General features: G+C 31.8%; 2 protein-coding genes and 1 long non-coding RNA gene across 8 annotated transcripts in view; 2 read left to right on the top strand and 1 right to left on the bottom strand.

Annotated features, from left to right (window-relative positions):
- Window positions 1-473, top strand: part of LOC145958712 (uncharacterized) — a 2,990-nt gene extending 2,517 nt beyond the window's left edge. The window contains exon 2 of the long non-coding RNA XR_014434367.1: window positions 255-473. This is a non-coding gene — a long non-coding RNA (uncharacterized LOC145958712). The remainder of the gene's footprint in view (window positions 1-254) is intronic.
- A 16,518-nt stretch (window positions 474-16,991) lies between these two features.
- On the top strand, window positions 16,992-31,293 carry MFL1 (Mitochondrial substrate carrier family protein). Of its 5 annotated transcripts, none has more exons than XM_083076214.1 (2): window positions 16,992-18,283; window positions 31,276-31,293. In XM_083076214.1, exon 1 carries the CDS (start codon window positions 17,146-17,148, stop codon window positions 18,277-18,279), a length of 1,134 nt encoding a protein of 377 aa, XP_082932340.1. In that variant the 5' UTR covers window positions 16,992-17,145; the 3' UTR covers window positions 18,280-18,283; window positions 31,276-31,293. The 5 variants fall into 5 exon arrangements, with proteins under 5 accessions (XP_082932340.1, XP_082932337.1, XP_082932348.1 ...); XM_083076211.1 differs by lacking the exon at window positions 31,276-31,293 and adding an exon at window positions 27,083-27,251; XM_083076222.1 differs by lacking the exon at window positions 31,276-31,293 and adding an exon at window positions 20,895-20,912.
- A 24,010-nt stretch (window positions 31,294-55,303) lies between these two features.
- Window positions 55,304-59,768, bottom strand: LOC109788735 (receptor-like protein EIX2). 2 transcript variants are annotated; one of them, XM_083076202.1, is made up of 2 exons: window positions 56,060-59,768; window positions 55,304-55,580 (listed from the first exon to the last, which is right to left on the bottom strand). In XM_083076202.1, exons 1-2 carry the CDS (start codon window positions 59,511-59,513, stop codon window positions 55,531-55,533), a joined length of 3,504 nt encoding a protein of 1,167 aa, XP_082932328.1. In that variant the 5' UTR covers window positions 59,514-59,768; the 3' UTR covers window positions 55,304-55,530. The 2 variants fall into 2 exon arrangements, with proteins under 2 accessions (XP_082932328.1, XP_082932331.1); XM_083076205.1 differs by having other exon boundaries at window positions 55,304-55,570.
- Window positions 59,769-72,089: the final 12,321 nt, after the last annotated feature.

The following is a 72,089-nucleotide window of genomic DNA, read 5'->3' as shown; positions in this document are numbered from 1 at the left end:
ATTTTTGGTTGGTGTTATAATGATGCTCATTTATCCTGACTAGTCACTACAAGTATAATTCAAATTTTATTGTATCAAGAAAATCTAATATTTAATCTATATATATATATATATATTTACATATATATATATATGTTAAAATTTTATTTATAAATAATTATGTTTATTCGTTCGAATTATTGTATTTATTGGATATTGTTCTTACTCCTTTCTTTTCTTTGTTTTTTTTTTAAAATTAAATATATTATAAATAGATGGATCAACTTGAGATTCCAGATCATTTTGCTGTTATTGTTACTGCTGTCCTACATGGAAGGAAATTGGAATATGGAGGCTATTTGATGGATCTGTTATAACTTTACTTGTCAATCATATTATTTTAATTGTAATTTTCTTTCCGTTATGAATATATATATATTGTATTAAAAGAGTAAGGAAAATGAATAATGTGTAAAATAATACGTTATTCTAAATATTTTAGAACGATATGTTATGTATTAAATTCACAAGATATTCTTTTCTTTACTTTTAAATTTTATTAAATAAATATATAGATATTGTTAATAATATAATTGCGAAAATATTATAATTTTATATTGTATAATTTGGGTATTAGAATTAGGCGTTACAAGTCTCATATGAACATGATGAACATGCTTTTTAATTTTTGAATCCTTTTAAGTTTTGTCAAGTCTTGTTTCCTATATTTTGTCTACAAAAATTCAATGTATATATGCCAAACACTTTGCATGAATACATGAACCAAAAATATCATGATGCATAACTTAAAGTGGGCGTGACCTATAGAAGCCATTTAGGAGTCATTCATGCGTGTTATTTAGTTCTAGCATGTTCCATGTATTTTTGAATATCCATGTGTAACATGTTTTCTTGCACATGCACCTAAATTGTCGCCCCACTTTCCTTGCATTTCCACTTGATTTGGTCAATATTTGATGCTTGAAAAACCATAAAAGAATCTAAGAGGTATGCTGAAAATTTTGTGCAAAACAACTTGTCCTAAATAGTACAAAACCAATTCCACTCAAAAGATCCCCTAAAAGCCTCTAAGAACACGCCACTTGTCTCCTTCTCTGTCTCCTAAAAATTTGACCTAATTTTCTCTCCACCCACAAGTGCAAAACCTAAGCAACAAAATGGGCTGAAATATTAAAAAGAATTTGGACACAGAGTATAAAAAAAAATTGATGTGAAAAGAAAAGGAAGAAAAGAAAAAGAACAAAAAAAAATTGGACCAAAAGGGACTTGTTGCTAGACTTGTGGACTTGGACCTTGACCTATGCATTTGGGAGTTGGACTCATAACATTATTGACCTATTTTGACACCATAAGAGTGGCTGGACCAAATTATCTAAAAGACTTAATCTAGTGAACCAAAACAATTAATCCATTCTAGATCTATTTTAAGACTATTCTTTTGTGTGCTTCATTTTTAATTGTGTCTTAATTTTAGTTTTTCATTTCTTTGGCCTCTTTTGTTTTGTCTCAATCAATTCTCTCTGAGTTTAGCCTTTCATTAATTGTGCATTTTTAGTTTTTATTTCTTGGACTCTTGCTCTTGGGTTAGTTTCATTTTGAGTGTAGATGAAGAACCTTTCTAGTCAACTAGCAAACCTTTGGTGGATTTGATTGGAGAAGTGAACCGAACCTATACCTAGTCCTTTGGATGGATTTCCACTACCAAAAGGAGTGCTTAAAAACTTGGAGAGGACTAACCTACGTTTGTTCATTGTGAAGGAACCCACTTGGAGGAGTTGAAGACCTAATTTTCCTTTCTTCTTAATTCTTGCTTAACTTCTTTTGGGCCATTTGTATTTGGGCCTTCTTTCTTTATTTTGGTTTGTAATTGGCCAATTTTAAACCTCTTCATTTTTGGTGGTAGATTCGTGTAGTTTGAAGGTGATTTGAAAACCTTCACCTAGGTATTCGACTAGTATATGCTTTGAGTGCTTTCCTTTGCATGTTTTAAAGCTTTTGGTAGTATAATTGCTTAGGTCTTTATTTTGTCTCAATTTTCGTTTAGAAGGCTTTCATTTGCCTACTAGGGGGTCGTGCACACCACACATTTTATTCTTGTGCAAACTTGTTTTGTGAGAAAAGTGTGAAAAGGCTTAGTGATTTTTACTTGAAAAGACTTGGTTTTTAAGTGATTCTTAGTAGTCCACCTCCCTTGATAGTTCACTTTGTACACTTAGGCCTTTTCATACCAATCTTGCACCTTGAAAACCTTTTGTGAAAACCTTTTATCACTCACTCTTTGTGAAAATCTTTTTCAACCTTTTTGAAAACAAATTTGTGAAAACTTTTTTCTTGGTCGAAGATGAGTGATCATTCTAGTGTACATGGTCATAACTCTTGTAGTACTAGGTCTAGTGTTAGGGAAGAACTTAGGGAATTGAAAGAGTACTTAAGAAAAAAAGAAGAAGAAAATATAAAGAGAGAGGAAGAGTTAAGAAAAAGAGAAAAAGAGAATGAGAAAAACAATAAGGAAATAAAAAGGTTGCTTGCTAGGTTAGTTATGGGAGGAGAGGCTAGTGGATCAAAACCAAGAGTCTCTTCCCCTAAATCCTCAAAGGGAAAGGGGGTTAGAATACCCTCAAGTATTCATGAAGAGGAAGGGCATCATACCCAACCTCCAAGTGACATCTTTTATAGTAGTCATCACAATGATGATTACTATCAAAGACCCCCAAGGCAACATAGACATAGGGAGTCCTCCAATAAGGAACCCAACATCACTCTTCCCCCATTTCATGGCAAAGACAATGTTGAAAATTATTTATATTGCGAAATGAAGGTTGAACAATTGTTTTCTTGCCATAGAGTGAGTGAAGAAAGAAAGGTTTCTTTAGCAACCCTTAGTTTCCAAGGGCATGCTAGGTATTGGTGGACCTCCTTAAAAAAGAAAGGAGAATAAATCATGAGCCCCCAATCCAATATTGGAATGAGCTCCGTAGTGCCTTAAGAAGGAGGCATATTCCTCCATACTATGACCGAGAGCTTATGGATAAGCTTCAAAGATTGAAACAAGGGTCCTCTAGTGTGGAAGAATATAGGCAATGTATGGAGTTGTTAATGATGAGGGCTGGGATTAGGGAGGAAGAGAGGACCACAATCTCTAGATTTCAAAGTGGTCTAAACCTTGAGATAAGAGACAAAGTTGAACTTTTACCTTATAAAGACTTGAATGAACTTGTTCAACTTTGTTCAAGAGTGGAGCATCAACTTAAGAGAAAAGCTTTTCGAAAAGACACCACTCCCTCTTATCCCAAGAGTTTCAAGAAGGAGGGTCACTCTTCTCTACCTTTCCCCAAAGAAGAAAAAGAAAAAGAAAAAAAAAGACAAATCATCCTTCAAAACACCTTCCAAAGATTCTAAGTCAAGCGAAATCAAGTGCTTCAAGTGTCTTGGAAGAGGACATATTGCTTCACAATGTCCTACAAAGAAAACTATGGTTTTAAAAGCCCAAGATCACTATAGTAGCCTTGATGAAGCCACATCTTCTTCCTCTAGTAGTGAAGAAGAAGCCATAGAGACCGAGGAAGAAATCTTACCTTGTGAAAGAGACTTACTTTTGGTAAGAAGGCTTCTTAACAATCACTCTAGTGACATTGACCAATCTCAAAGAGAGAACTTGTTTCAAACAAAATGCAAGGTTTTAGAAAATACTTGTTCTCTCATTATAGATAGTGGGTCAACTTCCAATTGTTGTAGCACTAGATTGGTTGATAAGTTAGCCTTGACTACAAAACTTCATCCTAAACCTTATAGAATGCAATGGATCAATGAGGAGAGAGGTATTATAGTTAACCAACAAGCAAGCATACCAATCTCCATTGGTAATTATAAAGAAGAAGTTTTGTGTGACATAGTGCCATTGGAGGTTAGTCATGTCTTGCTTGGAAGGCCATGGCAATTTGACAAGAAAACAATCCATGATGGTCTCACCAATAAAATAAGTTTCCAACACTTGGGAAAGAAATTTGTGTGGTGTCCTCTATCACTTTCTCAAGTGAATGAGGACCAAATCAAATTAAAAGCTAAGAAAGATGAGGAGGAGAAAAGCAAAAACAAAAAGAAAAAGAAAAGAAAAGAAAAAAAAAATTTCCTTTGAAGAAAAAGGGCTAGGTTCAAGAGAACCTTAACCCTTGTGCCATCCTCATTCTTTTGGTGCCAAAGAAAGATGGCAATGGAGGATGAACACCTTTTATAAAAGCCATCATTGAATAAAAGGCACCTAATCTCTAAGATAGATGATTTGGTAATGAAATTGCATGGGGTTAATAACTTTTTCAAAATTACTTGAAATGGTGACGCCTTTTTCGCTCTCTCCTTTCCCTAACACTTTCATTCAAAAAATTGTGTACTTAAGGATTTCATAGCTAAGTTTTAGTATTTTACTTCCCTAATTGTGGTTTCACATCTTTTTGAAGGACCAATGAAATGGAAGAGCTTAAAGATTTGAGGTCAAATCCTTCTCAAGAAGGAGGGGATGTTGGAGGACCATCCTTGGTGCTTCATGTGAAACCCATCACATGGTTCATGGCTAGAAGCATGGAGGAAGATAAAAGAGATACCATGTATGGATCCATCTCCTAGGCCCAATTTGAGTAATATAGAATTTTATTACTTTATTCCAATTTTACCCTTGTACTTTGGGGTATTTTAGTCATAAAATTTGTATTTCCAATTTTACCCTTGTATTTTGGGGTATCTTAGTCATAAGACTTATTTTTTTTTGTATTTCCCATTTTACCCTTGTATTATGGGGTGCTTTAGATAATAGGGTTTTAATTTTTGGATTAGGGTTTTTATTAGGAGGGTGACGCATTTTTGGTAGCTTTGGACCTATTTTTGGACTTAGAAAGGCTTAGGCCCAAGTGGAGGGCAAAGGTTGCATGGTCTTATAATGCACCTAGATGTAGCCTAACTAAACCCAAAGATTTCATCCTTAGCCACCAAGTTGCATCTAGGGTTAAGGTTTCATTTGGTGTGCATTTGGCAAGGTGAATTTCGGCCAAGGCACCCTAAATGCAACCCTAGATGCCTCCCACTCCTATAAATACCCAAGGCACCACACCTTATAAATAATTTGGATTATATTGATTTTGAGTGAGCATTTCATGCCTCAACATCTTATCCTTAGTCACTAGGTTAACTTCGGCTAACCTTCTCTTATCTCCACCCTTGGAGAGTGAGAAACCTAGAGTGGCCTCCATCTTCATTATGGAGTGAGCCAACCCACCTTGAGCACCAAACACTTCCGCCTAAACCATCACCATTCTCACGCCCAAAACCATTCCACCCTAAACGTCCCCATTCCTTTCCCTTTGGTGAGCCTAAATCCTTGGGCAAGGTGACCCTCTTCAAGACGCCATAATCAACCATGGAAGGGAGGTCTCCATCAATTATGTTTTCTAATTGCCTATTCTCTATGATTTTATGCATATCTGTGTTAGAGTAATGTAAACAGGTATTATCTTGAGTAAATGTATTATGTTGGACCTAATGTATAAAATGATTTAGTTATTTATTGCATTTTATGTTATTTTAATTTATTTATTTATTTATCCATTATGTGAAATTTCACATGAGTCAAGTGGGAGAATGTAAGGTTATATATTATGTCTCATGTGAGAGACATGATGTGTAAAAAGACTAATGAATAAATAATTAAATAATTAAGGACTAAATTCTAAATAGACTTAATAGAGTAGATTTTGAGAATAATTGTTATTTGATTTTAAGGTGTTATAAATACCTACTAATGTTAAACAAGGTCCCCTCTCTAACAAAAAGTATTATCGCAAACCCTAATCATCATGAAAAATAAAGAGAATAGAAGAAATAGTCAAAATAAGTGAAATCTTGTTTTCCATCTTCTCTCAAGAAGATCAAAATGCTTTAAGGTTCAAAGGAATTCCTACTACGGAGAAAGGTACGCACATGAATGCACTATTTCTTTATTATATAAGAATCATGAATTTTGAAGATTCTTTTAGGTTTTCTATAATTAATGGTCTTAGAAAACTATAGAACTTACATTAGAACCTTAACTCTTCCTTTTAGAAATGTTCTTACATAGTAATATGTAAAATTGTATCCCTTTCATAATTTTATTTTTAGAAAGACAAATCTGATTAGGTATATTATTTTTGGTCCATAAATATAGTTCACACAGTATTCCAAAATTAACAAATAAAGACTAATATATGCTTATTAGATGTGACTTATGCTAGTTAAACATTATTTTAACACTAGAAAAATTAATCTTGAGAATACCAAGTTGACATTCAATGTCTCAAGGCAAGCCTTATGACCATTGAGCCAAAAAAATGAGAAGAAATAGTAATGATGCTTTTCTTCCTTTTACTTTTAAACCCAACGTTTTGCCTTACCTTGAATAAAGTATAATATCTTCTTGGCCTAATATATCTCTTGAGACTTAACCTTATGAGTAGAGGTAGATATACAGACCATAATTCTTGGCATTAATCACCACAAACTTTTTGTATGATGAGTCATGCTTCAAAAAATTAGCGCTTAAGGCCATAGGTGTGGCTGTGAAAATTTCATGCATGGCTAATATCGCATCCTTATGACTAGCTAGTCTTGAATGGCCACATCTAAAAAGGTTGGACCAACTGTGGCATTTGCAAAAACACAATTATTAATGGCTATTGACCAAAATCCTAAGACAACAATAAATACATCTTTGGACTAAGGAATGTCCTTGCCTAAGAGCATGATCGTGCCTAAGAGCATGATCGTGCCATAGATTCCATATTTGTTTTAGGATTGTTCTTTAACACCTTCAATCCAAATCCAATTCGTAACATGTCAAATTTACTCAAATCTAGCATCAATTTCACATTCTCACATGCTCATTTCAATTATTCCATATTAACTCAATATGTACATTCCTAGGGTTCCCACAAGAACCCATCGACAATCCAAAATCTACAAAATTAGTTTATTTAGTAAAAATTAAGCATACATACATATCAATAACATCAATTAGAGCATTGAAGAACCATATAGAAAGAAAAAAAAAACACAAGTTAAGTCACAATTCAAGATTTCTCCCTCATACAACATAGAAAGAGATTAAGGGTCAATCTCAGTAACCAACATACATCTCATGCTTAAAGCGAGATTGCCTACTCCCATCTTACCTCAATGAACACTAGACACAAACAATAAATTTCTTAGGTGATATCCAATAGTTTTTGGTTCTCTATAAGTTCCTCAAAGAAAGAAAAAGTGAGAAGCGTAACATATAAAACTGACATAGCCTTTTTTTTTTGGTTCGTTCTTGGAGTATCCACAGCCGGCAGCAGTGACTAATCTCCTCGCTATGTTGGAGGCACCTCAAAGGGTGGGATAGCTGGCCCCAAGATTTAACGCGGCTACATACACAAGGCAGGATTTGAACCCCTGACCTTGCTTAAGCGTGGATCAACCCCTACCGTTGAACCACACGCTTGGGGTTTAACATAGCCTTTTTAGAATCATACCAACCCATGGTTATAAATAATATATAAAATAAAAATATAAGCTTCCATTCTGTTAAAACATTTAAAATTTATAAATAATATATAAAATAAACATATTTTCTCAAAACAATTATAAATAAAATAAAATACATAAAATAATTATAATAAATCATATTTTTCTCAAAATACTTATTATAACAAAATATTGTAAAAACACATATTTCTCTGAAAAATATTATAAAAAATAATTTTGCAAACATTTATTATTTAATTAAAAACACACATAATAATTAAAAGCTTTTAAAATATTTTCTAAAACTCATTTAATTAATTAAAACATCCTTCTTGTAAATTTTAGAAAATTTTGGGTGTTACATATAGGATATATCTAATGAGAGAATAGTTTCTTATGGAGGAATGAGAGAGATTTATTTCAAACATTGGATCAAAATAAATGGTTTAGATTTAATTAGCCTTTGAATATCTATCACGTGTCTCTTATATTTTATCACTTAACAAATCACTAAATTCACTAGTCATGCTTAAGCTTCATCTCCTCCCATAGTCACCATTGTTGTCACTATCACAATCACCACCACTGTCATTGTTGTCACCACCACCATTATCAGCAAAGATAGCATTGGTGGAATCAATAATAATAGTGATAATGACGATGATGATAATGGCGGTGGGATAGTGGTGGCAGCAACAATGACAACGTCGATAGTAGTAGGAGTTGTGGTGGTATGGTACTATGAGAATATCATTGGTATGTAAGAATGAGAAAGCTCAATTTAAACCTTTAAATTAAAATATTACAATTAAAATTGTCATATACCTAGAAAAAAAATCAATTTATAATCATATAAACATAAGGACAAATCTAATAAAATTATTTCAAATACAAAGAAATCATCTATAATCTTTAAATTAAAATATTACAATTAAAATTGTCATATACCTAGGAAAAAAATCAATTTATAATCAAATCAACATAAGGACAAATCTAATAAAATTATTTCAATACAAATGAAATCATCTATAACCTTTAAAATTTTAAAAATAAATTATAAGGGGAAAATCTATTAAAAAATGTTATACACAATACATTGTCATAAATGAAGTGACATTCTTCTACTAAAAAAATTTAATTAATACGATATAATCATAAAATAAGACAATTTATAAATAATAAAACTCGTCCTCATGAATGAAAGGATTCACATCGTATTTTTTCTATATAAAAATATGTCATTAAATACTAAAATAAGTTCCAAAATAAAATATGTTTAAGCATTAGAACAACTTTTACAAGTAAAATGATAAATATATAAATATAAAAATATAATAATAATAATAATAATAATAATAATAATAAAACTTTCAAAAAAATTGATGTCCAATACAAGGTAAACACAACTAACCTAAGCAAGGGAATCACTTTTCTAAACTTTAATGTCACATTAAAAAGAGTAGTTCCATCAAAATAAAATTGAATCCCAAGTCTTGTCTCCTACAAGCTCAAAGTCATATACATGATTTGTACTTGAAATTAGCATTCAGCCAAAATAATAAACACAACAAAAACATAGAGGAGTGAGAATACATCTCATACATGTATAAAGAACATATAAAGAGGCTAGGTAATGTCTAAAAAGCACAACACTTCTTACACCCCAATTACAATCTCAATTACATATTCAACACACAAGACTCATGGACTCATATGCTTTTAACCTCTATATACATATGGTATCATCTCATTTCATATAAAGTGCATGCATATGAAGTATTCTAGGAATACATCGACAAATTTTTTACATAATAGGTAATCCAATCCACTCTCATTGTAATCAAGATTTATAAAGAGCTAGTTAGGGTACTATGGTTGGCCATGGTTTCCCCTCATCTTACTCATAGACAAGAGGTTTTTCCACCATAACACCCTTATACTACAAGAAAATTGTCATATAGTGACACAACACATGTCACTAAAAAATACTTTTACCCACACAATAAATACAATATATGTTGGTATATTGTTAAAAGTGTGGGTAAAGACTATAGTAACACATAAAATATGTTGTTAAATCTCATTCAAAATCAACACTAAAATTTTGTGTAATTATATGTAAAATAGATATATACCTACATATATTGTACCTATAGTGACACTTTTTGCATGTCACTATATGTAACATTTCTAGTAGTGCTAAGGCCACAGTAGAAAACCATAGATAAGTTCCCACATAGACTCACATCTACCTCCAAACAAAGTATGCATGAATGCATGGACTCAATCACAACTCACAACATGTTAAAAATGCATAACACACATATCACACTTATTACGATGTTAGGCCAAACTTAGACTTTCACTTTGCAAGACCATTGTCTAGTCTTCACAAAAGACCAAGCATAACTTTGATTTCACATTGTTTAGCCATGAATAAACTTACTCACATCGCACATATGATTCATAATATAAAGTCTCAAGCATAAGATCTCATATGTTATTCAACCAGATAACTTTCACACACACATACACACGTATATATAATCAACATTCATTACCCATAACTCATTCACAATAATTCTCTCAAACATTCTTTTTCTTAATAATGGATATAAACATTTCAATGCATCCCCAAGATTAAGCACTAAAAAGTTGAAATACAAAATAACTCATAATTCACACTAGGGAGATTCATTGATAGACATAGCCTCATTGTGCAACTCCAACACTGGGTTAACTTTCGTTGGGTGAGAGCTCCTTTTTGCTTAGCACATCAAATGGTCATCCTTCTAGTGGCTCACACTCGCTTAGTGACCCTAACTTCCAAGATTAAAAGCTCATTGAGAGAACACTATTTGCTTAGCGAATTAAAATGGCCACACTCTAGGATCAAAGCTTGTTGAGCGAAACCACTTTGCTCAGTGACCCAACAAAGGCGCATTATAGGTACATAGTCTAATTGTGTGAGTTATTCTCACTAAGACAGAATGAGAGGCTATATTTGTGAATGAGTTATGATAAAGATACAAAATTATGTTTGTGAGACCTTATATGAGGCTTTGTGTTTGTTTGCAATGTGATATGTTCCTACATGATGTGCACGGTATGATATGTTTATGCACGACATGAGAAATTATATGTGATAGGATACAATCATACATAATGTGATATGATGTTGTGATGAGATTTTGATGTTTAATTTGAGAATATGGTGTGCAACATTTGAAATATTGGTGAATGTTGAGATATGAGATGATGATAATGTGTGAAATGAGAACGCAATGATGATGTGTATGCATGAGATTTACATTAAGATAATGTGTTAAGCGAATGAGATAAGTATGAGTTGAATCTATGAGATAAAATGTTGCATAGAGTTGAATCTGTGAGATTAAGTGTTGCATAGAGTCTCATATATATGAAGCACTCATGATGAAAGTCTTTGTACTATATTTGTTAATTTATTGGGAGTGTGTAGAGTAGAGTGTGATGAGGAATGTGAATGGATTAATGTTACAACATGTGTAATGGAATTGCATGATTGATTATGAATTTACATGGTGTTGACGATTGAGTATGAGATATAGATTATGAGTAAGAGATATGTGTCATGAGTATGCATGAGATATATGCAACAATTGAATATGATACGTGTGTTATGAGTATGAGATATGTGTCATAAATATAAGTCTTTGGACCACGAGTATAAGCCTTTAGGCCATAGATATAAGCACTTAAAAATGCAATATTAAGTAATGTTTATAAAATACCAAGTAATATTTATCATTTCGAACAAAGTGATGTGATTGTAGACGAAATATATATATTTTCTTTTATTTTTATTTTATGCATGTTTACAATTATAATTATGTAACGTAAAATATTTTGGGTATATTTTAAATATTATTGTAATTGTAAAAGAATTAAATTATAATATTACCAAAAATAATAAAATATACATAAATTAATGAATTATTTTTTTTAAAAAAAAATACATATTGAGACACAAATAAAATTAGGCGACTCAAAAAATATATATGAAGATAGGGATGGCAAATAAACCCGTACCCGTGGGTAATACCCGAACCCGTCCCGACTTTGACGGGGAATACCCGCTTTGACCGGGTACGGGTACGGGTATGGGTAAAACCCGATAAAAGAAATCGGGTACGGGTACGGGGACGGGTATATACTTACCTGCCCCGTCCCCGTCCCCATCCCCGTCCCTGTATAATTATTTAAAAAAAAAATAACATTTCAGTTCTAGCTTCTAGGCCACGCTGAGCAAGAGCAAGCAAAAACTTAGGGTTTCAATTTCAAATCTCATTCAGCCTCTGACCAAGCACTCTTCTTTCTCCTTCCCAGCCACCGCATCAGCTAAGGAGCCACCGCACCAGCCACTCTAGTCTCTACTTTCTCCTTCCGAGCGACTGGTACGTCTCTCTGTCACTCAATCTTCTTTCTTCCTTCCCTCACAGCGGAAAATCAAGAAATTCAGCCTTCTTGTGAGCTTTCTACTTACTCCTCTGACGACTTTGCATCAGATTGGGAACATGTGGAGAAAAGCTCGTAGGGCTACTTTTGAAGAAACCTTTAAAAGTTTGGTTATATGGTTCAATAAATGTTTGTTTGATTATATGACTGAATAAATGTTTATGGATTAGGAAGGTTTAGGTTTAAGTGAAGAAGATGGTTCTGAATCGGGATGGGTGGCTGCTAGAACTTCCTGCGACCACCTGGGCGCATTATCCGACGATCTGAGTCACATTCCGACCCTTGACACTCACTACAACACGTGCTCAACTTATTCCCCAACTGCGTCCTGTTTATCAACATCACCTTCCATCTGCAACTTCATTCCAGGGTTAGACTTTAGACTACTGTATTTGCTTATCTTATTTAATTCACTTTTGGATCGTTTAATTCCTTTTCTACATTTGCATAAATCTCAACACTCTAGTAATTATGTTGATTGGAAATTTGAAATTAAAGCTTACAAGTGGATATTTTACTTTATCAATCCCAATGCTTCCCTCTTGTATTTTTCCCCGTGTTTTATACCATTACCTGGCTGATCTGGGAACCACAACTGAGGTGCCACAATGAGATTTCTATGTTGTTGTCATAAATTACGTACATAATGTTGTCTGTTCTTAAATTCAATATGATTTGTAAAATTAACTCGTTTTTCTTTTTCTTTGCCTCTTGATCCTTTATTAACTCTATTTTCTGGTAGTTGGCATCATTTGTGTGTGTGCTCAAGTTTCTTTAAACTGATTTAGGTTGGAAGTAAACCAGTTCAGAACCAGTTTTGAATTTAAAACTGGTTTTTAATATGAATATAACCCAATCAAAATCAGTTTATAACCTGCAAAAACTGGTTTTTCCAAGTGAAAACAACAGGTTCAAAAATAACATCACTTGGCCATTCATGTGCAAAGGGTTATCTATCCACTTTATGCCTAATAAATATAATGCGATTCAGAAGTAAAACAAAGGAAAGAAAACTATGTTCCGGTGTACCTTTTTGTACATATCACTACTTAAATATTGAATTATAAATTAATGAAACACAACACCCAATTTAATAAAATATATACCATCATTAGTCATACATGGATATGAGATGCCAATGGACTTTTGACTTGCTGATACCTACTTGGAATCAGAAATTTTACTTATTACGTTCACTCTAATTTATGAAAATTTAATAAAATATAATTTACGTTCCTTTAATTTTTTAATTTAAAAATAGTCCTACGGTGTATGAGAAAATTACTGATATGCTCACATGCTCATGGAATACATATATTTATTTTTAAAATATTCCTATGGTGTATGAGAAAATTATCCTACGGGGAATAAGCCAATAACTAATAAGCTACGGTGCACCAACAGATCACTAAATTATATGAATGTAATTCCATTTTATAGTTGGTTTTTAAATTTTATAGTTTATCTTTGACAGATGAATGACTATATGAATGTAATTCAATTCAACCAAGTTTAAAATGGGGTTTAGTTAAATGCAAATGCTATGTTACTGGAGTGGAGACTAATTGAATGAATTACCAAGTTTCACACATCCTCTTATCTTGTCTGAATCATTTATCTCATTGTATATTGTAATATTATCACTGACTAAATTGTATATGTAATATTATCACGAACTAAATGGGCCTTTTAGTATTTTATATTTGCTTTTGGTATTTTAACCATTTTTTGTGTGAACTTGCATGCTTGTAGAGAAAATGAACAATGAAGATCAACCTTCACAAGAACCAACCCCACAATCTTTACAACAACCAATTCCATGTCAAGGTTCTACTGGTACTGGTCAAGCATTGATGAATGAACTACTACAAGCACCTTCAGAAGCATCTGATCAAGTAGAGTCAACAACACAAACAGAGAATAGGAGGCTAAAAAGTGTTGTGTGGCAACACTTTGAAAAGATTAGAATTGATGGAAAGGATAAAGCTAAATGTAACTATTGTAACAAATTGCTTGGAGGAGAAGCGAGGAATGGTACAAAGCACTTGCACCACCATTTAGATATATGTGTTTTAAAGAAGGCTTCTACAAGTGGGAAGGGGGGCCAAACAATGCTTTTTTCTAAGGTTTTAGGACGTGGGAAAAAGGAATTGGCATGTGGTAGTTATAATGAAGAAAATGCAAGGAGGGAGCTTGCATTGATGATTATATTGCACGAATATCCACTTTCAATAGTGGAACATATTGGATTTATACGATTTGTAGCAGCAATTCAACCATTATTTCAACTTCCTTCAAGAAATACAATGAAGAAAGAGATACTCGATATCTATGCAGATGAAAAACAAGTTGTCATGAAGCTGATAGATACAAATGAAGGAAGAGTGGCAATTACATCAGATATGTGGACTGCATGCAACAAAAAAAAAGGGTATATGGCTATCACAGCTCACTATATTGATGGCAATTGGACCTTACAGAGTATCATTTTGAGGTACAAAGTTTCTTTAATTTATAGCTTTTTTTACTAATTGGTTTTGTATTTTTTTTTTTAATCTTTTTATATGACAATATGATTATATATATAGGTTCATTTATGTTCCTGCACCTCACACAGCTGATAGACTTTGCAATGTATTGATTGATTGTTTGTTGGATTGGAATATTGATACAAAATTATCCACTATTACTTTGGATAATTGTAGCATAAATGATAGTATGGTTGAGAAAATTAAGGATAAGTTGCAGTTAGATAGACTAATTCATAATGGATCTTTGCTTCATATGCGTTGCTCTGCACATATCCTCAATTTGATTGTGAAAGAAGGGTTGGGAGTTGTTAAAGAAGGCGTGGAAAAAATTCGGGAAAGTGTAGCATATTGGACAGCAACACCTAAGAGGGTAGAAAAATTTGAAGAAACAGCTAAATAGTTGCGAATTCCTTTCAACAAAAAATTAACTTTAGATTGTCCAACAAGATGGAATTCCACTTTTAAGATGCTTGATATTGCTTTGTGTTATAAGGATGTATTTTTTCGATTAAAGCAGCGTGAATCTCAATACACTTGTTTGCCAACTGAATCACAATGGGAGTTTGCAAAAGATGTTTGTGGGAGATTGAGAATGTTTAATGATATTACAGAAATAATTTCTGGATCCAAATATCCAACTGCCAACATTTTTTTCCCAAAGATTTGTGAGATCAAACTTGCAATAGATGAATGGGTAAAGTCTCCTAATCAAATCATTCACAATATGGCAGAACAAATGTTAAAGAAATTTGAAAGTTATTGGAGTGCCATTCATGATATCATGGGAGTAGCTTCTGTTTTAGATCCAAGGTACAAAATGGATTTGCTTGAATATTATTTTGATAAATTGTATGACATTGATTGTGATTTGGAAATTAGAAGAATTCGTCAATTGTGTTATGATTTGGTTTCTGAATATCAAGCAAAGAAGAATGATGGGTCTTCTTCTGGGTTTTCATCATTTGAGGAGAGAAATGTTGGTGATAGTGGCATGAGTGATTTTGTAAAGTTCATGGCAAAAAAGAAAAAAGCTAGAACTTCATCTATGAAAACAGAGTTGGACTATTACTTGGAGGAAGATAATTTACCTATTACATCGGATTTTGATATCTTATCATGGTGGAAAACAAATGGGTTAAAGTATCCAATACTTCAAGCAATTGCAAGGGATGTTTTAGCCATTCCAATCACTACTGTAGCTTCTGAATCTGCTTTTAGTGTCGGCGGTCAAATATTAAGTCCTAATCGTAGTCGACTTAATCATACTACCGTAGAAGCTTTGATGTGTACTAAAAGTTGGCTTTGGAACTCAGACTATCTAGGTAAATTAATAAAAAATAAATTAGCATTAATGGTCAATTAGTAATTTTGTATCAATTCTAATTAATATTCTATATTTGATGTTTGTAGGTGCTAAAGCCACTAAAGAAAAAATTACTTTAATCAATGAAAGTGAATCTGATGATGAAGGTATATTATATTTTAATATTACAAATTTTCAGTTTCATTTATCACATCTAAAGCTTATTTTTTTTGTATGCAGGTGGATTACATGCAAGTGGAATTACTGAACATGTGCAAAATTAATAGATGTTGTAAGTGAATTTTAATTTTATTATTCCAATCTAATTTTTCAATTCTAATTTTTAAAATTTTCATTCATAACTCGATTCTAATTTTTTATAAATTGTCTTATGATAGGTGGACTGAAGCTTAATGACATTACTCAACATTTTTCACTTGCAAGATGAATTTCAATTTTTATTTGAGAGATTTCAGTTTATTTTGTTATTTCAACTCAACATTGTGGTTGTTTATTTGTGACATTACTCAACATTTGTGGTTGTTTAATTTGTAAGATTTTAATTATGTGTAGTTATTTATTATGATGTGAAATATTTGTAGTTGTTTAATTATTAACAAGTCTCTTGATTAAAATATGAGATAGACAAATAACCCAATTATCATTGTAATATGATATAAAGATAAGTTAAAAATATTTAAATTTTTTTTTTTTTTTAAAAACAATTATTTTTTAAAAAAATTTTTTTTTACGGGTACGGGTACGGGTACGGGTATACCCGATACCCGACAGGGACGGGAATGAGACAAAATTTACATACCCGATGGGTATGGGGACGGGGACGGGTATGGGTTTGAGTTGCGGGGACGGGGACGAGTATCTTAAAACCCGTACCCGCCCCGCCCCGTTGCCATCCCTATACGAAGACACACATTATAATTAATTTTTAAGCAAAGTTTTTGCTCACTCAAAATTTAAAGAGGTATATGGCATGCAAATAGATTGGGAAAGGTCAATAATTTTCCGTTAAAAAAAAAAAAAAAAACTAGTCCATGTTATCAACTTAAGGCAACTGGGGGTAGATACGTGCATAGACAAATAAAAATCCAGGAAGAAAATCAGGAAATTTTGGTGCAATTAATTACATTACCCTTTCAAACCATTTGACGTAGCGATAGAACAAAAGGCAAAACGACGACGTTGCGGTTCATCTTTCTTCTTCTTGTGCGTTTTGTGCAATCCATCCTCACCTCACAATCTCAGACTCTCACCGAACACTCGCCAATGGAGGCGAGAGTGTCCTCCTCTCTGGGCCTCCCCTCCCCAAAACCCCACCAAATGTGCCTCTCAACCCTCACCGACTTCCCCTCTCTCCTCAACCACTTCTCCCTCCAAACCCAATCCCCCCCCTTCGCCTCCACCACCTCCTCCCACCCCCCAAACTGGGCCCGGCCCACCCCCAAGGCCCACCCGCCCCTCTTCAAATCCCTCTCCCTCCTCGACCGCGCCCTCATCGGGGCCGCCGCAGGGGGCCTCGCCGGCGCCTTCACCTACGTCTGCCTCCTCCCCCTCGACACCATCAAAACCAAGATGCAAACCAAAGGCGCCGCCAAAATTTACAAAAACACCCTCGACGCTGTCGCCAAAACCTTCCACTCCGGCGGTCTCCTCGCCTTCTACAGCGGAATCTCCGCCGTCATTGTCGGCTCCACCGCCTCCTCCGCCGTCTACTTCGGCACCTGCGAGTTCGGCAAGTCGTTCCTCGCCAAAATCCCCGCCTTCCCCGCCGTCTTGATCCCCCCCGCCGCCGGCGCCATGGGCAACGTGGTCTCCTCCGCCATCATGGTCCCGAAGGAGCTCATCACGCAGCGGATGCAGGCCGGCGCCGCCGCCGGCCGCTCCTGGCGCGTCCTCGTCCAGATTCTCCAAAACGACGGCGTCATGGGCCTCTACGCCGGGTACTCCGCGACGCTCCTCCGCAACCTCCCCGCCGGCGTCCTGAGCTACTCGTCCTTCGAGTATCTGAAATCCGCGGTTCTGAAAACGACGGAACAGAACCACCTGGAACCGGTTCAGAGCGTCCTCTGTGGGGCCCTTGCGGGTGCCATATCCGCCTCGCTCACGACTCCTCTGGACGTGGTGAAGACGCGCTTGATGACGCAGGTGCGCGGAGAGGGCGTGGGGAAGGTTGCTGCGGTCATGTACGACGGCGTTTCGGCCACCGTGAAGCAGATTCTTAAGGAGGAAGGGTGGGTGGGGCTGACACGTGGCATGGGGCCTAGGGTTTTGCATAGCGCGTGTTTCTCCGCGTTGGGCTACTTCGCTTTCGAGACCGCGAGGCTTGGGATTATGAGGGAGTATCTTCGGAGGAAGGAGTTGAGTGAAAGGGAGGCTCCCGTTTCTGCTTCCGCTGGCTGACTTGGTAATTTTGTTCTTTTTTGCTTAATTTTTTATGTTGGTTTTTGTTTCGTTTTTCAAGGGATGTTGGTTGATGTAGAATATGAGTATGCGTATTTCAGTAGCAAAAAAAAAAAAAAAAAACTAGTTATTATGGATAATGTGGTAGGAACAACGAAGGTTATCTTTTTGTTGAGATTTGTTATAAGTTATAATGGATACAAATTGCAATAAAGTGGTGTACTTTGGCCTGTTTCTGGCCTTGTTGGAGGAAGTTTATTTAGGATTGTTTGAGCAATGATTCTAGGGTATTCTGTTTCTGAGATTTGTTTAGAATAAGGCACGTGAAATGGATTTCTCGGTGGATAATGAATGCATAGCAATATCAATTTGTTATTGGATGCTCATTGGTGTCTTTATTGTTCTCTGCTTCTCTCTTGGATTGTTAGTCGCACACTTGAATTGTTTTGTTTCTTTGAAGCTAGAGCAATTATACTTTTGTATTGATTATTGACTTTAGTCTTGTGAATTGAACAGTTTGTCATAATGTTTCTTGAATTGAACATGTTCCAACCGAGATAGGGATACTCTTTCTTGTGATGCACAATGCTTGTGTTAAAACTCCATGGACCATTTTTGTGCATAGATCGTGATAATGTGTAGGATCTACTTTTTTGTGAGGGGTTGGGGTGGGGGGCATCAGGAGAGGGAAGGGAATGCTAATTTCTCAGTTTTGTAAGAGTTATAATTTTTTTACAAAAATGAATAAGGGGTGACTGGGAGATTACAGGGTAATATCTATTCTTGTTCCTTTCATTTTAAACTGAAAATGTATGCTGCCTTTCGTTAAAACTCTTTCACCTGATCATACTCTTATAGGTATGACAAAGTTAACAATGTTTCATATATATCACTAATAACACTGTCTTCAGGCTACAGCTTCTTCAGTTATAGTAGAACTATTAACTAAATTTCAATTTGGCTGTCTTGGTGGATTTTGATTTGAATTTTATCAAGTATGAGTGCAGAATTCTTCTAATAAAATGAACTATTCATTATATGTATTTCAACCCTATTGAAAGTGGAGTTTTCTCAAGAATGAATGACAATTTATGACTAGAGATTCTAGAGTTTTTACCTTTTTAAAAAATGACCATTTTTTCTTTGTGTAGCTGAATAAGAACACGTGAGCAACTGTTATTGCTATTCTGCTATCTAATATGTTAGTAGACCATTTAACATAATCGAATATCAAATTTAAGAGAAAATGCTCAGGTTTTTGTGGCAGAAAATTACTCTGTAGACTATAGAACATGGGTGAAGAATCTTATCCTACTATAGCTAATTAAAATGCATACTCCAAACCTTCAAACTCTAAAATTGCTGAAGTGCACTCATATCCAGAATACAGATTGATAGTTTGTTGTTTGACTAGTACATTAGTTGATACTTGAGAGGTGATATATTGTTTCTGACTTTTGGATTTGCTGAAATATGTCTATTCTTCATTCTCCCTATATGTTCTAGTTGATTCTTATTGGTCATATGAAAATTCTTTTTTGTTGTATTTTAATTGAATGTATTTCTGGAAAGCCTAATAGAGGGAACTGGGTATTGAGCAGTAGAAGCTAGAATCTGTCAAAATAAATTATAAGCAAGCAATTATTTTGCGATTATGAATTTAATGCTTGGAATCATAGGACCCGTTTTAATGGAGTGGCAGATGGTGATTTGTTTCTGTGTAACAAGGGAATTATTGAGTTGACAGTGAGAGATTAATTCCTTTTGAGACAGAGATCACTGAAGTGGATTTTGCCTCTTCCACTAAAGGTTTTCTTAGACACAGTGAGAAACGATGATTAGGCACAGTTTTGGGCTGGAAGAAAGTTGGGTAGCTTTTGTTCTGTTGTTGTGAGTGCATGACTGGTAAAATTGTTTTTACTTTTATTCTGAATGAGAATTTTGGTAATTTATCTTTAGATTATATATCTATCTATTATTGTGAGCCATTGCAGAATAGTTCCTCATTTTTTAATAGTTCCTCATTTTTTTTTTCTGTAGAAAAGTTAAATATATAATGGTTATAATAGGTGGTTTTACTGGATCCTAGGCTTGGTGCAAGAAGTTTAGGATTGTCTCAATAATGATTCTAGAAATTTTGTTTCTAAGATTTGTTTAGAATAAGGCAGATGAATTTCTCTATGCATATTGGATGCTCATTGGTGTCTCTATTGTTCTTTGTCTTTGCTTCTCTCTTGGATTATTAGTTGCTCACGTAAATCATTTTGTTCCTTTGATGCTAACAATTATATTTTTACATTGAATATTGAGCATAGTCTTGTGAGTTGAGCTGTTTGCTATAACATCCCTTGAATTGAGCATGCTCAAACCCTGAGATGGAGATACTCTTTCCTGTGATGTACAATCCTTGTCTTAAAACTCCATAGTGATAGACCATTTTTGTTCATAGATTATATGGGTAAACATTTTATTCTAGGGAATGTTTGACTCTAGGGGTGGGGTGTTCAAGGGAATTTTGATCAAGTTGAAACTTAATAACGCCAACCTATGAAAATAGGACCAGCAAACATTATTTGATATATCGCAATGTTGCTGATATGTACAACTTTCTATAGTCAGTTTGAATGTGGCAGGTTACTAGCAGGCATCACTATTTAAGATGGAATGCAAAACCTTCACATTTTAGATATCAATCGTCTTGGCTTAAAAATTGTTGAGAGAAATGGTAAATGGAGAGAACATATTCCTTGTGTATTGCAAAACAAAAGATATGTTTATATACAAAGTAGTGGGCCTAGGCCCATGAGATAAAACTATATCTAACACTCCCCCTCAAGCTGGTGTATATAGATCATATGCACCAAGCTTGTTACAAATATAATCATTCCTAGGACCCCGTAATGATTTGGTGAAGACATCTGCCAACTGATTAGTAGAGTTAACAAATTGAGTAGTAATGTCCCCAGATAAAATCTTCTCACGAATGAAGTGATAATGTATTTCAATGTGTTTGGTCCTCTCGTGAAATACTGGATTTGAGGCAATGTGAAGGACAGCTTGGTTATCACATATGAGAGTCATCTGTTTAACTTCGCCAAATCTTAGTTCTTTGAGCAACTGTTTGAGCCAAATAAGCTCACAAGTAGCAGAGGCCATAGCACGATATTCTGCTTCTGCACTAGATCTTGCCACTACATTTTCCTTCTTACTTTTCCAGGAAATCAAGTTATCACCAATAAAGACACAATAACTTGAGTTGGATCTCCTATCAGAGGGAGAGCCTGCCCAATCTGCATCTGAGTACCCCACAACTTGAGTATGATTGTAGCCATATAATAAATCTTTTCCTGGAGCACCTTTGATATACTTTAGAATGAGGATGACTACATTCTAATGTCCTGCACATGGAGAATTGAGAAATTGATTCACCACACTAACCACAAAAGAGATGTCAGGATGAGTTACCGTGAGATAATTCAATTTCCCAACCAATCTTCTGTACCTCTCAGGATCTGAGAAAGGCGCCCCCTGACTTGGTAGAAATTTAGCATTGGGATCCATAGATGTATCAACGGGCTTGGAACTCATTAGCCCAGTTTCCTCTAAAATATCCAATGCACACTTTCTTTGAGATATTACAATTCCATTTTTAGATTACGCTACCTCAATCCCCAAGAAATATCTAAGTTTACCAAGGTCTTTTGTTTGAAGGTGATGGCAAAGATGTTTTATCTTAGAAATACCATGATGATCACTGCTAGTAAGAACAATATCATCAACATATACTATCAAGTAGATGCACCCAGCAGTTGAATGTCGATAAAAAACAGAATGATCAGCTTCGCTTCGAGTCATACCAAACTGTTGGACTACGGTACTAAATCTACCAAACCATGCCCTTGGAGAATGCTTAAGACCATAAAGTAATTTGCGCAGATGACATACCAAATCGGAAGACTCACCCTGAGCAACAAACCCAGGAGGTTGCTCCATATTAATTTCCTCTAGTAAATCCCCATGAAGAAAGACATTTTTAACATCCAGTTGATAGAGAGGCTAATGGCAAAGAGCAGCCATGGCTAAGATTAATCTGACAGAGGCCATCTTGGCAACGGGAGAGAAAGTGTCGCCATAGTCTAATCCAAAAATTTGTGTATAACCTTTGGCGACCAAACGAGCTTTGAGTCGATCACTGGTGCCATCAGGGCCAACCTTAACTGTAAAGATCCATCGACATCCAACCATAGACTTCCCAGGAGGCAAAGAAACAAGATCCCAAGTACCATTGTTCTGAAGAGCACACAGGTCATCAATCATGGCTTGTCTCCAACCAAGGTCGGCCAAGGCATCACCTACAGTTTTAGGAATAGACACAGAGGAAAAAGAAGAGAGACAAGTATATTGGGATGGGGATAACCGGTGATAACTCGGAGTAATATAATGAGGGGAAGGATTACGAGTAGAACGATTACCTTTTTGGAGGGCAATAGGGAGGTCAGATTCAAGTGGTTGGGCCGGATGGGATGAAGATGGTGGCACTGAAGTAGAGTCGGTTGGGGGCCCAATGGGAAGGCTGGAGCGTTGCCAACGATGATAAACTTGAAATGGAGGCAGAGGTGGTGGGTTGGGTGACACAACAGACATAGGAGAAGTATCAAAGACAAGAGGGGTGGTTGAGGGGTCAAGGACAGGTGCATGAGAAGAGGAAGTAGATGGAAAATAGAGAGAAGACTCAAGAAAGGTGACATCAACTAAAATCAAGTAACGACGAAGGGAGGGTGAGAAACATTTATGCCCTTTTTGAGACCTAGGATACCCTTAAAAGACACATTTGTGAGACCGAGCAGATAGTTTGTCAAGATCAGGACTATGATTATGGACAAAACATGTAGATCCAAAGATGGGAAGAGGTAGAGGGTGGAGAGGTTGATTGGGGAATAAAATAGAGTGAGGTATTTGAGTGTTGAGGATAGAAAATAGCATTCGATTGATGAGATAGCATGCGGTGAGAACATCACACCCCAAAAAGGTTGAGGAACGTGACCATGGAGTAAGAGAGTACGAGTGGTCTCAATTAGGTGTCTATTTTTGCACTCAGCCACCCCATTTTGTTGAGGGGTATATGCACATGAGGTCTGATGAAGAATACCATTGGAAGCCATGTAGGCTTTAAAGGAGTGAGAGAGGTATTCACGAGCATTATCACTATGAAAAGTACGAACAGAAACACCAAATTGATTCTGAATTTCATTATAAAAAGATTGAAATATGGAAAATAATTCAGAACAAGATTTCATTAAAAATAACCAAGTATATCGAGAGTAATCATCAATAAAAGTTACAAAATATTGAAATCCTAAAGTGGGCCTAACTCGACTCGGGCCCCAAATATCAGAGTGAACTAAAGCAAAAGGAGACAACGTTCGGTTGGGGATACTCCGAGAAAAGGAACTACAACTGTGTTTGCCTAATTGACACGACTTACACGACAAATGAGACAACTTAGACAGACGTGGTACAAGGTCTTGAAGCTTGGCAAGGCTAGGATGACCTAATTGAGCATGGATGAGAGAAGGGGAACCTGTCACCAAACCAATAGGAGCATAAGTGTGTAGGTGATAAAGGCCATGAGACTCACATCCGGTGCCAATCATCTGTCCTTAACTCTGGTCCTGTAAGACAATAAAATATTTAGTAGAAGAGATAAGACAATCAAGAGAGCGAGTAAGACAATTAAGGGATAATAAATTAAAAGGAGACTCTAGGAATTAAAGAACATTGTCAATGGAGAAAGAAGGAGAAAGATGGACAGTACCAACACTATGAGATGTGGCGCGAGAGCTATTAGCCATAGTGATAGAGGGTAAATAACCACAAGTAGAAAGAGATGAGAAAAAAGACCGATTACTAGAAATATGATCGGTAGCACCAGAATCGAGGACCCAAGGGCCAAGAGAAGTGGAGTGAGTGAGACCAACAAACGAAGGGCCTGTGTGCGCAACAAAAGTAGTGGAATTGGAAGCTTGACGTTCCTCATACCATTTAAGGAAGTCATGGAAGAGAGCTGGAGGTTCAGAGCCAGAACTATCAGAGGGGGTAGCACCATATGAAGTGGAGACAAGGGAGGCAGCGTGGGCAACAACAATAGCAGGGCAAGTGGGACGACCATGTAAGATGTAACAATGGTCAATTGTGTGGTCCAGTTTGTGACAATGATCACACTTGGGACGACCTTTGCCCGGTTTGTAAGAATGCTAACGATCATCACATTGAGAAATTAAAGCAAAGGAGTCACCAGTGGGAGCTGAAGAAGGTATGTCAGGGGAAAACTTGCAGGGCACACGCAACAGAGTGGACCAAGCCGAGTTCAAGGTAGGCACGGTCCGAGATCCCAAAATCTAATCACGAATGGAAGAGTACTCATCAAGAAGCCCATACAATGCCATTAACATAAAGAAAGTTTGATATTGCTCTAGTTCCTTGGCAGGAATGGCATCAAGAGGCAAAAGTTCATTGAAGTCATGTAGAAGGCCATGAACTTTGCCCAAATACTTAGCCATGGAGCCCTCAAGGCGTCGTGGAGAAATGATATTCTAGAGATTTTGACACACACCATAGAGGCGTTGAGTATCATTGGTGTACAATAATCGTGCATGTTCCCATACATTAACACATGTCTCATGAGCACGAAAAATTTGTTTTAGGGAGGGATGCATGGTCGACTTAAGGACACTGCAAATTTGAACATCAATTTTCGACCAACGAGCACGATCCTTCTCATCAACAGAAGTAACTGTTTAGGCAAAGTGAGCAACATAATCTTGTCCCTTAAGCCAAAACTTGATATTCGAAGCCCAAGTGTTATAATTGGTTCCATCTAACTTGTCAATGGAAAGGGGGACATTGGCATAGTTAGTAAAAATAGAGGAGTCAGGCCGAACAGTAGTAGGGGAAGCCATATATGCTGGAATAGGAGAGAGAAACAGCAACAGGAGAGAGGAAATGACCCGAGAAGAAAGAGATCCGTGACAAACAAGGTCCGATCACAACAAATAGTAGATCAGGCTAGAGGACGTCAGGGTGAGTCCGACGTTGAGAATGCTGCTGGAATGGTGGTCGGACGCGTCGCCACGCGTGGCGGCAGGCGGGGGGGAGAGAGAAAATGGAGCAAGCACGAGATTGGCGCGTGTGGGCGTGTGCGACCTCCGTTCGCTAGGCAACAGGCAGCGTTGGGTTTGCCGGAGCAAGGCGAGCTGGGTGGTGGGTCACTTGCCGGAAAACAAACGACGGTGGCGGCAGTGGCAGTGAAAATAAATTTTGGAAAATAGGAAAAAATTGCCGGAAAGAAGCATGGCGAGGTGGGTAGCCGAAAAACAGAATGAGACATGTTTTCCGGGCACCAATGAACAATGGGTCCACTAGAAAGTCAAGGATTAGGCTTTAGATACCATGTTGAGAGAAATGGTAAATGGAGAGAACATATTCCTTGTGTATTGCAAAACAAAAGATATGTTTATATATAAAGTAGTGGGCCTAGGCCCATGAGATAAAACTAAATCTAACAAAAATAAAACTACATATACATTGTACAATAAAAGATTATGAAATTAAGTTTCTTGTAATAATGTATTTTGCTAGTCATTATTTTAAAATATGATTTTCCTTTTCTCAAGGTAAATTACCATTCGCCATAGTTATTTGGTGTTTGACGAATGCGTCCATCATATCTGCCATGGCTTATAAAGGTTTGTGGCGATCATAGGGGATATGGCTTTTTATTTTTTTAAAAAAAACATTTTAAGGTTTATGGCCTAGGCCCAACACATTTTAGAAAAACCCCAAACGCTTCTGCCCCAAATGCAGAACGAATGTGGAATGCTGTTGCTCCAAATCCTGAATGTTGTTGCTGCCTTAGGATTCTTTGAGCCTTCATTCAACTCTGATGACCTAAACCGTGGAGGCCCCTCACTCCTCACTCCTCACTCCGGCAAACATTGGAGTGAGATTCAAAACAAAGTTTTTTTTTTTTTTTTTTTTTTTTGTGTTTTTTATTCCTTTTTTTTGTCCAATTTTCCTCATCTGTTCAACTATTTTTCATCTATTTTGTTCTATTTGAGTTTCTATTTTCTATCTTTTCTATTTCTTCTTCATATGTTGCATCTGGTTTGAGTTCCAATTTGTTATAACATTGAAAATTACATTGACAAAAGATGAAGGGAATTATGAGGATGAGAAGAAAGATTAAAACTAGATTAGTAAAATGTGTCTTGTTGTCTTTCAACTTTTTTGTTGTGTTCTAATCAATTATGTTTATGAGACTTTAATGAATTAATGATATTGGTGTTTTGATATTTAACTACTTGATATTTTGTTGTTTAGTTTATTTATGCCATTTGTAATTTCTTTTTTGCTTTTTTTTGTCTGTATGTTTATAATAATATTAATGTAACTTTTGTTAAGCATTATACTGTTCAATAATTTTATATTAAATGTGAATTTTGTAAATTAAACCGTTAGATTGAAAGTTCATATTACTTTATATGTTTATATCAAATTTTGTTAAAATTGAACAATAACATGAAGGTAATCAAAATAATATTCATATTTTAGGATATTTTGACATGTATATATTATGTCAATTTTGTTTTATAAGAATGAAGGATTAAATTATTTTGGATTAATATAAAATTTTGTATGTATGATATAAGAGTAAATAATTTTTAATCTAATGATTGAATTTATAAATTTTATGTCAAAGATCATTATCCATAACCTTGCACCGTATATTTTGCACTTCCAGCAGTTCATGTAGCCTGGATCCAAAATTAGAATTTGAAGCTAATCTTTCAAAAACTCTAAATATGTACTTTTTGAGTTGAAATACCAACTATAATGTGCATTAGAACAGAAAATTTAAATAGCTTGCGAAGAAATACAAAAAAAAAAAAACAAGAAACACTAAAAAATCAAAATAGGTTCACATTCTCCATTACTTTTAATTGATCAATTAGAACAAGCCAAAAACAATAAAAATGAATAACATGTTACTTTTGTTTGGAGATGACCAATCAAAGAATCTTAAATAGAAATTGGATTAGACAATTTAGAATCCCAGACTGCTATATATCTACATTATCCTCCATTCCATATTTCAGTCTTTGTACAATTTCTAAAATATTGGTGAGACAGCCGTGAAAGAAGAAATCTGCACTTATCATTTCCTGGTGGTGGTTGTGGATCTTAATTTACCAGCAACTATGTTTTTATCTCATACGAGAGAAATCAACAATATACAAGCCAATTTAGGGCCTGTAAATCAACTTTAGGAACAATCCAAATCAAATAATAGGCTCATTCTGAACATAAATCTATTAATGTAGGGAGAAGTTTACTACTGTATCATTCATTTTTCTTTGAAATTTATATATACATTTAATGGTTTAAACATAACAAAATAAACATGTAAATTATAAAATAAGTAAATGAAAGTGAAAAACAGGAAGCCTATGAATTAGGATGTTTGTGAAATAAATTAAAGTTGATATGCTTTCACATTATGTTTAGTGTTGTCTTAATAGTTCATATTCATATGTTTTAATAATTTGTTTAAATCTGATGATAGACTCTATAAAAATATAATAAACAGTGTTTTTTTTTTTTTATGAAAATGAAAATATGAAGAAGAGTTTAGACTTAAATTATGAGATGAGCATTAATTTTAATAAAAAAAATAAGTTGATAATTTTATACTTAATTTATGGGACAAACATTTTTACCAAAAGTATTTTTTAATAAAAATTACATACAATAAAAAAATGTAGGTTTAACTTAAAAGATAAAATATAAATAACACACGGATGAACATTCATTTTAATATAAACAAATTGATAATTTTTTACTTAATTTACCGGACAAACTTTTTTACCAATTTTTTTTTTCTAATGAAAATTAAAATACTATAAAAAAATTTAAACTTAACTTATAATATAAAATATACAAAAGGATAAACTTTTATTTTAATAAAACGAATTGATAATTTAATACTTAAATTTACAGGTCAAACTTTTTAACCAATATATTTTTTTTCTAATGAAAATTAAAATACGATGATAAAAATCTTAGGCTTAACTTATATGATAAAATATAATATAACACACCGGATGAAAATTTATTTTAATAAAAACAAGTTGATAGTTTTATACTTGATTTATGGGATAAACTTTTTTACCAAATATTTTTTTTATCAAAATTAAAATACTATGAAGAAGAATTTGAGTTTAATTTATAAGATAAAATATAATATAACACCTAAGGTTGAATATTTATTTTAATATAACAAGTTGATAAATTTATACTCAAACATTTATTTTAATGAAAACAAGTCAACAATTTTGTACTTAACTTATGAGAACCAAAAAGAATTGTAACAAAATTGTTTTCTAATAAAAATTTAAATATTATGAATAAAAATTTAAGTTTAACATATAAGATAAATATAATATAACAAACGGGAATAATATTTATTTTAATAAAAACAAGTGAATAATTCTATTCTTAATTATATGCTAAAAAATAATGAATATTAGCAAGAAAAAAATTACATTAGCATAATTAACAATTTTTCCAATAATTTTTTCTTTCTAAAATATCATAAATACTAATTATAAAATGATTATTTATTATGTTAATTTAAGAAATGTAATTAAACATAATTTTACATTAAAAAAATAATACTATTTTTAAGTAAATATTTTTAAAGTAAAATATTCAAAATTTCTAACCCAAAAAATTTTCATCTAAAATAATATTTTTATAAAATAAAATAATAATACATTAATATTGTAAACTGTAATAACATATTAATACATTAATTATTAATTACTTCAGTTTTAAAATAAATTTAAATAAAAAATTACATTAATATAAAATTAGTATATATAAAAGAAATAACTTCTTTTGTAATATCCTAAATTTCAGATACAATATTCTCAATTTTATTATTATCATACTATTTTTAAAATAGTAGTCTAAATTTTTAATTGTTATATTTTAAAAAACAAAGAGAATAAGTACAATATTTTATATAATTACAATACATTAAAATTTTTATTACCAAAATTTTAGTAAACTAAAATGGAATTATATAATAATTATTCCTAATTTTATTATCATTATCTTATTTTTAAAATAAGATTTTTAATTTTTAGTTATCATATTTAAAATAAATAGATAAATACTGATGTTTTATTTTTGATACCTTATAAAATTTTATATTTTCAGTAGAAAAAAATGTATAATATTTAATTATATTATAAATATTTATAATAACTTAATTATTATAATTACATACGAAATAAATTAAATATATTATAATTTATAATTACTGTGGCTTCACATATTTTTAATAGTAATTAAATAGCTTTTATTAAAAAAAAAAACTTTATCCGAACAAATCGTAAGTAGATAAGATATTGCAGAAAATTAGTTCAATTCCGCAGTGTTCAATTCCGAAGCAAATTCTGCAGTAGATATGATAACACGTATAGTTATAGTTCAATTCCGCAGATATTATAGTTCAATTCCGCAGTAAATAACTTGTATTATAGTTCGTAGATAAGATAAAGCGTGTTCAATTCCACATTAAATAACTTGTATCAAGATATTATAGTTAAATTCTGCAGTAAATAAAATATATCAAGTAGGGGGAGGAGACTTTTATCTCCTTTAAATTTTTATTTTATATATGATTATATTTATTTAATGTTTTTTCATATTTAATTAGTAAGGTGTCTCTAATTTCACTTACTTGTTTAATCTATGATATTTTTTAATCTAAATAATTAATGAGGTGTGGTTAATTTGTGTTATTTAATTATTTTATGATGTTTATCACTATCATTTACTAGATTAATTTTTAAAAAATATTCATTATACATTCATTATATTAAATTTTTAAAAAATTAAAAATATTTAAACTTATTTAGTTTACCTATTTTTATATTAATATTAACTCTAATATAGTTTGTTAAAGTATCATAAGTTCATCTTGTTGTTATTTCTTCATGTATTTATAAAGATAAATATTACTCTATAGCCATAAGAATGAAAGTTGAATTAATTTGTAGTTAGAGGTTTACCTTGGGGATTTAAATGAGTAAAAACTTAAGGTGAAATAACCTTTAATTATTTGTTATTATAATGCTCATTTATCCTGAATAGTCACTACAAACATAATTCAAATTTTTATTGTATCAAAGAAGAATAAATATATTCATTTAGTATTGGTTAAAAATATTTCTATGTATATTGTTTAGTTATTGATATTTATTGGATAATTATTCTCACTCCTTATTTTTCTTGTTTAAAATATTTAATTAATCATAATGAAAAATAGATGGATCTACCAAACGTAATAGGCCCTTTCGCTTCCGTTATTACTGCAATTTTTTTGGGTACCAATTGGGGCATGAACGCAACTGCAAATGCCATTACATTTCAGGGCATAGGAGTATCGAATTTTGTATTTTCACCAACCCAACAAAATCCTATTATCATAGATGGCTAAATAGTAGTCACTTTTTATATACCTCCAACAAATCACGTTAATCTTATAGTAAACTTATATCAAACTTATATCAAACTAACATGTAAATACTATAGTAGGAGTGTGAGAAAAAAAAAATAGTTTGTAAATAAGTATGTTATTGTAGATAGTTTTGAATAGTACGTAATGTAATTATAAGCTAACTATATATAAACAAGTTCACAAAATCTTCCTTTATTTTATGTATAATAATATTAATGATATATACTTGTGTTAACAACCTATATATATATATATATATATATATATATATATATATATAATATTATGTTTAATATTATATAAAATTAGGTATTACATTTTAATGGTATCAGAGTGACGTTTTATGTGTAACTTGGGGAAATGTGCTAACCATGTTTTTAGTATGATAAACTAACCTATAAAAATTTCAGATGGCAGGAGGAAGAAATACAAAACTGATAGAGGTTGTGCAAGCTATTAAGGACATGGTTGCAGCCTTGTTAAGAAGTCAAAGATTAGAAGGACTGGGTGAATCACAAGGATCGATTGAGTTTAGGAGAAATAAGCCTTCCTATTTTGACGGAGGCTATAATCCTAAAAAAGTTGAATTATGGATTAAGGAAACAGAAAAGATATTTAGAGCTATGTGTAACATCCCAAATTTTATTCAATGAAAAGAAATATTTTTTTATGTATTTATTATGTGAATAAGTATTTTATTTATGTATTTTACTATTTACGTATACGTATTTTACTATTTATGTATACATATTTTTACTATTTATGTATACGTATTTTACTATTTACGAATACGTATGTATGAATAGTATTTCACTATGCAATTGCACAGTGAAGGGCGGCTGCACGAGGGACGCGGGTTCAAATTTTATAATAAATTTGAATATAATAATGAATAGTGCATAGTAATTTATAATATTATTTTAATGAATAGTGCATAGTGCATAGTAACTTCAAAAATTCTATAAATAGGGACTTAAGGTTTTGAAAATTTAGAATTCTAGAGAGAAGGAAATTATGGAGAAATAGAGAGAGAAAGTAAGAGAGAGAGAAGGAGAAAGAAAAGGAGGTTCTGCTCTAGTGTCTTGTTTAAGGAGAAAGAGGAAGAGATTCTGCCCTAATTCCGATTCCTTTTAAGGAAAGATAGAGAGGAGGAGATTCTACCCAAATTTCTGTAAACCCAGGTAAGGGGGGAGTGGGAAACCTCGCTTGGGGGTGTGGGAATAATTGTTAAATAGTTTGTTTGTTGGATTGGCTCCCGATCCCTTGCCTGTTGTTTATTTCTTTGAATATGTATTATTGATGTGTTTTGTTTTATATCTTATTTATTTACATATTAGAATCTGTTATTTGAATGGAAGGCTAAGCCTCCTAAGTATTTATAAATTTGTAATCTATTATTTAAATGGAAGGCTGAGCCTCCTTATTATCTTATATTACCTTTTAAGCTTCCTACTTTACTTAAAAGATCTTAATATATTATTATTGAAAAATATGATACCTAAGCAACCTCTGGACTGTTGGATTGTTGGACTGTTGGACTGTTGGACTGTTTGGACTGTTGGACTGTTTGGACTGTTGAACTATTGGACTATTAAATTGGATTATTGAAATAATTCTTAATTATGAAATATGAATATGATATGTGTAACATGCTAAAGGTTGAGTCTGTGAATGTATGACATGCATCATATGCACATATTACTCCAGGTGTGCCGCTGAGGCCGCATACCCACGACTAACAAGGTGTACCTTTGGGTCACCCACGATATGCTAACGAGGTGTATGAACACCAATGATAGGTGTACCTTAGGGTCACCGACAATTGTATAGGTGTACCTTTGGGTCACCAGTGATAAATTCTGAAACTTCCGTATGGCGCCACATGCATACATTAGTGAGTCAAGTCAAGAAAATCATTATACATAAGCATATATGTGAGATTGATTATATATGTGAATTATATTGCGTGTGTGTGTGCTATTTAACTTTTATTTCTATATCTGCAACTGAGTGAGAAGTTTCTCACTCCCTTGTCATTTTTGTGTATATTTAAATTATGATGCAGATAATTAGCATGAGGCTGAGAATGTTGGTGGTGAAGCTTAGGCTTCTGTTTGGGTTTCGCTCTGATAGGATGTGACATCGGGATTAGCTAGACTTATTGTTAAATTATTATTATTTTTCTTTTGTAATTTTTATGTTATTTATGTTGAAAGTGTGTATTTTTGTCATATTATAATTTTACTAAAAGATTATAAGTTAATTCCTAACTAGGAGGCTCTGCCACCTTTACTGGGATTAATTTATAATCTTTGTTTTAAAATAACTTCTTGAGTTTAATATTTATGTGTATGAATTATGAATGTGCATCTTCTACCTTATGATACTTATTGTTTTATATCATTCTATGAAAATCTTTTATAAATATAGTTTATGTTTATTAATGATGTTGGGGTAGAGGGTGTCACATTTAGTGGTATCAGAGCAAGTCGATTTTATCAACCATGTGTGTTATGTGCTTATCATGACTCTGTTGTGTACTCTGACTATGTCTTGTTTGTTGTGTATTATGATGATGATGTTCGTCCTGTGTTGATATTGTTGAGTTTGAGATTGTTAAGTTAGTTTGTAATCAGAGGAATGATAATCATGATAGTGTTAGCCAACTCGAATTATTAGAACCTTGGATGGGAGGTGATATATTGAGTGTACTAAGAGTTTATGATTGGTGAAGTTTCTGACATCTATAGTTGTAGCAGGTTGAATCTAAAGGTGGTTGTCTCTTTGGTGAGAGATCGAAATGATGGTAATTCCCTTAAGTGTTATTATTGGTATGTTAATTATTTATGGTTTAGGTAGCATGAGAGTTGTTTTGATTGAGAAAAGTAAGGAGAGACTTGAATGAGAAATTAAGTAGTGAATTTGGAAAAAGTTGAGGTATTTTGTGGCATTAGATATATTGATACATTATTGCTATTTGGTGTCGAAAATATTTTCATTATAGTTTGTTAGGATAGTATGAGTATTATATCGACAAAATTTATATTTTGAGGTCTTTATGAAGAATATGGCTTTAGATATTATCTTTTCAATAGAACTAGGATAAGATGAAACAAAAATCTAGAACTTCAAGTTATGACTGCCTTGGTGATTAGAAATTTAGTAAGCATTGAATTTATTAGTGGTGATATTTGAATCTTTAGCTAAAGAGATGATCTCTTGGAAATCTTATGTCTTCATAAAGAGTTGTAGCTTATTCACTTAACTTTCGTTTGAGATAAGTTTGAAATCACTTGGATGAATACAACTCTGTGTGTCAGGCAGATATATGCTATCATGATATTTTGAGTTGTTAGGTATAAAAATAGATTTAAATATGATATTTTGAGGTTTTGTATTTGATAGGTCTATTAAAATGATATAATGCAGAGTAGTAAAAGTTGGTTCTTGTACATGCTATAGGATGTAAGCAATGATCAATTCATACATGCTTAGGAATGATATTTATGAAAAAGGTATTCTAATATGAATATGTATATTTTTAACTACCCAAATCATTTCGTTGCTTACTTCTTTGAATTACTTACTATTACCTTTGACTGAATTGACTAGAAAGGAGTTACATTAGTATGGGATAACAATTGAGGAAGTAGTTTTCAAACTCTTAAGGAAAGATTGACTAGTGTTAATATTACTAGATTTTAGTAAGATTATTGTGATATATAAATATGTCTCTGAAAATAGGTTTAGGAAGAATATTGTGGCAAGAAGAAAAGATAGTAGCTTATGTTTCTAAGAAATTGAAAATTCATGAGAGAAATTACCTTACCCATAACCTTGTTAGCGACTTTGTCATTTATACTAAGATTTGGAGACACTAACTATATGATTCTATGGTTGAGGTATTTAGTGATCATAAGAACCTTAAATATATTTTGACCAAAGGGGTTGAATACGAGATAAAAGAAATAGTTGAAATTTCTTAAGGAATAAAATTTTGATCTTATTATTTGGCTAAAGCCATTGTGGTGATTGATGTTTTGAGGAAATCTTTATCTTTCATTATGATTAGAGAGATGAATCTTTTTGGCTCAAATTAGAAATTTAAGTTTGGATTATAAGGTTACTTCTAGTATTGTGAGATTAAGTATGAACAACGAATGGATTGTTGAAGAAAATTATAGGAGCATAATTAGTTGATTTATTTTGGTAACAAGTTATAAGGCTATAGGTTAAGGTGATGGATATGATTATGACTTGGGTGAAGATGAAATGGTGAAACTAGAGAACTGATATGGATACCGAGTGTACATTATGCTTAGGTACCTGATCTTTAGAATTGATCATAGAAGAGTTTGAATTGGTTGTAGATAGAGTAGTAAAATTAGTGATCTGATATGTGTATCTAATGCTTAGGTGTTGATGTTGTGGCAAATATCTGGATTACAATGATAACCAAATTATTATTTTGATGATTTAAGGATTGAATTTGATTGCAGAATTTAGAAACTTATGCTTGATGTGTAAGATTACCCTAGTAGCATTGAATTATTTATGTTGGAAGTAACTATCAGATTAATAGATGAGATTAGAGGAACTAGGAGTTAGATCCTTTATTAGTGACCCAAATAAGCAAGAGATTAGAAAGGACACAGTTGGATGTTTAGTTATAAAACTTGAAAGGACATAAGAGAACTCTTAACATTTATTTAGGAGTTACTAAAATGTATCAGAGTGGCGCAAGGGAAGCGTGATGGTCTAATATGGAAAGAGAAGTAGAGAACTTGAATCAAGATATGGAGAGTGAGTTTAAATTTGGAGTGGATGGAGTTTTGAGATTTAAGGATAAGTTGTGCATTCCTAGTGTGCTAGAATTTAATAAAGCAATCCTAGAAGAAGGTCATAAGAGTATCTTTAGTATCCATTCAGAAACTACTAAGATGTACCAAAATCTTAAGGAGATATTTTGTGATCTAAGATGAAGAGAAGAGTAAAGCAATTGTATATTTATGGTTAGCATACTAGAAGTTTTTAAGAATCTTGTAGCACTTAGATGCTCCATTTTGGAAGTAAGATGGTGAATAGATAGACCCTAGTGGAAGATTTGTCTAAGACGCTTAAGAAATTGATTTTGTTTGTGTTTAAGTGGATAAATTCGTCAAGATCTTTCCCTAAGCAAATCCTTTGAGGAAATTGATAAAAGTTGTACATCAACAAGGTAGTGATGTTGCATAAGAATTAGAAGTAAGAATGCGAAGAGTTTACCATTGCAAAAATTTCGGGGACGAAATTTCTAAAAGGAGGGGAGAATTGTAACATCCCAAATTTTATTCAATGAAAAGAAATATTTTTTTATGTATTTATTATGTGAATAAGTATTTTATTTATGTATTTTACTATTTACGTATACGTATTTTACTATTTATGTATACATATTTTTACTATTTATGTATACGTATTTTACTATTTACGAATACGTATGTATGAATAGTATTTCACTATGCAATTGCACAGTGAAGGGCGGCTGCACGAGGGACGCGGGTTCAAATTTTATAATAAATTTGAATATAATAATGAATAGTGCATAGTAATTTATAATATTATTTTAATGAATAGTGCATAGTGCATAGTAACTTCAAAAATTCTATAAATAGGGACTTAAGGTTTTGAAAATTTAGAATTCTAGAGAGAAGGAAATTATGGAGAAATAGAGAGAGAAAGTAAGAGAGAGAGAAGGAGAAAGAAAAGGAGGTTCTGCTCTAGTGTCTTGTTTAAGGAGAAAGAGGAAGAGATTCTGCCCTAATTCCGATTCCTTTTAAGGAAAGATAGAGAGGAGGAGATTCTACCCAAATTTCTGTAAACCCAGGTAAGGGGGGAGTGGGAAACCTCGCTTGGGGGTGTGGGAATAATTGTTAAATAGTTTGTTTGTTGGATTGGCTCCCGATCCCTTGCCTGTTGTTTATTTCTTTGAATATGTATTATTGATGTGTTTTGTTTTATATCTTATTTATTTACATATTAGAATCTGTTATTTGAATGGAAGGCTAAGCCTCCTAAGTATTTATAAATTTGTAATCTATTATTTAAATGGAAGGCTGAGCCTCCTTATTATCTTATATTACCTTTTAAGCTTCCTACTTTACTTAAAAGATCTTAATATATTATTATTGAAAAATATGATACCTAAGCAACCTCTGGACTGTTGGATTGTTGGACTGTTGGACTGTTGGACTGTTTGGACTGTTGGACTGTTTGGACTGTTGAACTATTGGACTATTAAATTGGATTATTGAAATAATTCTTAATTATGAAATATGAATATGATATGTGTAACATGCTAAAGGTTGAGTCTGTGAATGTATGACATGCATCATATGCACATATTACTCCAGGTGTGCCGCTGAGGCCGCATACCCACGACTAACAAGGTGTACCTTTGGGTCACCCACGATATGCTAACGAGGTGTATGAACACCAATGATAGGTGTACCTTAGGGTCACCGACAATTGTATAGGTGTACCTTTGGGTCACCAGTGATAAATTCTGAAACTTCCGTATGGCGCCACATGCATACATTAGTGAGTCAAGTCAAGAAAATCATTATACATAAGCATATATGTGAGATTGATTATATATGTGAATTATATTGCGTGTGTGTGTGCTATTTAACTTTTATTTCTATATCTGCAACTGAGTGAGAAGTTTCTCACTCCCTTGTCATTTTTGTGTATATTTAAATTATGATGCAGATAATTAGCATGAGGCTGAGAATGTTGGTGGTGAAGCTTAGGCTTCTGTTTGGGTTTCGCTCTGATAGGATGTGACATCGGGATTAGCTAGACTTATTGTTAAATTATTATTATTTTTCTTTTGTAATTTTTATGTTATTTATGTTGAAAGTGTGTATTTTTGTCATATTATAATTTTACTAAAAGATTATAAGTTAATTCCTAACTAGGAGGCTCTGCCACCTTTACTGGGATTAATTTATAATCTTTGTTTTAAAATAACTTCTTGAGTTTAATATTTATGTGTATGAATTATGAATGTGCATCTTCTACCTTATGATACTTATTGTTTTATATCATTCTATGAAAATCTTTTATAAATATAGTTTATGTTTATTAATGATGTTGGGGTAGAGGGTGTCACACTATGAACTGTTGTGATAACCAAAAAGTTAACTATGCAGTGTTTATGTTAGTAGGAGAAGCTGAATATTGGTGGGATAGTACAAGAAGATTATTAGAAGGAGGAGGAATAATTATTACGTGGGAAGTATTTAGAGCTAAATTTTTTTGAAAAATATTTTACTAAGAGTTAATCACCTATACACTGCCAGTGTAAAGTTTTTTTACACTGACAACCAATCATATCTTTTAAAAGTGCCATGTCACTGTCATATCATTTACATTTAATAGTGACATGGCGCTATTAAAAGATATGATTGGTTGCTAGTGTAAAAAAACTTTACACTGGCAGTGTATAAGTGATTAACTCTTTTACTAATGATGTTAGGAGGGCCAAGAAAATAGAATTTATGCAATTGAAACAGGGGAACATGACAGTAGGAGAATATGCTTCTACGTTTGAGGAATTAGGAAAATATTCTACTTTCTTTTATCATCATGATGAGAGAATGAAGTGTATAAAATTTGAGGATGGACATAGACCAAAATTAAGAAAGGTAGTAGGGATATTAGAAATTTCTGATTTTCCTACATTAATACACAAGTGTCGTTTTCTGGAAGGTTTTGATCACAATAAAGATAACATACCAAAATCTTTTGGTCCTCAACTTAACAAGAAAAGGAATAATGAAGGAAAACCTTATGATCGACAACAATGGAAACCATAATCTGCTCAATTTGCAGGAAATTCCAATAGACCTATGAATAATCAGTTTAAGTGTCTTAAGTGTGGATAGAGACATTATGCTAAAGACTGTCATCTCAAAAGACCTATCTGTTTCAAGTATGGAAAGCCTGGTCATGTGTTTTTTGAGTGCGGACAACCAAAGCCACACACAAATACTTTTGGATCCAAACCAAGACCTTCTACAACAGGGAGAGTTTATACCATGACTAGAACTGAAACTGCTCAAACAATGATCTAATACAAGGTAAATGTTTCATTAAAGGTAAAAATTTGAATGTACTGTATGATTCAGGCGCAACTCATTCTTTTATCTCTAATAATTGCATTCAGCACCTTCAATTGTTAGTCACTTCTTTAGAGACTAATTTAATTGTTTCAACCCCTACAAACAAATTTGTAATTGCCGATAAAGTTTGTTTAGACTGTCCTTTTTTCATTGATGATAGAAAATTTCTTGTGAATTTGATTTGCCTACCTTTATCACAATTAGATATGATTTTAGGCATGGACTGGTTGTCTTTCAATCATGTCTTTCTCAATTGTGTAAAAAAGTCTGTAATGTTTTTTTGATTCTAAGGACCTATCGATTTCATTTTCCAAACCAATAAACAAGTTTTCATGGAGTAAGGTTTAAGGATATTTAATATTATCTTCTATGGAAGCCAAAGAGGAAGTTGATCTGAAAACATAGCTGTTGTTCAAAATTTTCCTAAAGTTTTTCCTAATGATATTCCTAGTTTGCCACCTGACAGAGAGATTAAATTTTCAATTGATTTAATGCCTGAAACTGGACCAATTTCAATGGCACCTTATAGGATGTCACATTCTGAATTAGCTGAGTTAAATAAACAATGAGAAGAACTGCTAGAAAAACAATTCATACTCCCTAGTGTATCACCTTGGGGGGGCTCCTGTCTTGTTAGTTAAAAAGAAAGATGGAAGTTTTAGGCTATGTGTAGACTATCGTCAATTAAATAAGTTTATCATAAAGAATAAATACCTTCTTCCTAGGATAGATGATTTGATGGATCAATTGAGAGGAGCAATTGTGTTTTCTAAAATAGATTTAAGATCAGGATATCGTCAAATCAAAGTGAAAGCAGAAGACATACATAAAACTGCATTTAGAACAAGGTATGGTCATTATGAATATCAAGTGATGTCTTTTGGTGTGACCAATGCTCCTGCAGTGTTCATGGATTATATGAATAAAATTTTTCGTCCATTTTTGTGGTGGTCTTTATAGATGATATTCTCATATATTCTCGAACTCATAAGGAGCATGAAGAACACCTTTGAACTGTTCTACAAATCCTGAAAGACAAACAACTGTATGCCAAACTTTCTAAGTGTGAATTTTGGTTAGAGGAGGTTAAGTTTTTAAGACATGTGATTTCCAAATATGGAGTATCTGTGGATTTGTCCAAGGGATAAGCAGTTCTACTATGGGAACCTTTAAAGACAGTGACAAAAATCCATAATTTTTTGGGTTTGGCAGGATATTATAGAAGATTCATTAAAGGATTTTCTAAAATAGTCATGCCTTTAACTCAACTCACTAAAAAAGGACAACCCTTTGAGTGGATAGAAAAATGTGAGAATAGTTTTCAAGAACTTAAGAAAAGATTAACCACTACACCAGTCTTAGCCTTACCTAATCCTAATGGACAATTTGTATTTTGTGATGCCTCAAAAATGAGATTAGGGTGTGTTCTTATGCAAGATAAAAGGGTAATAACATATGCTTCTAGACAATTGAAATCTCATGAAAAGAATTACCTAACTCATGACCTAGAACTAGTCGCCATTGTTTTTGCACTCAAAATATAGAGACATTATGTGTATAGTGATAAGTTTGATGTTTTTAGTGATCATAAGAGTTTAAAATATTTGTTTGATCAAAGGGAACTGAATATGAGACAAAGAAGGTGGATGAAATTTTTAAAAGATTATGATTTTGAATTACATTATCATCCAGGAAAAGCCAATGTTGTGGCTGACGCATTGAGTAGAAAATCTTTACATATCTCTTCATTGATGATTCATGAGATGAATTTGATAGAAAAATTTAGAGATATGAGTTTGTCAACTGTGGTAAGTCAGGATAGAATACAATTGCATTCAGTTCAGATTACTAGTGATTTACATGGACAAATAGGTGAGGCTCAAGTAGTTGATAAATTCATTCAAAAGAAAAAGAGATTGTTGGGAAAAAAGGGTGGTGAAAAGTTTAATATAGATCAAAAGGGAGTTTTGAGATTTAATGATAGGATATGTGTGCCTAATGATTTAGAAATTAAGAAAATAATTTTAAATGAGGCACATAAGAGCAAGTTGAGCATACACCTTGGTTCAACAAAAATGTATCAGGATCTCAAGAAAATGTTTTGGTGGCCTAAAATGAAAAAGGAAGTAGCACAGTATGTAGCTACATGTTTAATTTGTTAGAAGGCCAAGATAGAACACCAAAAGCCAGCAGGAATGTTACAATCCTTAGATATACCTAAATGGAAATGGGACAATATAACAATGAATTTTGTGACACCCTCTACCCCATTATTAATATACAACAAATACAACAATAAAATATTTCTTTTCTTCTTTTTGGGTAAATAAAATCTTTCATAGTTGACAAATATTTCAAATATAACAAGGTAGAAGATTCACATTCGTAACTCATAAATCATAACTCCAGTGTAGAAATTATAAAAGAAAAGAAGTTAAGATTTTCAATACAATTTAGTGTAAAACAAGAAATCATATATATACAAATAATAATAAAGGAAATATAAATTAACTTCAGTAAAGGTGGCAGTGCCTCCTAGTTAGGAATCAATTTATATTTTCCAAATCATGTAATAAAATATAACAAGGATATTCATTCTGGTCTTTTATCAAGAACGTTCAAATTACAATTCTTAACATACATTTTTCTTGAATTATACATGTTATCTACGTTATCTCTTCGTTAGAAATTACAAAAGAAGAGAAACTAAAGTTATAAAAACAATAACATATTAAACTAAAATAACTATGCCCCGATGTCACATCCTATCAGAGCATGCCCAATTGAAGCCTTTAAGCCTCATCACCAACATTCTCATGATGCTGATCATCTGCAACACAATTTAAAACGTATACAAAACAACAAGGGAGTGAGAAACATCTCACTCAGTTTCAGGTGCAGAAATAACTGCTAGATAGCACACACACACACAACATATATAAGTCACATGTAAACAATACATAAATAGTCAATATCACATATATATACTCATTTATCATGCTTATGATGTCATGGACTCAACTCATAAATGCATGCATGTGGCGCCATACGGAAGATTCACAATTCATCGTTGGTGACCCTAAGGTACACCTGGTTACATCACTGGTGACCCTAAGGTACACCTTGTTAGCATGTTACATCGTGGGTGACCCTAAGGTACACCTTGTTAGTCGTGGGTGACCATAAGGTACACCTTGTTAGCATGTTACATCGTGGGTGACCATAAGGTACACCTTGTTAGTCGTGGGTATGCGGCCTCAGCGGCACACCTGGAGTAATATATGCATATGATGCATGTCATACATTCATAATCTCATGGACTCAACATTTAACTTATTACATAATTTCATTTAGTACATCATATCATTATTTGTCATAGTATCATAATCATAGTTTGTCTAAATAATCCATTCTTAGGTCTCATGTCATTTGTCCATATTTCACATGGTCATGTCATCAATACTCCTCATAAGGTCCGCATAGGTATTCATAGAGAGCATTCTTGTTCATATTAAAACTCATTTATTATTAACATTAATTTCATACTCATTTATTACTTTCAACAAAGAACAAAGTATAATAAATAGAAAATCGGACAGAACAACGGCACCTTTAACAAAAACAGAGTAGAGTAAATAGAAAATCAAACAGAACAACGGTATCTTCAACAAAGAATAAAATAGAGTAAATAGAAAATCAGACAGAACAACAGCAAGGGATTGGGGGCCAATCCGACAAACAACTACCCAACAATTATCCCCACACCCCTGAGCGAGGTTCTCACTCCCACCCTTACCTGGATAGGCGGAGTTGGAACTTGGGCAGGGTCTCCTCCTCTGGATCCCCTTTTTCTTCCCTCTCTTTCTTTCTTTCTTTCTTTCTCTCTCTCTCTCTTTCTCTCTCTCTCCTCTTTCTCTCTCTAAGATTTTCACTTCTTCTCCTCTGTACCAAATTTTCACCCCCTGCCCCTATTTATAGGCCTCCTGGCGCAACCGGAACGGCCGTACTGATTTCGGAACGGCCCGTTCCGGATCCTTCAAACGTGGGCAAATTTCTCAACTGGAACGGCCCGTTCCAAAATCGGAACGGCCCGTTCTCAAAAAGCAGAACGGCCCGTTCTGAAACCAGAACGGCCCGTTCTCAAACCCAGCAGAACGGTCCGTTCTCCCTCCGGAACGGCCCGTTCTCCTTGTTGGAACGGCCCGTTCTGGGCCCGTTCCCAACCTAAAATTTTAGCTTATTTTAAATGCTCAGAACGGCCCGTTCCACTTTCGGAACAGCCCGTTCCGAGTTACTCAAATACCCCTAATACCTTTATAAAATTACGAAAATGCCATCAATAATTACGAAAATGCCATTATTAATAAAAATATCCTTTTAAGGAAATTGGGGTGTTACAATTCTCCCCTCCTTTTAGAAATTTCGTCCCCGAAATTTACCTGAAAACAAAAATAGATAAGTTTCTCGCGTCTTGCTTTCTAACTCCCATGTAGCACTTTCTTCAAAATTTCCTTATTGATGTACAACTCTATCAATCTCTCCAAGAAATGTCTAATGTTAATAAGTTCAAGGTGAGCAGACCTGGTAAGCCTATCCATTAATCCAAATAAGATCAAATTTCTTAAGAATATCATACATAACTACAACTAAATCCATAGATACAGAATCTTATTTTCAAATTAGAACGTCTAAAGGTTGTATTAAATCTGAAAGTTTTTGGTGTTCTACCTTAGCTTTCTAACATACTAAGCAAGCATACACAAATTCCTCCACTTCCTCCGTCATCTTAGGCCACCAAAACATCTTCTTAAGATATTGATACATCTTAGTAACTCCTAGATGAATACTAAGACTGCTCTTATGACCTTCTTCCAAGATTGCTCTCTTAAGTTCTAGCACATTTGGAATATACAACCCATCCTTAAATCTCAACACTCCATCCACTCCAAATTTAAACTTACTTTCTACACCTTGATTCAACTTCTCTACTTCTCTTTAGACCATCATGTTTCCGCTGCGCCACTCTGATACATTTCAGTAACTCTTAAATAAATGCTAAAAATATTCTTATGTCCTTTCTCTAAGATCATCTTCCTTAAATTTTGGGTTTACTAGGCACATAGATTATATCCTTGTATCCCGAAACACCATCAACTTCCACTTGTAAAAGGCTATTTATATTCCTACCAATCTTTTTCACTTGGGTCACTAAGAAAGAATCTAACTCCTGAGTCTTCTAATCTCATTATTAATCCTTTCAACATATTCAATTCAATGTTCCTAAGGGTGAGCTCACACATCATGCTTAAGTTTCTAATCTACTCAATCAAACTCAACCCTTATATCATCAAAATGATAGATAAATGTTCATCCTACTCAGGACATTTGTCACCATATTAGTTTAACTTGTATAATCTTCTCCAATGATTAGGCACCTAATTGTAAGTTCACTATGTACTCATACTCGGTCTTCAAGTCTTACCACTTTATTTATACTCCAAGAAAACTCTTATTCACTACCTTGTCCTATAATCTCATACCTGGCCACCAAAATGAATCGACTAATATGCTTATTCAATATCCTTTGAATAATCCATTCGTTAATCGAGTCATACATAGTCCCTTACTACTAGGAGTAATTTCACAAATCAAACTTAAATTCCTAACTTGAGCCAAAAGATATATCTCTTTGACCATAAAGAAAGATAAATATAGATATTTCCTATTCAAAGCATCGACTGCTATAGGTTTACCCAGATAACAACTAAGATTAAAATCTTAATCCTTACAATTTCCAACTATCTCTTCTATCTCATATTCAATTCCTTCGGATCAAACAGATATTTAAGATCCTTATAATCACTAAATATCTCAATAATGTTTCTAAAATCTCAAGCGTAACTATTACAACTTCTAATTCAAGGTAATTTCTCTCATGAATTTTCCATTTCCTATATGCTTAAAAACATAAGTTACTACCTTTGCATCAATAATCCACCCAAACCTGTCTTCAAAGTCATCACTATATCCCACATAAGACTTACTAGAGTCAGGTAATATTATCACTAGTCAATCTTGCCATAAGAGTTAGAACTACTCTTATACTTACTATCTCACATAAAGACAATACCCCTCATAGTGAATGTAGTCAAAGGCAATGCTATCCTAGAAATTCTTTCAATAAATCTCCAATAGTAAGCCTCATAAAACTTTTATTCTCGCTAACTTGCTTAGATATCTCTCTGCTTAAACATAACTTCTACCTTAACTGAAATTTACAGGGACTAGAAAACTTAACATACAACCGTCTTGGATATATCTTCACCTTTAACTACAATATGATCATATCACATCCTAAGATCAATATCACTAACCATACAACATTCACCATTTGATCCCTAAGGTCTTCTATTCACATATCGACATACATGCACATCAAGTCATATTAGAATGCCTACTTTAAACCTTCATATATATCATCCATAAGCATGTACATGAACAACCTTTACCACATAGCATCATATAACCTTAAACAACCTCTCAATCTACACGAAAACACCTCAAAACATGTCAATTCTTATCCTTGCATTGCCTACTAACCCGAAAACATTATTATACAGACTAACTTCTATTTTTTAACAACTATCAAAGAAAACAACACATAAAGAGTTCTACTCATCCACGTGATATCAACCTATCACTAAGTGAATAGGCTACAACTCTTAGGGAGACATGAGATTTTAAAAAAAATCATTTCCTTAACTAAAAATTCAAAAATCACCATAGATATATTCAATGCTTACAACTATACCTCTGATTACCAAAGGAGCTATACTGGAGTTCTAGACCTCCGTTTTACCTGATTCCAATTCCATTAGAAAGATAACATCCAAGGCTACCACTTTCCTGAAGACTAACAAAAATTCTAATTTTGTCAGTATAGCACTTGTACTGTCACAACAAAACATCTCCTACACCAGATAACAATAGTGTATCAACATCTAAAACCACAAAAATACCTCAATCCTTCCAAACTTACTCCTTTCCTCCTGAAATTCATATCAAAGTTTCCCACTACAAATCTAAGCCAAATAACTCACCTATTCAGTACAAAAGGCTTAGAAAATAAAATTTTCATGCAACCATCAAACTCTAAAAATCATCAACACTTCAATCTCTCCTTAAGAATACCAAAACTCCAATTCTCAACATACCTCATCTTTGGATTCAATTGCTACAACTATAGCTTTCAAAAATTTCACCAATCATAAATTCTTAATACACTTTAAAATAAATCAATGTCTTACCCAAATCTAAGGCCTCAATAGTTCCCACAATATTAACAACACATTTCGTCTACCACTACTCGCACATATGCTTGCAACACAAGCGATATTACTCAACCACCACTTCTTACGTAAGTATCAAACAATTAAGCAATCATAAGAATGAAGAAGAAAGGTCATAATGGTATTAGCTGATACTATCATGACTATCATTCCTCTAATTAAAAAAAAAAATAACTTAACAATATCAAACTTTACAATATCAACACAAGGAGAACATCATCATCATCATTATCAAAGCAAAACATCATCAAAGCAAAGCATCACCAAAGTATACGACAAACAAAACAATGTCAGAGTACACAACAGAATCTCGATAAGTCACGGCCGATTAGATCGACCTGCTCTGATACCACTAAATGTGACACCCTCTACCCCATTATTAATATACAACAAATACAACAATAAAATATTTCTTTTCTTCTTTTTGGGTAAATAAAATCTTTCATAGTTGACAAATATTTCAAATATAACAAGGTAGAAGATTCACATTCGTAACTCATAAATCATAACTCCAGTGTAGAAATTATAAAAGAAAAGAAGTTAAGATTTTCAATACAATTTAGTGTAAAACAAGAAATCATATATATACAAATAATAATAAAGGAAATATAAATTAACTCCAGTAAAGGTGGCAGTGCCTCCTAGTTAGGAATCAATTTATATTTTCCAAATCATGTAATAAAATATAACAAGGATATTCATTCTGGTCTTTTATCAAGAACGTTCAAATTACAATTCTTAACATACATTTTCCTTGAATTATACATGTTATCTACGTTATCTCTTCGTTAGAAATTACAAAAGAAGAGAAACTAAAGTTATAAAAACAATAACATATTAAACTAAAATAACTATGCCCCGATGTCACATCCTATCAGAGCATGCCCAATTGAAGCCTTTAAGCCTCATCACCAACATTCTCATGATGCTGATCATCTGCAACACAATTTAAAACGTATACAAAACAACAAGGGAGTGAGAAACATCTCACTCAGTTTCAGGTGCAGAAATAACTGCTAGATAGCACACACACACACAACATATATAAGTCACATGTAAACAATACATAAATAGTCAATATCACATATATATATACTCATTTATCATGCTTATGATGTCATGGACTCAACTCATAAATGCATGCATGTGGCGCCATACGGAAGATTCACAATTCATCGTTGGTGACCCTAAGGTACACCTGGTTACATCACTGGTGACCCTAAGGTACACCTTGTTAGCATGTTACATCGTGGGTGACCCTAAGGTACACCTTGTTAGTCGTGGGTGACCATAAGGTACACCTTGTTAGCATGTTACATCGTGGGTGACCATAAGGTACACCTTGTTAGTCGTGGGTATGTGGCCTCAGCGGCACACCTGGAGTAATATATGCATATGATGCATGTCATACATTCATAATCTCATGGACTCAACATTTAACTTATTACATAATTTCATTTAGTACATCATATCATTATTTGTCATAGTATCATAATCATAGTTTGTCTAAATAATCCATTCTTAGGTCTCATGTCATTTGTCCATATTTCACATGGTCATGTCATCAATACTCCTCATAAGGTCCGCATAGGTATTCATAGAGAGCATTCTTGTTCATATTAAAACTCATTTATTATTAACATTAATTTCATACTCATTTATTACTTTCAACAAAGAACAAAGTATAATAAATAGAAAATCGGACAGAACAACGACACCTTTAACAAAAACAGAGTAGAGTAAATAGAAAATCAAACAGAACAACGGTATCTTCAACAAAGAATAAAATAGAGTAAATAGAAAATCAGACAGAACAACAGCAAGGGATTGGGGGCCAATCCGACAAACAACTACCCAACAATTATCCCCACACCCCTGAGCGAGGTTCTCACTCCCCCCTTACCTGGATAGGCGGAGTTGGAACTTGGGCAGGGTCTCCTCCTCTGGATCCCCTTTTTCTTCCCTCTCTTTCTTTCTTTCTTTCTCTCTCTCTCTCTCTCTTTCTCTCTCTCTCCTCTTTCTCTCTCTAAGATTTTCACTTCTTCTCCTCTGTACCAAATTTTCACCCCCTGCCCCTATTTATAGGCCTCCTGGCGCAACCGGAACGGCCGTACTGATTTCAGAACGGCCCGTTCCGGATCCTTCAAACGTGGGCAAATTTCTCAACTGGAACGGCCCGTTCCAAAATCGGAACGGCCCGTTCTCAAAAAGCAGAACGGCCCGTTCTGAAACCAGAACGGCCCGTTCTCAAACCCAGCAGAACGGCCCGTTCTCCCTCCGGAACGGCCCGTTCTCCTTGTTGGAACGGCCCGTTCTGGGCCCGTTCCCAACCTAAAATTTTAGCTTATTTTAAATGCTCAGAACGGCCCGTTCCACTTTCGGAACAGCTCGTTCCGAGTTACTCAAATACCCCTAATACCTTTATAAAATTACGAAAATGCCATCAATAATTACGAAAATGCCATTATTAATAAAAATATCCTTTTAAGGAAATTGGGGTGTTACAGATTTCGTAGGTTGGTTTACCACGAACAACACATAAGTTTGATTCTATATGGGTTATCGTGGATAGACTAACAAAATCTGCTCATTTCTTACCCATCAATATTAGTATTCACTGGAAAAATTAATAGAATTATATATAAGGGAGATTGTACGAATGCATGGTGTACCATCTAGCATAATAGCTAATAGAGATCCTAGGTTTACTTCTAGATTTTGGGGAAGTTTACATCAAGCATTGGGAACTAAGCTTCGCCTTAGCTCTGCATATCATCCTCAAACAGATGGACAATTAGAGAGGACCATACAATCCTTAGAAGACTTATTGAGAGTTTGTGTGCTAGAGGATTCTGGTAGTTGGGATCAATATATTTGCCTCTGATTGAATTCACTTACAACAATAGTTTCCATTCTAGCATAGGTATGAAACCCTACAAAGCTCTATATGGAAGAAAGTGCAGAACTCCTTTATGTTAGTTTGAAACTGGAGAAAATTCAATCTTGGGTCCTGAAATGGTGCAACAAATCACAAAGAAAATCAAAATGATTTAGAAAAAATTGAGAATGACTTAAAGTAGACAGAAAAGTTATGTTGATAAGAGAAGATGGCCTCTTGGATTTCAGGAAGGTGATCATGTATTTTTGAAAGTTACACCAACAACTGGAATTGGTAGGTTAATGAAATCAAATAAACTCACCTCGATTTATTGGCCCTTACCAAATTCTCAGAAAAATAGGTTCAGTAGCTTACCAAATTTCTCTACCTCATTTTCTTTCAAATCTTCACAATGTCTTTCATGTGTCTCAATTAAGAAAATATATTTATGATCCTTCTCATGTAATAAGGCCTGATACAGTACAATTAAAGGATAACCTTACATATGAAAGAATGCCTGTACAGATTGCAGACAGGAGAATCAAGCAGTTGAGAGGCAAACAAATTTCATTGATAAAGGTCATTTGGAATGAAGACACTGGAGACGTTACTTGGGAGTTGGAAGAGAAAATTATGAAAAATTATCCTTATTTATTTTAAGCAATAAAAATTTCGAGGACAAAATTTCTGTAAGTATAGGAGAATTGTAATATCCTAAATTTCAGATACAGTATTCTCAATTTTATTATTATTATACTATTTTTAAAATAGTAGTCTAAATTTTTAGTTATTATATTTTAAAAAACAAATAGAGAATAAGTACAATATTTTATATAATTACAATACATTAAAATTTTTATTACCAAATTTTCAGTAAACTAAAATGGAATTATATAATAATTATTCCTAATTTTATTATCATTATCTTATTTTCAAAATAAGATTTTTAATTTTTAGTTACCACATTTAAAATGAATAGATAAATACCAATGTTTTATTTTTGATACCTTATAAAATTTTATATTTTCAGTAGAAAAAAAATGTATAATATTCAATTATATTATAAATATTTATAATAACTTAATTAATTATTATAATTACATGTGAAATAAATTAGATATATTATACTTTATACACTAGTGAGAAAACACTTTTAAAATCAGTCGTTTTTGACTTTTAAAATCAGTCATCTGATCGATTTTAAAAGAGACAATTTTAAAAAGTAGGACTTTTAACATCGTTCAACGACCGATGTTAAAAGCTAGACTTTTAACATCGGTTATGCATAAACCGATTTTGAAAGTTAGACTTTGAACATCGGTCATGCATCAACCGATTTTAAAAGTCTAGCTTTTAACATTGGTTATGGCATGACTGATGTTAAAAGTGGTTAATTTTTTTAAATAATTGACTTGTTTTAGGAAGATCCCTAAACAAAACTTACAAAACCTTCAAATTAATAAAATACCAGACAATTCATATGTTTTCAATGGACCAAATTACATACAAATGACAAGAATTAGTAAATGTCAACCATATATATAATCAAAATGTTTTTAAAATACATGCATGTAATACATAAATGTGTACATAATAAGTTATGTAACTTACAAATTATTATGCATATCTTAAACTACAAAATGAGTAAAACTATAAACATAACTCTTAGCTAGTCAATATTTTAATGAAAAATGTAGCCCATTGCTCTCTAATGGTGTTTATATCTTCTAGTGACAATGGTGATCAATCTATAAACACCTGTTAAGAAAATTTAGAACAATTAGAAGTAACTCATAAAACATATGATAAAATGCAAACTTAAAATAAAAATTTTCAAAATTCTAAAACTTACTTCAGCCCACTCAGATACTATTTGTGAATTAACAATAGTATGCATTGCCTCCATTACATAGTATCCGCACTCATAGTTTCCTTTTTGCTTGTGAGACTACAAAATGAATATAAAAATCAATTTTAGTAGTAATGGTAATTTAAAAGAAAATACCTTAGAAAAAATATCATTACTAAAATAAAATAACTTACTTTAAGAGAGACCCAAAATATTTTTTTCTTCAACTTTGAACCTTTAAGTATATGGTATCCTTCCATAGCCCTAATGATAAAAGGACATCATTATTATATTTTAAAATGAAATGTAATGATCAATAAAATAAAGTAGTTTTTGTAAAATAACTTACTTATCTAATAATTGTTTAAAGTCTGCAGAAGGAGGTTTGTGCATCGAATAAATGCATACAGATATATTGTCCATAGGACAAATAATCAGAAGTTGCCAATGAGCACTGCATTGAGAAACTATTAGTAATAGACAATACATTTTTTAAAAATTTATAATCAATTATATACAAATAGACTTACTTAGAAAAGAAAGGAGCTAAGTAAAAATTTATAATCAATTATAACACTAAATTACTATGACATTAATTATATCACAAATTATTAACAAAACACAAATATATAAAAATGCTACTTTTAAAATCGGCTATTTTAGAATCGATTTTGTATACTACATACAAAATCGGTTCTTAAATGACTGATTTTAAAAGTAGCGGACAGAACTTTTAAAATCGGTCAAAATGTAGCCGATGTTAAAACTTGTGTCATTATTTACGAAATTGCCACCGCGTCACTTTTAACATCGGCTATGTTTTAACCGATTTTAAAACCCCGATTTTAAAACTAATTTTTGTACTAGTGATATAATAACATATGCATATAAAATGGAATGGTTCAGTGGCTTATTCAGTGGTGCATAGGAATCATAAGTTACAGGTCATAGGTTCAAGTCAGTAAATAAATAGCATTGAACGGGAGGAAGGGGAACAGAACAGAGAAAAGAGAGAAATATAAAAGCAAATGTCTTTGAGAAAGGTAAGGGGGTGGAGACTTTTATCTCTTTTAAATTTTTATTTCATATATGATTATATTTATTTTATGTTTGTCTATATTTAATTAGTGAGGTGTCCCTAACCTCACTTATTTGCTTAATCTATGATATTTTTTTAATCTAAATAATTAATGAGGTTTGACTAATTTGTGTTATTTAATTATTTCGATGTTTATCATTGTCATTTACTAGATTATTATTCTTTAATACATTCATTATATTAAATTTTTAAACAATTAAAAATATTTAAACTTATTTAGTTTAAGTATTTTTATATTAATATTAACTATACTATAGTTTGTTAACTTATCCTAAGCTCATCTTGTTGTTATTTCTTCATGCATTTATAAAGATAAATATTATTCTATGACCATAAGAATGAAAGTTTGAATTAATTTGTAATTGGAGTTATATTAATATTAACTATAATATAATTTGTTAAAGTATCCTAAGCTCATCTTGTTGTTATTTCTTCATGCATTTATAAAGATAAATATTATTCTATGGCCATAAGAATGAAAGTTTGAATTAATTTGTAGTTGGAAGTTTACCTTGGGGATTTAAATGAGTAAAAACTTAAGGTGAAATAACCTTTAGTTATTTATTATCATAATGCTCATTTACCCTGACTAGTTACTATAAACATAATTCAAATTTTTATTATATCAAGAATAATTCATATATTCATTTAGTATTGGTTAAAAATATTTCTGTATATTGTTTAGTTATTGATATTTATTGGATAATTGTTCTCACTCCTTATTTTTCTTGTTTAAAATATTTAATTAATTATAATGGAAAATAGATAGATCTACCAACTGTACTAGACCCTTTCACTTCCGTTATTACTGCAGTTTTTTCGGGTACCAATTGGAACATGGACGCAATTGCAAATGCTGTTACATTTCAGGGCATAGGAGTATCGACTTTTGTATTTTGACCAACCCAGCAAAATCCTATTATCATAGATGGCCAAATAGTAGTCACTTTTTATTTGTCCACGTTAATCCAATAGTAAACTTGTATCAACCTAACATGTAAATACTATAGTAGGAGTGTGAAAAAAAATAGTTTGTAAATAAATACGTTATTATAGATAGTTTTAAATAGTACGTAATGTCATTATAAGTTAATTATATGTAAACAAGTTCACACAATCTTCCTTTATTTTATGTATAATAATATTAATGATATATACTTGTGTTAACAACCTCTCTCTCTCTCTCTCTATATATATATATATATATATATATATATATATATATATATATAATATTATGTTTAATATTATATAAAATTAGGCGTTACATCTTCCACAATTTTTATTATATAAAAATTAATAATATTAAAGAAAGAAGTTCTACAACAAGTTTGTTCCTTCCAAAACTCTCAACTCTCTTCCCTCAAAAACTACCTCATTTTTTTTTTATATACATGTTAATTATAAAAGTAAAATAAAAAACTATCATAAAAAGTTAATCATATGAAATTTAAATTATTGTAATTTTAAAATAAAAATAATTGTAAACTTACATAAAAATAGTTATGATTATATTCTAAAATTAATGAATATTATCGGGAAAAAATAGCACAATAGTAAAGTAAATAACTTCTACAATAATCTTTTTCTCTAAAATATCATAAATAGTAATTATGAAAAATATTATTTATAATATTAATATAAAAAATGTAACTAAGCATAATTTTACATAAAAAATATTAATATTTTCTTGTAAATATTTTTAAAGTGAAATATTCAAAATTTCTAATTCTAAAATTTTTTATCCAAAGTAATATTCTTATAAAATAAAAGTAATAATACATTAATATTATAAACTGTTTAGGATTTAGGGCCTAAACCCTAAACATCTTAAAACATTAATTATATTAATTATTAATTATTTAAATAAAATAAAATATAAAGAAATTATCATGAAATATTAATCACATTAATTTTAAATTATTACAGTTTTAAAATAAAAAGAATTATGATTATATGCTATAAAATAATGAATATTAACAAGAAAAAATAACACATTAGCAAAGTAAACAACTTATACAACAATTTTTCTCTCTAAAATATCATAAATATAATTATAAAAATTATTATTTATTATATTAATATTAAAAATATAATTAAACATAATTTTACATAAAATATTAATATTTTATATAAATATTTTGAGTAAAATATTCAAAATTTATAACTCTAAAGATTTGCATCTAAAATAATATTCTTATAAAATAAAAATAGAATACATTGATATTGTAAATTGTAACACCTTAAAACATTAATTATTAATTATTTCAGTTTTAAAATTAATTTAAATAAAAAAATTATATATAAAACATAAAATTAGTATATATAAAAAATAATAATTTCTCCTGCAAGTATTTTTCTCAAAAATTCATTAATTACATTAATTTTAAATTATAGTAGTTTAAAGTAAAAATAATTATAAAACTTATATAAGAAATAATTATTAAAAATAATTATGATTATATGTTAAAAATAATGAATATTAGCGAAAAAATATCACATTAGTAAAGTGAACAATTTTTGTAACAATTATTTTTCTTTAAAATATTAAAAAAGTAATTATAAAAATTTCTATTGCTAATGTATTATTATTAGGAAAAATATGTTTTAGAAGGAAAAATTATATTAAGTAGTTAAATTAGTGTTAAGATATGTATATATTATTTTTTAATATTACTTTTTATTAATTCTTAATATTATTATATTCTATATCTATTATTGTTGTCAATTTTTATTTTTAAAATTAATTAAATATCATTTCACCCAATTTATTAAAATAAATTGTGCATCATATGGGTATCGATCTAATACAAAATGTTAGATGATTGTTGTAAATATTGTTTTGATGTAAAAATGATAAATATTTGTGATCATAAACTTAATTATAATTAAAATTATGTTACTTGTGAAAATTAATACATTAAACAATAAAATTATATATTTAACATACTTTCAAATTAATATAATTTAAACAATTTTCATTTATAGTTATGTTTGAAATTTGAGACAACAGTAAAGCTAGATACAAATGTCAATTAATGCTATGCTTTGGTATTTTAGCAGAGAATGTGCAGTATCTATATGAAAATAAATATAAGTTCAAAGTTAATGGACGCTGTAATTCTACTACCAGCATCATTATTCAAAATAAAACACAAAAACTTCACATTTTAGATATTAATAGTCGTGGCTTAAAAATAAAATAAAATTACATTACATTACAAATAGATTATACAACAAAAGACAATCAAATCTGCAAGTTTCTTGAAACAGCAATTTTACATTACATTACATTGTAAACCTCAATACTATATATCTTACACATCTAACAATCCTTGAAGCTTTCATCCCAAATTGAAGCTAACCTGCTACAAACTGCAAATTTTGTAATATCATTCAGATTACATATATTAATCGTGATGGAGAAAAATTGAAGACTAAGTTTTAGTAACAAATTAAATTAGACTGAAAATCTATACTAACCATTGGAATACAAAAAAGTACATTATTGTAAGCATTAGAAGGTTTAAAAATTAGAGATGTCTTCTGAAAACAAGAAAATTTCTCTAAACAGAACACCATCTATAAATCCTTTACAGCACAAAAGTAATCATTTTTAGAAAAATAGCTACCATTTGCAAAGGCACGAAGTAAAGAAACAAGGGAGTTGATGAAAGCAAAAATGTACATGTTGGAATCAACAATAGAATGACTAAAGAATGAAATAAGTAAATTCTAACTATCAAATTCATGCCAAGATGAACAATTGAAAGTTATTCTCCCATTCCACATGAAAAGGAGTTAAGGATTTATTTTTTAACTAATAAAGGAGAGAAGTTAAGGGTATTACGTACCTGCTAGTGCTAGCTTTCGAGCTATATTCAGTAAAACTGTTACAAGTATATAGTCTGTCACTCTGTTTAAGATCCTCAGATAAGCAACTCTCCATGGTTGCCAAAGTATTATTGGCCCTAATAATCCCCAAAAGCCTGCAAAGAATCCTAACCCCAAACTCATGTATAATGCTTCATTGAAAACTGAATTATCTTCTTCACCATGGACTGCTGGTTCTTGAGGCTTTGCTGTTGTCTTGTCTCCAGGGCAGCTTTTGTTGAGTGGTTTACCACAAAGATCAACATTTCCTTCAAAACTAGATGCATCAAATGTTTCCAAATGTCCTTCCCATGGGATTCTTCCACTGAGATCGTTGTTGGATAAGTCTAACACACCAAGCCTATCAATTTTGGAAAGAGTAAATGGAATTTTGCCAGAGAAATGATTTCTTGATAAGTCCAGAAATTCTAACCAACTTAAATTCCCTATCTCGATAGGAATTTCTCCATCTAATTTGTTTCTTGATAGATTCAAAGAAATCAATCCAAGTAAATATCCAATCTCTTTTGGTATTGCACCCGTTAAAGCATTACTCGAAAGATCAATGCTTTTTAAAAGAATCTCGGGATTCCAAAACACATAATCCTGACTTTTCCACGTCAATAACACGTTAGAGTCGTAAATAGAATAATATGTCTTTGTAGATGTTATTTTTCGACCCTTTACAATTTCACTTGTTGTTATTTCCCTTTCCATCATTGCAGGAAAGTTCCCCAGACATGTAGGAATTCCTCCCGACAAATTATTCCTTGAAAGGTCCAAGAAATGAATTTGGCTCAAATAACATAGGTTTACGGGAACACTTTTGAAGAAGCGATTAACTCTCAAGCTCAAGATTTTCAATTTTTGTAGATTTTCTCCTATCCACGAGGGTATTGGACCAAACAAAAAGTTTTCACTCACATCTAATATGACTAAATCAGTGCAGTTTTTCAATGTGAGTGGTAGGCCTCCGGTTAAGTCGTTGTTTCGTAAGACCAAAACTCGCAAATTAACAAGAGTACCCATGGACTTTGGAATCTTCCCTGACAATTTATTATTGCTTACATCAAGATATTCTAGTGAATTTTTTAGATGTTTCCAACAGTTGGGCAGTTGTCCCGTTATTTGATTATTTGATAAATCTAAAGTATGCATTTTTGTGGTTGCGCTTTTCATGCACAAGAATGAATTGAAATCCGAAATCTTGTTTTTGGAAAGATCCAATGCGTAAGCTTGTGATAAAAAAGTTGGAATTTCACCTTCAAGTTGATTTGATCCTAGAATTATAAATGCTTGATCAGTAAGCTTGATTGGCAAATTCGGAATTGTACCTTTGAGACTGTTGCAAGACATATTCAGCGCTCTTATAGACTGTAACTTGCTCCAGAACCACTCTGGTACAAAATCATCAATCCCAGCATCAGAAATATCTAGAAAGCTTAACTGTCTTTGAGTGTTGAGCCAACTTGGGAATCTAGGACCCAACTTGCAAGAAGCTAGCCCCAAATTATATAATTGGAAAGGTGGAACCCAGGTTGTATCAAACCTTACAGACAATGAGCTATCTGTTAAATCTAACTCCATCAATTTGGACAAATTTGTTAGATGCAATTCATTGATATCACCCTCCATGTGATTCCCCACCAAGCGAAGAGACTCCAGCTCATTAAGCAACCCAATGCTTTTTGGTATTTCTCCAGTAAACTGGTTAAAGGAAAGATCTAACATCCTCAAAGATGTAAAAGTTGAAAGATTAGGTAGCATTCCAGTAATCTGGTTATAAGATAGATCGAGAGTCTGAAATACATGTTTGTTGCACTGTGAAGAATTTTGAATGATGTTAGAAATTTCTCCGCTCAAGTTGTTTAGGCTTAGGTCTAATTCCTGCAATGTGAATATATTCCAAAGAGAAGCTGGAATCTCACCTTGCAGTTTGTTAGATTCAAGGACCAGAACTTCAAGAGACTTCATTACTTTCCCAAATCCATCTGGAATGAGACCTTCTAACAAGTTCTCCAGAAGGTTAAGGCTACGAAGATTGGAGGTAAAGTTGAAAATCCAGTGAAATACAGACAATGACTTTAATAGGTTATCGGAGAGATCAAGGGTGACAAGAGAAGATGAGAAATCCTTAATGGAAGCAGATGGCACAAGAAAACTTTCATCGGTAAGACCGCAGTTGCTTAGATAAAGTTCTTGTATTTTGGAGCTGAAGTTGAAATTTCCTTCAAATATTAACGATGTCAGATTATTATCAGAGAGGTCAATCGTCAATATAGAAGGAAAGCTTGGATAGTGAAGAGACGACAAAACAATATTATTATGAGACAGATAAAGCTCTTGGAGATTAAGGCTGTGGCTGAACAACAACTGAAATGTTGATGATGTGAGCATATTATCAGAGAGATCAAGAATGGAAAGAGAAGAGGAAAGGTTGGAATGAGAAGGAAATAAAGATGAAATATTATCATCAGAAAGACTACAACTAGACAGCCTCAACTCTCTTAAATTTGGGATAAGCTTACTAATCATTTGTATCCATTGACGAGAGGACCCAAGATTAGGCAATGAACTTAGGCCTAGAGTTGTTAATGAAGAGAGAGAAGACAACCACTTTGTATCAGTGATTGTAAGCTCAAAATTGCCAACAAGTCTAAGAGTATGCAAGATTGGAAGATTCCCAACATGGAAAGGGATTGTTCCGGAAAGGGAAGTTCCGGAAAGATCAAGATACCTCAAATGTGAGAGATTTCCAAGTTGATAAGGGATTTCTCCATAGATATGATAATTTTCAGACAGATCTAGATATTGTAAACTTGTAAGTTGTCCTAATAGAGAAGGGATTGTTCCATCAAGTTCATTGTATCGAAGATCAAGATACTCCAACTTGGAGAGATTTCCAAGCTCATAAGGAATTCTCCCAGCAAAATTATTGTTACTTAGATTAAGATACTCTAACTTTGAGAGATTTCCTAATTCATAAGAAATGCTCCCGCCAAATGCAGCAGATGAGAGTTTGAGATATCTTAAGTTGGTGAAGGAGCCAATGAGTTTAGGGATGTAACTCCCTGAAAATACATTATAGCTGAGATCCAAATGTTGAATATTTTGCAAGTCAATCAATGAAGTGAAGTTGATTGCACCTGTCAAATGTTGTGTATAAGAGCCACGGAGATGAAGGATGTGTACATGACCTGTTGCATTGTTGCATTGAATGCCTCTCCATTTGCAACAATCTCTATTATTGTCATCCTCCCTCCATGTAGACAGCATGCCATACTCATCTAGGATGCCATGTTTGAAGTTGAGGAGTGCTTGTCTCTCCTTCTCTATGCATTTCACATTTGAGCTCTGTGATGGTGAGATGAATCCAAGAATGGATACCCGAGACACTAACACAGCAAGCAAGATTTTCATAAAGTAATTGCCCATTACAATTTTGCTATGCTATAAGCTTTGATAAGTGTAAAAGAACAAACACGAGGGATTATGATTTGCTATGTATTGAAAAACTCAGCAACTGCCAAGAGGGTTTACATAAGACTTAATTTCTACATCCTATTGACTATTCCAAGTCAAGAAAGCGTGGAAGTTTCTGTAGGGCCCGCTAGTCCACCTGTTCCACCATCATAGTATGATATTGTCCGCTTTGGGCCCAAGCCCGCACGGTTTTGTTTTTGGGCTCCTTCCCAAAAGGCCTCATACTATGTGGAATGGTGGACACTTATAAACTAGTCAATGTTCCTTCATTTTACCGATGTGGGACTTGGGATGAATCCCAACAGTTTCCAAGTTATTTAAATGAAAAGAAAATCAATGGAAACTCTTCAACCAAAAAATGATAGATACATTACTTCTTTATCTTGGATGTTTTGCTTTTAAATCTACAAAAGAAGCAATAAGAACATACTAGATGCACAAACTTCCAATTACAAAAGAATGGATTTCGACTGAATTATGAAATATTTATCAATGTTTCATTTTATAAAAATATTCAAAATCTTATAAAATTATCATTTAATACGTTAAAAATGTAAAACATAAACAACAAAAACAGATGGAAGAGAACGCTCAGCTTTTCATTTAACATAGAGGCAGAGATACAACCAAAATTAAACTAGAGGGAAGGGGGTATGTTGCTGGTACACTCACAATATTAAGTCAATTAAAAGCATAAATATTTAACAGCAAAATTTTTATCTCTATTATTCTTTTAAAATTAAAGATTAAAAGTTTAAAATCTGAAGTTAAAAAAAAAAATTATAAATATCATAAACAGTTATTGATGAAAGAGATATCAAGGCTTGCGTAATTCAATTGCTTTTGAATTCAATTATTATTGGTCCAAAGGAAATCGTTGAAAAGTATCCATTGTATTATTTTTCCACACTCAGACCAGTCCAATTGTCCCATACTTCACCTCATTGCTATGAAGTTTCAAAAATATCAACCAGATAGAAAGATAAATGCCACAAAATCAAAATAAAAAGCTATACTAGGCTTTGATGCAAAGGTTTTATCATAAAATGATTGTGCATATGCAGAAATTTAATGAACTATAGGACAAACCAAAATATCAACCGCTAAAACCTATAATTATGTATGCTATTCTTTATTCGGACTACTATAATTATGTAAGTTAAATTAATTAGCTTTTCACTTTATATCTTAACTTTTTTTTTTTACTAACTGTTATTTCATTTGCATTGTTTCACATTTGGATTCTTTAATCAAGAATCGGAACTCATTTATGATTTACACTTATAGTCACAACAAAAAGTATTAGTGACACAAATAAAAATTACATTCAAAATAGTTTCGGAGACTCCAACTAATGTCTTGTTAGTTTCATCTTTTTTTTAATCTAATTTTTAGAATTGTTTCCTATTAATATATATAGTAAATTTTACAATATTTATATCATTGTTTAGCTTGGACAGATTCCACGTCACGTCTTTTCCTTAAAATATTTAAATATATAGTGTGTCTTTTTTTTTTTTTTTTTTTAAACATATAAAGCATATCTAATCTTATAGTTTATTACTTAACGTGCTTTTTTTGTGTTTAAATATATAGTGTGTCAATCATTTGTTTTAGACTCCCAATCCATTTTTTTAACGTGTATATATATATATATATATATATATATATATATATATAAATTATATTAAAATATAATATTTATAATCAATTTGTTAACACATAAAATTATACAATTATTTAAAAATGTGTTTATACATATATTATTCCAGAGTTATTAGTTTAAGAAATTTATTATAATTAAAAACTTGTATCATATTTGTTTGAATTGAATAAAAAATGTTATTAAAATAAATATAAAGTTTAGATTTCACAAAAATATTATAACTTATAAGAAAATGATAGTAAATTTATTTAATGATAACGGTAAAACATTTTGTTAAAGAATAATTTTTTTGAATTTTTATAAAAAGTATTTAAAAGATATTTTATTTTATTTTATTTTTTCACAATTTATTTAAAAATTTTAAAATATGAAATTACTTTGAAATTCTTATTTGAACCTCAATAAATAAGATTTTTAAAAAAATAATACTGAATTATTAGAGATTATGACTTTTTTTTCTAAATTGAAATCACTAAAAAAAAATTACCAAGCAAATTAGTGTTTCATTGTAAATATTAAACTATATTAAAAATCTATTTTTAAAATTTGTTACATATGTTAATTTATAGAATATTAGAAATAATATTTATAATTATTCTTATAAATCATATTTATAATTATTTTTCAAAATTAATTTTTTTAGATTAATTTGAGACTATATTGCAAAATAGTTATTGAAAGAATTATCATTGAGTGAGATGTTCAAATTTTTAAACTATTAGATTTAATTAACAAATGTTGTGAAAAAATTAAAATAAAAAATTATCAATTATTTAAGAGTAAATTTTAAATATTTTTTTTTTGTCGTAGGCCTTAAGTTTCCTAGACACAACCCTTCTTACTCTACTTATTTTCTCTATTATTCCTATTACTTAATCCTATTAAATATTATATACCAAAAAATATATAAAGAACACATAGAAGAATTACCGGATTACTAATTGTGACATCCATTATATCCCAACATATAACAATAGAATAAAAGGAGAAACTATTAATAATTATGAATAAAAAGGTTCACTTATGAAATACTTCCAAACATCCAACCAATTTGAAACAAAAATTTAATAAGTTTACAATTATTAACTAACAAGAGTAATAAAATCCAAATAAAATAAGATTTTCAATCTAAATCCCTTGCCCCGATGTCATAGTATCAAAGCAATCCTTCAACTCAACTGTCAACATCTTGAGTGCCACTCACATCCAGGTCTTTCTCACATAAAAACAACTACAAAATGTATGATGAGAAAAGAAGACATTCATATACAAATCACAATAGTAAAATTCAACAATATACCCTTAATTAAATAAATATTCACAATAAAACCTCGTTCAATCATACTTTATATTATCAATTCTAAGTTCATTCAATCTTCATTACCACGTCACAGTTTAAATATGCACCATGTCACACATACAACACCATATCATGCACACGTCCATCCCAATGCATCACACATCTAACATTGTGTCATGCACACGTTTGTGCTGATGCATCACAAATCCAACACCATGTCACGTACACGCCTGTATTGATGCATCACACATTCAGTACTATGTCACACACACGCCCATACCAATGCATCACACATCCAACACCATGTCATGCACACTCTGGTGATGATACATCACACATCCAGCATCATGTCATGCACATGCTCGTGCTGATGCATCACACATCCAACACTATGTCACGCACATGCCCATGCAAATGCATCACACATCCAACACCGTTTCATGTTCATGCTCGTGCCAATGCATCACACATTCAATTACATTTATATATCACTCATCCAAATACAAACCATTCATACCCAAATATACTTAGCCAAATACACACTATTTATATTTATTCATACAATAGTGATTATTGGACATCATACAATTCACAACCATCAACAAAATTCATCAATATAATACCATATTTCACAATACCACATTAAACTCATTCAATAATATCATAAGTATTATCAAGCATCACTAAGAAATCTTAAAGTATCAAAACATGCCAAAAAGGGGTCCCAAAACGTCAAAAAAATGCAAAGTGAAATAGAATACTCGCGTCAGATATAATAAATCTTGACAGCTTGTCATATATTCAATATTTTGACCACAATTTGAGTTATACACATCCTTTTTGATTGATTCCAATGCCATTGGAAATATAACACCCAAGGTTACGACTTTTGTTAAGAATATGAAGCCTAAAAATGTCATTAAGGTCACCTTACATGACTGACAATACAAAACTTAATATTTCATGCACTAGAATGAAGATTGAACTTATAACTCACATAACTCAATTAATTCTTAATATTTTTACACGATTCTAGAGTCCAAATTATAGCTCCAAGTGTTTACTTTCTAACCCAACAAATGAAAATTGATTTGGTTAATCACACAGAAAGATATTACAAAAATACTAAGGTACATCTGTAAGTAAAATTTTTCAATTACTTATTAATTCATATAATTAAAGGTGTTCATCAATCTACAAGAACCTTAGCTTACAGAGCACATCCCAATGAATTCAAATTATTCAATTATCATCTAGATCATCAATTTTACCAAACAATACGAAAAACACATCCATAAATCAATATAAAACCCAATTGAATCATCAATTTCATAGTCAAAACAGAACATTGATTTTTAACTCACAGGTACATTTCAATTAATTAAATCTCTCTCCTAGAACATTGATTTTTAACATAATACCAAAAATATAATATAATCACCGATACAAGTAGAATTTATCCGAATTATCAAATATACAAACAGAAAATATTATAAAATTGCTAAGAATCTTAGAGAACTCTCTCCCTCTTTCATTCCAATGCAGTTTGGGATTGACCTTGAGGAGTCCTCCTTAGAGCTCCCTTCTTCTCTTATGTTTTTCTCCTAACTCTTCAAAACATAATATGAGGCAGCGTTAACTTTATTTGACCCTTTTCTTAAAATAATTCATTGGGTCAAGTCAACCCAACCCGCTTCTCTTTCCAACCCACTTTTTTTTTTTCAAAATAGTTAAATAAATAAAATAATATTTCCTTATAATAATAATAATAATAATAATAATAATAATAATAATAATAATATTTTTAAAAGATGAGGCGTTACACCAACCGATGAGAAACAGTATGCATATAGTTATAGTTTTATTTATTATTCTTAAACCATTGAGATGGTGCTTCTATTTATTTTACATAAAAGATATAATAATTTTTAAAAATAGTTATGTAATATATAGTTATTTAATTGATTTTTTTATAATAGAAATATAATGTACATACAGTTATTTGATAAAAGTTTTCATTAAAAATAAATAAAAGGATTTCATTAAAAGTGGAGACAGGAATAATTATATATTATTATAGATGAGCATTAAAAGATTATCAAATGGACGAAGAATGACGCATAGGATGTGGATTAGCCAATAAATTACGGTTGTCTGTTGATGATGAAAAATATTTTAAAATACTAGCATGTACATGAACATTACATTTTTCTAATAAATGGTAGAATCTAAATTAGAAAAAAAAAATGACAATCACCATAAGAACTGATTTTACCCGAGACTTTTATTTATATATGTATTTTATCTGAGATTCTTTTTTTTTTTTTTGGGACCAATTTACCTGAGACTCTTAAGATCCACTCAAATAAATAATTGTGTTTTGTTCTTCAATTTAATTATTCATTAAAATAATAATTAAACAGGATCGTGGGATCCTCGAGATAAATAAGGTAGTTGCCTAGGCTACCAATTATTTAAACTTAATTTCATTTTATATTCTAAAAAAAATGAAATTATTAAGGTTATTTTATTGGTTTGACCGAAATGTACTATAAACCAAGGAAAATTTATTAAGGTTATTAAATTATTGGTTTTATGTAATATATAGTTATTTTTCTCTCTCAAGAATATTTATGAAAAAGTTTAGTTTGTTTTCTTTTTTCTGTTTAAATACTCCATTGAAGGATGACTTTAGACTCATTTAATTTCCTCCCTCTTGTGATTGACTGGCTAGCTTAATATTCTACACCGCAAAGCATGTTAATATGTTATACATCCCTCGAAGCTACCCCACAACACAAGCTGTGATGCATTAATACATTATCAACTTCACCCAAAGAACGATGGAGTTCATGCACAATCCATACGCAACAAGTTCTCGTCTTGGTTCACCATTCGGTCATCTTCTAATTTAAAATGTGTTTAGATAGAAAATTTTAATAAAAAAATTTTAATTTTCTTTTTCAAAATTTTAATGTAAAATAATTTATTTGGATAAAGAATTTAAAATTTAAATATTTGTGAAATTTCATAAATATTAAATTTTAAGTTATTACTATTTTTATGTATTTAATTTTCTTTCTCTTTTTTTCCTACCTCTCTTTCCTATCCACATTCAGAATCACATAAGAAACGCAACAAAACAATTAGAAAACATTGATTAAGTGTCCCTTCTTAATTATAAACATACATCAAGCAAAGGATTAGAATTAATCCTGCTACCCAATAATTATTCTTGTATTCCGAGCAAAGTTTCTTACTCGCCCTTTACTCTCGAGTGTTTAGAGCACAAAGTCAAGAAAAAGAAGGCAAAAAATGAGAAGCATGAAAATAACTCAAAGCCTTCTTTACTTAAAATATAACAACAACAATAATAATAGTAATAAAATATAACTTATATGCTAAAAATATTATTTATAAAAATTTTAAATATAATTTATATATTTGAATATAATATTTATTTACATAGAATTTATCATAAATTTTAGTTATATATAATAAATATTTAGCTTATGAAATCTACCAGCTAAAATACTAATATAATTTATATGTTTAAAAATATTTATTTTAAAAAGTTTTAAATATAACTTAAATATTTAAATATATTATTTATTTGTATATATAATTTATTATAAATTTTTATTATATATAATAAATATTTAGTTGAAATACTAGTTTAATTTAAGAAGTTAAGAATCTTCCGTGAAGAAAGACAATTAAAAATGTTCATGTTGAATACCTAAAAATATTTTCGTATGATGTAGCTATTTGAATATATATATATATATATATATATAAGGGATTCTTTTACTTTAGGAGTAAGTCTAGTTAGACTTATTCCGTTCAATTACTTATATTTTACATCAAATTTTAACGATCTAACTATTCAATTTAAAATTCTTAATGCATAGATCAAATCTGCAAACTTTTAGAAAATTTGAAAAATATTTGATATTTCTTTTCATTAATTCAAATCAATGTATAAAATGATTTTATAATTATCCGTCAATTTGAATTAATGAAATGAAGTATCAAATATTTTTGAAAAATTTACAAATTTAATCTATGCATTAAAAACTTTAAATTGAACAATTGAATCGTTGAAAGTTGATGTACAACATGAGTTATTGAATAAAGTAAGTCTAGGTAAACTTATTCCTAGAATAAAATTATCCCCTATATATATATATATATATATATATATATATATATATATATATATATATATATATATATATATATATATATATAACAAGTATTTTAAAAGTAATGATACATATGTTTCATAAAATTGTACCACACTTTGTACAACATTATTTTTTGAGATTGTTTAAATAAACATCTTTAAAAACATTTTTAAAAAAAGAAACATGAGAAATTAAAATAAATATTTTAATAAACTAAAATTAGTTTATACGTAACTTTAAAATGATTTTAAAAAATCAATAGAATAAAACTTCTATAAATTAACTTATTAGTTTTAGCTATTGTGAAAAAAAATATATTTAATTTTCATACTTTTCTCTCTCAAAAATATTAATGAAAAAGTTTACTCTGTTTTCTTTTTCTCTCTCTAAATGTTCCATTAAAGGATGACTTTAGACTCATAATTTCCTCCCTCTTCTGATTGACTGGCTAGCTTAATATTCTACCCCACAAAGCATGTTACATATTTTTCAATACCCCTCAAAGGAAGTTGGAAAACCCAAAAGCTTAAGATCCATACATGTTAGGAAAATTGACAAGTCACTAAATTCACAAAAGTTATTATCAACAATATTGAGAGGTTATATTCTCTATCTGCTACGAATATGATTGGAGAAATCAAATTGTACACATATCACATGTAAGGTTGAGGACGTATATATAGTTTCACCCAAAGAACGATGGAGTTCATGCATAACCCACACGCAACAAGTCCTCGTCTTGGTTCACCATTAGTTCATCTTCTAATTTATCATGTGTTTAGATGGAAGATTTTAACAAAATAATTTTTTTTAAAGAATTTCAAATATTTTAATATTGTAAAATATTTTGTTTAGACGAAGAATTTATAAAGAATATTTAAAATTTAAATATTTATAAAAAAAATTTAATGATACAGAATTTTAAATTCTTACTTTTTTTTTATAGAAAAATTTAAATTTTTTCTTTCTCTTTTTTCTCCTACCCTCTCCCATATCTTTCAAAGTCAACATGAAAATAACAATAGTTTGTTTAAATTATTGAATATTTAAAATTATTTTTAAAATATTAAATATTATCTAATAATAATTTTTAAAATTATTAGTTTTATAAAATTAATTTAGTATTATAAAATTTAATCATCAAAATTTAGTTTTATTTATTGTAAAAATCAAATTGTCATATCTAAATTTAAAATTTAAAAAAACTTAAATTATTTTTTCAAAATAAAATATTTTAAAAAATAATAATTAAAATCAAAATAATTCAAAATTTTAAAATTCTTCATCCCAAAAACAAAATTTCAAAAGAAATTTAAAAGAAACTTCTCTCACCCTCATACATTATTTGGAGAAAAACTATTCAGTTTCACCTTATTATTTTTCCACACTACTTGGACTAGTTGATGCCGACGGATATATTAGCTAATCACTGTCGGGATTAAAATATGTAAACCAAATAGAGAGATTAATGCCGCAAAATATCAAAACTAAAAGGTACTCTGCGTTTGAATTTAATAACAATATTTTATCATTTTTGTATGTCCATGTAGAAAATGAACGATGTCAAACTAAAATATGTTCTGAATGTCTGTAAAGTTAAGTTATTGCAGTTTTTTATATATATATTTTTCACTTTTTTAATCTAATCTTTACGATTTGTTTACATTTACTAATATTTTTACAATTTTTTTTATGACAACATTATTAGAAATGGAATGGGCTCCCCTCATTTTAAAAAAAAATTATGCAAAGTGTTTTGATTTTTTTTATACTAAAATATATAATATTATAATTATTTAACAAGTATAGTAATTTTATGTTTGAGGAATTGAGGTTGTTTTTTTTCTACTCCGCCTGTACCTAATCTTTTGGACACATGTTCCTATTAATTATTTGAAATCTAAAATGAAACAACACACTTTGATCCTCAAGTATTTAAGTTTCTATATTATATTAAATTGGCCTTTTCGTCAATTTTTTTTTTCATTAATTAGATTAATTTCGCCATACGTGAGAAGTTATGAAGATGTAACGTCATCCACAATTAATACCATTAGTGCAAAAGGTTGATGGAAAGAGAAATTTTATTAATAAAAATATTTTAAAAAATTAAAGTTAAGCTTTTAAAACTTAAGAAAGACGATAGCCATTCAAAAAATGCAAGATGAAAGGTATCATGTGAAATAGTATCTTGACAATGTTGGTTGGGCAAAGTTTGCTTGCTAAGTTGAAGTGTAAATGGTTTCATGTCCCACATATGCCAACTTCTGGGCATTAGCCATTCAAGAACCACTCTCCATCACAGGCACAGTGGAAAACACTACCATTTACATCTTTCCCTTAATCATAGCCATTGTTTTAGAATACAGGAAACTAGGGGAAGTCTACTTAGGTGATTGGGAAGCTGTAATCACCCAAGCCACTGTAGATGCTCTAATCTATAGCAATGGTTGTTGTCTGACTAACAAGATTGAGTTAAAGAGGTTTCTATGGGCTGCAAATCTCACTCCTCTTTGCAAAATGTTTCACAATCTCCTCTTCAACACCTTCCTTCCCCGAATCGATTCAAGAGATCATGTCGTTGATTTGGACAGATTTTGTCTATACTTCTTGACTCTTGGCGAGAAGATAAACCTTTTAGAGCTGGTCTACGATCAATGGAGGTCCTGCCTTGCACAACATAACCAGGAGCATGGCAAGAGAGCACCCATTCCTTAGGGGATGTTATTCACCAAAATCATTCAGAGGACTGGGATTGATACCTCTAAATTGGAAGCAAGATATGACAGAGGGGAAGTCTCTATGACGACCCTCAAACGAATGAGCATTGTCCATCTCTTTCAATCAATCAAGTATGACTATCTAAAAGTGAAACAGGAACAAGAACAAGAGGAGGAGCCCCCTTGAATAAAGTTGCTCTAAATACTCGCACTACCCACAACACCTCCATTTAGACTCCCAACCAATCTTCTCAACCAAAGACATCATCCTTGGTTCCCAAAGCCCCTAAAATTCATGTCTCTGAAACTTCATCTGACTTAGACGAAGCACCACTCATCCATCATCTTACTCATTGATGAATCATAATTCTCGTGCATTTTCTTACCTTTGTAATCCGTTATTAAATATTGTTAGTGCCTAATTATTTTGTCATGTCATATTTTATTATTTTGAGGTTATTTGGGCTATTAATTCAGAATTGCATTTAATTTGATTTATTAGCATAATTAATTTCATAATCATTTGCATAGAATTTGGAAGCACTTATTGGACTGAGAGCACTACCACGTGGACCTACTCAGCACAATCTTAACTCTATTTCAAATTGTAATTTCATATTTTGTTGTTTAATGGGCCAACTGGGTCAGCCCAACTTGGACCCGAATCCATTCAAATTAATATTTTGGAGGGGACAACTAGGTCAAAAAGGAGGTCAGACTAGTGGGGACAAGAGACAACCGTCACTCTTGATTTGGCTCCTAGAAGAGTTGAGAGAGACCACCATTTTTGTATTGCACATTGACTTTGCTGTAGATTATTCTCTGTAGTTTTTCTTCTCCTTCTTTCATTTTCGTCTTCTTCTTTCATTCTCCTTTTCTATTTCTTCCTCCATGGATGGCTAATCTGTAACATTCTTGAACTCAGTATAAACAGACCATTGAGGTCTATTCATTTCAATGTATCTTTATGTTCTAATCCTTGCTATCTCCGCGCTTAATGGTTTCTTGTTAAACTGGATCGAATGGCTCTACTCGTGGTTTTCTTATACCATGAATAGAGATATGAATGTATGCTAATGCTTCATTTGTATGCATTTGATAATGGTAATAACACTTGGTGATTACTAGAAAAGAACCAAGGTTTAGATCAATAAAAGATAATATTCGAACCAATGATATGGGTGTTGTGACTGAGTTGGAGAGTGTATTGTTCCATTGTTTACTATTCACACATTTTATTTGAATCTGAAAACTCCCCTATTTTTGTGTGTTCGTTATACTATAAGAACCTCGGTTGGCTTGTTGCTCCTTGAGAGAGACGACCTAGGAGTCATTCCTAGTACTAAAAATTTCATATTCTTTTTGATCGGGTACGGCGACCACTCAAACAAAATCCATTTCCAGGGTTGAAATCCTACCCAATCCTCAAACCACCAAACCTTCTACCCCAACTATTCAACAAAAACCACCATCCAAACCACAACCAACTCCCTCATTTACATCTATCAGACCACCAACTCAACCTAAACCTCAACCTCAGCCTCAGTCTAGCCATAAGCGACACCTTATGCATGGCCCAAGACCTGTTCCTAAGGACTTAGAGGAAGAGAAGACAATAAAACATTTGAAGGTTCAATATGATGAAGAAGCCAAGCAACAAGCCTTAATAGACGATGCTCTCTCTACTTTAGAGGCTTAACAACTTGAGGCTATAATAAGTCTGTTGCTAGCCCCACCACAGAATTTGGCTTAGGAGGGACCTAAGCTTTAGATCATGAGTTAGGAGCAGCCATCATTGGTGCAAGAGGAACTAATGCCATAAGGATAGAAGGAACCCCATATGTTGTTGCTTAGGGAGAGCCTTCATCTGATGATCTTACTCAGGCTCATGAGTTTGAAGCCGAGACCATGAGTATTGATCCTCCATTTTCGGCACCATCTTAGTCTACTACAAGGTTTCCCAATCTAGTGGAACCAGACATATATGAACTAGAATACTTCACATGATTTATCCCACCATCTAATGATTTTGATAGTGGCAGGACGAATTTTGAGGAGAACTAGGATATGGCAAGTCTAGAAGAAGAGATGTGTTCAGATGATGACTGGGTACCTCTAATATATGACTCAACCAAATGTAGTGTGTTCCTCACCTTCAAAGACTTTAAGCACATATGCGTCTCATGGAGGCCCCTAGCATCAACATCAATCCTCTCTTAGTAAGGCAAGTGGTTAGGAGGGAGATCAATTTATAATGGCTTCATTGGCTGGATAGTTAGACTATGCGTATTATCTAGCAACAATAAAATGAGATGCAAAATCTACTGAACTCCCGAGTAGCTATTAAGCTAAGTGTAAACCTTTCTTTCATGGTTGGAGAGCCTTAGAAATCATGGATGATTTAACCTTATGTTGAGATTCCATTTAGGGTTAGTTCCTCTTCTTGTAAATGTAATTATATTTCTAACCACGGTCTCAAAAACATAGTAAGTGCACTGACCCTTCAAGTAATAATAAAGATTTTATCCACATGGACTAGATAAACTAAAATAAGCATTTAATGATATTAGTGACTAAAGAATGGTTCCATTTTTATAAAGCATATTGCATATGAAATTAAATGGTATAAACTACACTAAAACTAATTTTAGAAGA

Source organism: Cajanus cajan, chromosome 1 (genome assembly GCF_000230855.2).
Source record: "Cajanus cajan strain Asha chromosome 1, NIPB_CcT2T_4, whole genome shotgun sequence".
Classification (NCBI taxonomy): Eukaryota; Viridiplantae; Streptophyta; class Magnoliopsida; order Fabales; family Fabaceae; genus Cajanus; species Cajanus cajan.
Note: the sequence above shows the minus strand (reverse complement) of the source record. Positions and strands in the feature narration are given on the sequence as shown.

What these genes read in the sequence shown, in the direction of transcription:
- MFL1 (XM_083076214.1), top strand. Translation starts at nt 17,146, where the DNA reads ATGGAGGCGAGAGTGTCCTCCTCTCTGGGCCTCCCCTCCCCAAAACCC.
- LOC109788735 (XM_083076202.1), bottom strand. Translation starts at nt 59,513, where the DNA reads ATGGGCAATTACTTTATGAAAATCTTGCTTGCTGTGTTAGTGTCTCGG. An exon ending in TCGAAAGCTAGCACTAGCAG is followed by an intron (nt 55,581 to 56,059) that starts GTACGTAATACC and finishes CAAAATTTGCAG; the next exon opens with TTTGTAGCAGGTTAGCTTCA.